This window comes from Panicum hallii, chromosome 8, assembly GCF_002211085.1.
Source record: "Panicum hallii strain FIL2 chromosome 8, PHallii_v3.1, whole genome shotgun sequence".
Taxonomy (NCBI): Eukaryota; Viridiplantae; Streptophyta; class Magnoliopsida; order Poales; family Poaceae; genus Panicum; species Panicum hallii.
The window spans coordinates 36424004-36495118 of NC_038049.1; the positions used below are offsets into that span (position 1 = coordinate 36424004).

The 71115-nt window shown below is 45.1% G+C and overlaps 5 protein-coding genes across 12 annotated transcripts in view; 2 read left to right on the forward strand and 3 right to left on the reverse strand.

Moving 5' to 3' along the window:
• LOC112903317 (leucine-rich repeat protein 2-like) overlaps positions 1 to 254 on the reverse strand; it is a 1727-nt gene extending 1473 nt beyond the window's left edge. The window contains exons 1-2 of the mRNA XM_025972559.1: positions 157 to 254; positions 1 to 72 (exon numbers count right to left, since the gene is read on the reverse strand). The exon at positions 1 to 72 is cut by the window's left edge and continues 61 nt beyond it. Coding sequence (XP_025828344.1) covers positions 1 to 72; positions 157 to 235 — 151 coding nt within the window. The 5' untranslated portion in view covers positions 236 to 254. The remainder of the gene's footprint in view (positions 73 to 156) is intronic.
• Positions 255 to 10641: 10387 nt separating this feature from the next.
• Positions 10642 to 14121, reverse strand: LOC112902673. Of its 5 annotated transcripts, none has more exons than XM_025971838.1 (13): positions 13975 to 14121; positions 13736 to 13785; positions 13083 to 13310; positions 12911 to 12994; positions 12772 to 12827; positions 12548 to 12683; positions 12171 to 12267; positions 12005 to 12071; positions 11822 to 11920; positions 11640 to 11729; positions 11397 to 11551; positions 11202 to 11309; positions 10642 to 11040 (listed from the first exon to the last, which is right to left on the reverse strand). In XM_025971838.1, exons 3-13 carry the CDS (start codon positions 13297 to 13299, stop codon positions 10872 to 10874), a joined length of 1278 nt encoding a protein of 425 aa, XP_025827623.1. In that variant the 5' UTR covers positions 13300 to 13310; positions 13736 to 13785; positions 13975 to 14121; the 3' UTR covers positions 10642 to 10871. The 5 variants fall into 5 exon arrangements, with proteins under 5 accessions (XP_025827623.1, XP_025827622.1, XP_025827621.1 ...); XM_025971837.1 differs by having other exon boundaries at positions 13873 to 14121; XM_025971836.1 differs by having other exon boundaries at positions 13736 to 14121.
• Positions 14122 to 25647: 11526 nt separating this feature from the next.
• On the reverse strand, positions 25648 to 27865 carry LOC112902796. The gene has a single exon (XM_025971977.1). The coding sequence runs from the start codon at positions 27625 to 27627 to the stop codon at positions 25996 to 25998; it is 1632 nt and encodes a 543-aa protein (XP_025827762.1). The 5' UTR covers positions 27628 to 27865; the 3' UTR covers positions 25648 to 25995.
• A 9767-nt stretch (positions 27866 to 37632) lies between these two features.
• Positions 37633 to 38613, forward strand: LOC112903749 (L10-interacting MYB domain-containing protein-like). Its single transcript, XM_025972966.1, has 2 exons — positions 37633 to 37938; positions 38023 to 38613. Exons 1-2 carry the CDS (start codon positions 37633 to 37635, stop codon positions 38611 to 38613), a joined length of 897 nt encoding a protein of 298 aa, XP_025828751.1.
• Positions 38614 to 40914: 2301 nt separating this feature from the next.
• Positions 40915 to 42833, forward strand: LOC112902042. Of its 4 annotated transcripts, none has more exons than XR_003230465.1 (3): positions 40915 to 41081; positions 41692 to 42125; positions 42209 to 42833. XR_003230465.1 is itself a non-coding variant. In XM_025970938.1 (3 exons), exons 1-3 carry the CDS (start codon positions 41902 to 41904, stop codon positions 42548 to 42550), a joined length of 456 nt encoding a protein of 151 aa, XP_025826723.1. In that variant the 5' UTR covers positions 41493 to 41901; the 3' UTR covers positions 42551 to 42833. The 4 variants fall into 4 exon arrangements, 1 of the variants encoding a protein (XP_025826723.1); XR_003230467.1 differs by lacking the exon at positions 40915 to 41081 and adding an exon at positions 41146 to 41486; XR_003230466.1 differs by lacking the exon at positions 40915 to 41081 and adding an exon at positions 41488 to 41609.
• Positions 42834 to 71115: the final 28282 nt, after the last annotated feature.

Here is a 71115-nt window from a genome sequence, read left to right on the forward strand (position 1 = left end):
GGGTCGGATCCCAGCTCTGCAGCACATTGTTTGGGTCCTTCCATGCCAACCTTTGCTTGTACAGTATGTCACCTTCAGATCACAAAAGCATGTTTCAGAAAAGACAGCTTGAAAATGACGTCCGTTGAATGATCAAGAATTTGGTATGTGGTATACCTTCAGTACTGCAGCTTGCAAGTATTGCAAGAGCAAGAAGGCTGGTGAGGACTGCTGCTGCCACAAGCTTGGGCCTCATTGCTCAAACCTGAAATCTTGGGCACACTGAAATGGTAGATTGGGATTAGGGAGGCTTTTTATACACAGTTGTATGAAATAAACAAAGGGATGGATGTTGAACTTTTGTTGGTCTGATCCGATTAGTTTCTCTCCTTCATTGACCTGATATTGGATTCTTCTTAAGTATGATGGGCAAATGTTTTACCCCTAGATTTCCAGTCAGTTGCTGTGCTTCCAGGTTCTAGATTAGATTTGTTATTATTTCTGACCAGGTAAAACTTAAGCTTGCATTCTAACCGTTGTCAATTTCTTATTATGCCCACGTGGTGTATAGATCATTAAAATTTGCCAAAGAATATAATCGTTTTTTAATAAGAACAGCAAAGGTGGGATGTAGTACAGAAGAAATATTTGTATACTCCTAGTATAAACCAAAATGTCATTTGATTTCAAAATTCAAACTTACTTTAAAACTTTAACACTTGATTCTTGAAGGCAAAACAGCCAAGTTCATCCCTGAACTTTTGCCCGTAGGCCAATTTCGTCCCCCAACTTTTGGAAGGTCCAATTTGGTCCTCCAATTTCAGTTTACCAGTTCAATTCCGTCACTTGTCTGAGCTGGACGTCCATGTAGGTGTTCCACGTCACCTTCGTGCATGGCCACGGTAGCAAATAACCTATATGCCCTTGTGCCTTTTTCTCTCTCTTGTGTTGCCGGCGGTGAGCTCAAAGCCGAACTCTCCTCTCTCCTATCTTCTCTCTATTAGAATTGGGATCGGCTACCGCATTGATTAGATTAGGAGAAACCATAAGATACTAACACAAGCCGTGCGAGAGAGAGAGCGAGAGGCAGAGAGGGGGGCACGGGGTTATACCTTCGTGCCCTTGCGTCGCACATACTGTACAAGCGGCCGAGGGTGCAGTGCAGGTGCTCGCGGTGGTCGAAGTGCGGGTCGCGTCCACGGGCTCGAGGTCGAGGCGAACAGTGGCCGGTGATGGTGCTTCCCGCCGCTACTGCGCTCAATCTAGATCGGCTAGGGTTGCAGTGTCGGTGGGGTGGCGGCGGCGGTGATTCTCGTGATCCGTGCCACTGGCCCCCACCTATCCTTTTATAGCGCAGCGCGACGGGGGCCCACCAGCTAGGAACGAGCTGGGGCGCCCCCGATCAGGGCGCGGAGGTGAGGAGGCCCATCGGGCCCGTTAGGGTCCGATGGTCTACGGGAAGATCAAACTAACAGTCTCCCCCTTGATCTTACCCTGTACTTTTCTTTCCTTTTACTTTTTCGCGTTTCGTCATAGATTTGTGTATAGAGCATGCCTCATCGTCACGATCATCTGCCGATAGATTTAGCAGCTACAATTCACGCTTCCATTCAGAAACGGATTCTTTAAACTTTTGGGCCCTTGTAGTCCGAAGATCACAGGCTATCCCTTAGCCCCATGCCGGCTACGTGTTCCTTGAACACGCTGGGTGGTAAGTCTTTCGTTAGCGGATCTGCAAGCATTTTCACTGTGCTTATATACTCGAGATTTATAATCTGATCTCGGACTTTATATTTCACAACATAATACTTTATATCAATGTGTTTGGCAGCACCACTTGTCTTGTTGTTGTGTGCATACATTACTGCGGGCTCATTATCGCAGTACAACTTTAATGGTCTAGATATGTCGTCGACCATTTTCAGACCGGGTATAAACTTCTTTAGCCAGTTTTACCTGCCCCATAGCCTCATAACATGCAACAAACTCGGCATACATTGTGGACGATGTAGTGACGGTTTGTTTGCAATTTTTCCACGATACTGCTCCCCCGGCAAGGGTGAACACATATCCTGACGTGGATTTTCTGTCATCTCCTACATAATCGGAGTCTGAGTATCCTACGATACGCAGAGATTCTGTTTTTCTGTATGTTAACATGAGGCCTTTGGTTCCTTGCAAATAGCGCAGAACTTTCTTTACTAACTTCCAGTGTTCTGGTCCTGGATTACTCTGAAATCTGCCAAGCAGCCCGGTAACGTAAGCTATATCAGGGCGTGTGCACACTTGTGCATACTGTAAGCTTCCCACAGCTGAAGCTTTTTATTTGATCAATTTTATATTGAGTCTTGGGGCACTGTAAGCTTTCTAGTAGCAGACTGATGTCACTACTTGCCAGTAGGATGTCATCCACATACAAGATTAGGAAGATATACTTCCCATTCTTGAACTTTGCATAAACGCAATTGTCCTCAACATTTTCTTTGAACCCAAATTCTTTATTGTTTTATCGAACTTTAAGTACCACTGTCTTGAAGCTTGCTTTAGCCCATAAATTGATTTCTTTAGACGGTATCCCAATTTCTCTTTACTTTTCATGATAAAACCTTTCGGCTGTGCCATGTAGACGGTTTCATCTAGGTCTCCGTTCAGGAATGCTGTCTTCACATCCATCTCATGTAATTCTAGATCATAATGAGCCACAAGAGCCATTATAATTCTGAAAGAATCTTTACATGAGAGTGAAGAAAAGGTCTCATTATAATCAATTCCTTCTCTTTGTGTGTATCCTTTTACCACGAGTCGTGCTTTAAATTTATCTATATTCTCTTGGGAGTCATATTTGGTTTTGTAGACCCATTTGCAGCCTACTGTTTCGGCTCCTTTAGGAATTTCCTCTAAGTCCCACACTTCGTTGGTACTCATCGATTTTATTTCATCTTTCATGGCATCAAGCCATTTAGACGAGTATTCACTCTCATGGCTTCTTCAAATGAAGTAGGATCATCCTCCATTTGAATTTCTTCGCTATTATAGACTTCATAGTCGTCAGAAATAGCGGACTTCCTTGTTCTTTGAGGCCTCGCATGGGCTTGAGCCTGCGGTGCCTCATCTGCTTGGGGCTGCTGTTCCTCCCCTCCTTGTGTGGCAGTAGGCTCGTCAGGAGCCTGATGAACATGTTCCACGTCCTCATTCACTGTTGCCACAGGGGGATCCACTGCAGGTGTTGGCATCGCAGTGACTCGCACTGGCGGTGCAGTTACAGTGGGCAGCGAGAAGAAAGACTCCTGAATCACGGGATTGGGTGAATACACCCGCTTCTCCTCAAGATCAATCTTCCTAGCTATCCCGCTCCCCCGGATCATTTGATCTTCAAGGAAGACTGCGTGTCTCGTTTCTACAAATTTTGTGGATCTGTCTGGACAGTAGAAACGAAAACCCTTTGACCTCTCTGGATAGCCAATGAAATGGCAAGATACTGTTTTGGAATCTAGTTTTGCAATGGTCGGGTTAAATACTTTTGCCTCAGCAGGACTCCCCCACACCCGCAGGTGATTCAGTGAGGGTACTCTACCTGTCCACATTTCATACGGCGTTTTCGGCACCGATTTACTTGGAACTCTGTTGAGAATATGAATGGCGGTTTTCAGAGCCTCCATCCATAAGCTTACTGGCAACGTAGAGTAGCTGATCATGCTTCGCACCATATCCATCAGGGTACGATTACGTCTTTCAGCCACTCCGTTCTGCTGAGGTTCGCCCGGCATCGAGTACTGGGCCACTATGCCTTGCTCCATCAGGAACTTCGCAAAAGGTCCTGGAACTTGGCCATATGGGGTATGTCAACCGTAGTATTCCCCTCCACGATCGGATCTTACGATTTTAATCTTTAAATCGTGTTGATTTTCTACTTCAGCTTTGAATATTTTAAATTTATCCAAAGCCTCAGATCTTTCTTTAATTGGATAAATGTATCCATAATGGGAATAATCATCTGTGAACGTTATGAACGAGTCATAGCCATCCACACTCTTTACATTGAACGGACCACAGAATCTGTGTGAATTATCTCTAATACACCTGTGCTTCTCTTAGCATTTTTCTTTATTTTCTTTAGAAATTTTCCTTTTATGCATTCAATGCATTGTTCTAAATCAGAGAACTCTAAAGGAGGAAGAATTTTATTTTTAACTAATCTCTCTATTCTCCCCCTCGAAATATGTCCTAAATGACAGTGCCATAATTTCGACGACGCATTTTGAGTTCTTTTTCGTTTTCTATTCGCGAGTGTAGACGAGAATTCATTCGTGTTGTTATCGCATACAGAATTCACATTTTCACGCAACGATATCAAATAAAGATAGTTTCTTCTGAATGCAATGGAAATAACTATATCATTACATTCTATCAAACACCTACCATTTCCAAAAAGACAGGTATAACCATCTTTGTCCAGGCAAGACACACTAATTAAGTTTCTGTGTAAAGAAGGTACATATAAAACATCTCTAAGAATTATAATAAAGCCAGTGTCGAGTTCCAAATGAACGTCTCCTACTGCTTCAACGTCTGCCTGGGCTCCATTGGCCACTTTAACTTGCCTTTCGCTTCTTTGAGTGGTTCTCGTCGAATGGAATCCCTGCAATGAATTTGCAACATGAACAGTTGCTCCTGAATCAATCCACCAAGTGGTTTTCGAATATTCTATATACAAGGATTCATTTACAAATGAAATAATGTTCTCACCTCTCTTTTCCATCATCATCTTTTAAGTATTTGTGACAGTTCTTCTTGTAGTGTCCCCTTTCTTTGCAGTAGAGACACTGATCTTCTCAACTAGAACCTGTCCTTCTTGAGGTCTGTGTTGATGAGAGCTTTTGCCTTTAGAAGAGGATGAAGAAGAGGATGAAAAATTGCCTTTGAAATTGGCATTCTTCTTTTTGTTCACATAGTTTAAAGATCCGCCAGTGGTGGACCTTATCCTTTCCTACTCCTGAACACACATCGTAATGGTCTTTTCTATATCCCAAGTATGTGGTTGGGTGTTGTAATTGACAACAAAAGTGTCAAATTCTTTTGGCAACGAAGCAAAAACCAAATGGACAATGTGATTCTCCTTGAAGGCAAGGTCTAATGACTTAAGCTTGTTGTTCTGGTTGACCATGTGATGAATATGTTCTCTGATGCCACCGCCATTGTATCTTTCTAAAACCAGTTGTTTAATTAACTGGGTTGCATATGTCTTTGAAGAACCAGTGTACTGGTTCTTTAATTTCTCAAGATACTCTGTTACAGTAGAACAATCTGGGATTGAGCCCATAATGGCAGGCTCAATCGTGTTTTTTACCACTGCCAAACACTTCTTGTTGGCAGGGAACCATTTAGCATAAAGCCGCTCATACTCTGCTTTTGCATTCTTGTAAGAAAGCTCTGTTTGCTTCCAAGAAGCATCTGTGTCTGTGTCCTGCCTCACAGGAGTCACAGGCTCTGTGGGAGTCGGTGTTGCTAGAACCCAATCCAATTCACCCATGATGAAATACAGGTCCACCTTTCTATACCATTCATGGTAATTGTCTCCCTTTAATATAGGAATATCATTGATAGAAATCATCATTGATAATCCTCCTGAAAAAATATTCATGAGTGGCGAAAACATTAAAATAAATTCAAATAAATTGTTGCATATGTAAAAATACGACGTTGGTCGGAATTTAAAACATGCAATAACCTTGTGTATTAAGTCTAAAACACCGTTGGGCAGAATTAGAGATAATACATGAAAATTATCAATCAAAACGATTAAGACATAATTTCTTCTTGTATTAAATCTAAAATACCATTGGGCATAAATAGAAATAATACATGAAAAGTTATCTATCAAAAATACCATAGTAATTGCAATATTTTCATTGTTAACCTTGGTCAAAAATAATAATATTACAATTAAAAAATTATCTATTTGCCTTGAGAATTTAAATTTTTCCGTTGGTTCAAATTTAAATGACAAGACAATTAATCAGTAGAATATAAATCTATGTAATCTTTGCAGCGGAAAATTTAAAATCTATCAAAATTATGTCTAATTTTGTCTTTTAGAAGTAGTGCATCAAAGTTCAATCAAAGTTGAATTTGAAATGCATCAAAATCAATGTAATTTTATTGAAAAGCACTCTGAAAATTGAAACAATGATGCACAGCACTTCTTTTGAATCTAGCCCATCCTCTGTCACTGTGCGCGACAGCCCAGCAGGAGCCAGGCCCCTGTCACGCTCGCGCGGCCCAAGGCAGCAACCTGTTAAGGCCCGGCCTGCGCGCCCTTGCTCACCCCCGCGCACGCGCTTGCGGCTTCGGGTGAGAGAACCTGGGCCCGGGCCGCGTTTTCCTCTCCCCGCCTGGGCCAAAAGAGGCCCAATGAAATGCAGCTCAAAGTCGACCGTCAGATCTAGATCAACGGCTGAGCGCGCGTTTCAGCCGAACAAAATCCCCCGCGCCGTTCTCCCCCAAAACCCTAGCTCATTTCTCTCTTCACTCCCCCGGTGTCTCCTTCTTCCCACCCACGCGAGCGAGAGTGAGGCGACGGCCGGCGGCTCGGAGCGAGCGGCGCCACGGCGAGCCCCCACGCCGGCGCGCGCATCCACCGCAAGGTGAGCGCGCCGCCGTCGAGCGGCATCACCGTGGTGCCCAGATCCACGGCGCGGCGAGCGGCCCCGTGGCGGCTCGCGAGGCCTCTGTCCGCGCGAGGCCCAAGGACTCGCAGGATCGGGTCGACGCGCCGGCGTCCCGTGCACGCCGACGTTGGGCGGCGCAAGGAGAAAACGGGTAAGTACTTCCTTGACCGCCGCCCCTTTACTGTTTGAGCTAGGGTTAGGGTTAGGGTTTCATGGGGTTTGTTCTACGGATTCTCTCTGGGTTCTTTTCTGGGGTTCTTCCAAAACACTAATCAACGCAAGTAGATAGGCGACTGATACCATTGTTAGAATTGGGATCGGCTAACGCATTGATTAGATTAGGAGAAACCATACGATACTAACACAAGCCGTGCGAGAGAGAGAGCGAGAGGCAGAGAGGGGGGCACGGGGTTATACCTTCGTGCCCTTGCGTCGCACGTGATGCAGAGTTGCCTGCCATGGTCGGACGGCGCTGGTGCAGGCGGCGGCCGAGGGTGCGGTGCAGGTGCTCGCGGTGGTTGAAGTTCGGGTCATGTCCACGGGCTCAAGGTCGAGACGAACAATGGCCGGTGATGGTGCTTCCCGCCGCTACTGCGCTCAATCTAGATCGGCTAGGGTTGCAGTGTCGGTGGGGTGGCGGCGGCGGTGATTCTCGTGATCCGTGCCGCTGGCCCCCACCTATCCTTTTATAGCGTAGCGCGACGGGGGCCCACCAGCTAGGAACGAGCTGGGGCGCCCCCGATCAGGGCGCGGAGGTGAGGAGGCCCATCGGGCCCGTTAAGGTCCGATGGTCTACGGGGAGATCAAACTAACACTCTCCACTCCCACATCTCCCTTTCCTCATAATCCGGGTCAAGGAGTGACTGCAGGAGTGGAGCGGCGCGCCATGGGCAGACGACGCCCGAGGTCCCAACGCTCCTCCCTCCGCTCCATCCTCAACGCTGAGGTCAACCGCACAGTTTCTCCCAACCGTGATTACCCATGCCGAGCTGATCTGCTTCAGGAGGAAGCGAAGGACGAGCTGAGCAATGGTGGTGTGCTGGTGCTTGGAGATTTCGGAGATGGAGCAAACTCCTATGGGCCGAATAATCAAGAGAGAGAATGGGGTGGTTGAGGAACTGCAACTCTGGATCGATTTCTTTGGTGGATTCGAGTTGGGGAAATAGCACCAACATGGCGTGCTGCACTTGCTTGATCTGTGTAGGATGAAAAAAAAAGGAACTAGAGTAATTCGGACTTTTGATCTATGTAGCACAACCCTATTACACGGTTGGATGACATGGCATGTCTACGTGGACAGCCAACTCAGATGGAAGACGAGATTGAACGAAAAATAGAAGTTGGAGGACCAAATTAAACCTTCCAAGAGTTTGGGGACGAAGTTGACCCGTAGCCAAAAGTTGGAGGACGAAATTGACTATTTTGTCATTCTTGAATCCAATATTTATAACAAGTTTCTCGCTGTGGACCGCTTAGAGCGTTGAACTCCAAGAGTCATTGAAACTCATGTCTTAGTCCTGGTTCAGAGTGCGGCACCTCCTTAAGAACCACCCCCTCCCCTTTCAAATTTTTTATGTACATGTTAAATAGGTAAATATCAATGCATTAAATTCTTTGTCTTGAAAGTTTAATATTTCATACCTTGTAAGTTAGATTTAATAATTTTAAATTCAGGTACATAATCTAGAAGTTCAGAGATTTAAATCTGGTATATAAGTCACATTTTTTTTTCATATTCTGATTTTTTCCATGTATATTTGGGATCTATGGACTTAATAATATTTCGGATAGCCATGGTGAATCAGGGAAAAAAGGACCATTCTATCGTGCTGACTCATCCAAAGGTTCCTACCGCTTATATGGCTAGCTAGTGTGCCATGCCACATCAGTAGGGAGCAATTTCATCCAATAGAGAAACTTGAGGGACTTTAATGGCCTATTTGAAATTTCAGGGATCAGAGTGATCCTCAGACCAAAGTTGAGGGGCGTATTTGGCTATTATGCCTATTTTGAATATTTCTGCATGCAATCCATTTATTGTTGAAATTGCAAAGAAAATCCATAAAGAAAGAAATTGCAAAGAAAACAATATTAGTATAAGGAAAACATCTTCGAACTAACTCACAATTCGGCCAAGTTTACAACAAGGACAAGAGAAAGGATTTCAAATGGTATCAGATGGTCCCATTCAGCTGCCTGCATGAAACGAAATTGAAACAATCAACTAAAAAAACTGCAGTGAACCAGTCATACTTGGAGTATTGAATGAATTGTATTCCTGCACTACAAATCTGCAGGTTACTTTTAAAATAATTGCTTTTGGTTTTTAAGGAATTGTATGTGTTGAGTTTAGTAGTGAGCTTCAACCAGATTTCAAAAATCACTAGGGTTTCTGCAATTGACTGAAGAGTATATTGTGGTTTTTCTCCTAATAACTATTACCATTTTCCCGAGTCTAGTGGTGGTTGGCGTGCTGAATGCAGACTGTGAGTCTGTGACGACCCTGGCCAGTTATCTAGTGGTGGTTGGCGTGCTGAATGCAGACATAGCATTCTTGCATAACAAGAGTTCATTTTAAATGAAATAATTTGGAGTTAGTTAATAAAGATTATTTTTTCAACAAGTGATGCATTAGAACTACATATATGCATGAAAAAGTATTGTGCACAAATGATAAAATGTAACTAACATATTTTTTCCACTAAAAGTTCCTTGAGTACAACTAAGTTATCTGAACAGTGAGGGAATGATTTTTATACAGCTAAAATGGTCAATATGTGAATGATTTTTTAGACCGAGAACGTTGAATCTTCTTGGTGCGGTTTAGCTTTTCGCTTCCACATACTATGCATATACTAATCTTCTCATCTTTGAAGGATTGTGTGCCAAACTGCCAAGCAAGTCTAGGATAACATTCATTTTCCAAGTAGGATGTGGCCCTGTCCAATTATACTGAAGGTCGGCATCCTGACTACAGCCCACAGTATCTTGGGTAGAAAGATTCTTTTTTTCTGAATGAAGTAAATGATTTGGATTGATAACAAAAGAAGATTCCTGTATTTGTTGAGAGCGAGAAAAAGTTATATGCTTTGGAACTGCAGATATACATGAAAGTTTTTACTTCCAATTACATGTTAGTACCACACAAAAGACAAATAAATCTACCTAGTGATATATCTTTCAACTAATTTGCAACAGACTATTAAAGCAGTTTTACAAGAACTATTAAAATCGACACTTGTGGTAGCAATATAAACCATTCTATTTGTTAGTGGATACTAGCAGAGACATCTCCTACAGTTTAAAGTACCAAATTGAAATTACAGGCTGGTAAAGATTGAACCTTCGATCTAAATAAAAACTATAGAAACCAAAGGAAAATAAATTCTTAATCGGAAAAGATGTCCACACACTAGGCTGACTTGCGGTCATCAATGCTTATCCATCCCCACAACATTTTCTGCGCATTTGCTTAAAAAAATGTAGGAGCGGTAAAAATTAGAGCCAGACCAGTCAGTAGACACATCTTATGTACTTAAGTAATCACAGATTTTCCAAAAGCTGCTTTCGACGACATGTGTGTTCAAGTCTTGGAGTCAAAATGTTTGAATGGAGGATTTCCCTTTTTTTAAGAATGAATGGAGCTTTCCAAACTATTTCTTCCTCCATCTAGTATTATATATAAAGTGAACTGAAGTAATTTTGATTTGACCGAGACCCTAGAGTATTTCTTCACATTGATCATTCATGCCTTTAGACTCATTTGGAAGGATCACGAAATGTACCAGAGTAACGATGTCTGACAACTGGATCAGTAAACACATGAGACAGACCTTTCAAATTATCTATTACTCACAGATCAAGTACTAACTTCCATGCACATGATCAGTGAGCACACCCAGGCTAATGGACAATTATTGTTTTCTTGAAATGTGTACCATAACTTTTCTCGTGATGCTCTGTTCTTCAGTAGGCAAAATAAAAATATCCAAGATGACAGTAAAAGACAAACTATTCTTTCCTATTATTTGTGATTCTATTACACATGATGGCTTTACTATATCAGATGGTAAATACTTGCGGTTATACAGAAAGAGATTGCGATCCTTTTTTTGGTTGTGGCATACGCTGAATCCAAAACATTTTGGACTGTGCATTGTGAAGACTAACTTCTTCTACTTTTTGCAGTACAATGGGAGGAAGCATATGGAACCGTGGCTAGTATTACTTAGTATCTACTTCGTCTTCATCATCGATCAGATGCTCCTTGAGGCTCTGAATTTGAGGTTGGCCACTAACATTCTCCCAGATTGAATCAGTGCTTGGCAACTCGTACCCTTCCGGTCTCAGAGACAGCGCAAACTCTGGTAGATCAGGAATCGATTGAAGTGCGCTGCACAAGAAAAGTAATGAAATCACCTCTTGACAAAGAAATATGAACGAACATGTAGGGTGTACATGCATGATCAGGAACGGTTAGCATCCAACAACAAATCTCAACATTTAAAATTTATCATTTCAGATGTAGAATTATCCTGAAATCAGGGGATGTACCTATTCTTGTCTTTCTCAAACAGATGCCCATACACTTGGAACTTCTTGTACGCAACATCTGGAATTTTCTTGTGCATGTTCTTCATGACACCCCATGGAGGTGGTACCCTACATACAATTGAATTCAAACAGAAGTTGTCAAAGCATGCATTTTGATTAATTTGGATTGCAAATCCTCTTGGAGTGGTATCAGACCTTGTGACAGGATTTGCCAAACAGAAACTCAAGCAAGCCCTCTTGCCCTCTGAGAGTAGGTCATCAGCTGCAGAGAGGCAGCAGACTGCACTGATATGGTTGGCCGGTTCACCGCCCTTGTCGAGTACGAGACCATGGTAATAATATGCTACAGCCTGATTTGCAAGATAAGAAAAGGTCAAGTTTACAACAGAAATAAAGTCATTGACACTCTGAAAGATTTATATTGTGTCTTCAGAAAACCTTGGCTTCCATGCATTTCCACTTCAGGAACAACAGTAGCTTCTTTCCATATGAGTCACTTGTATCGCATCCCGACAGACAATAGTGAGCCTGAGCAAAAATAAGAAAGTAGAAAACCATTAGATCCTGAAATAACTGAAGAAAATGTTCATTCGATATCTACTTTGTTATACAATACTGACCTGAGAAAAATAACTGACTTGCTCACAGGCTAGCCTCCTCTTTACTGACAGTGTCGCCTTTTCACATTCAGAAGCCAGGCCAAGTTGTATTTCTACACACTGTTTTGTGCAGTTTGGACAGAACAAGCTAATTACTAATTCAGCACCATAACATCCAAAAACAAGGAGAACAGGGGTATCTACCTGAGCCAATGCCTGAATTGAGATGGCCTCAAGCATACCTTCCTGCAAGTAACTAGGAAAGCTCTTCCTGCAGTTGAAGAGGTAAGGTCAGTAAGTACATGCTTGGAGGAAAATTCAGAGGTGACAATTTCTAATGGCTAATATGCTTTGCATGGTGAGTGCATACTTGACTTGTGCAGGTATCTGAACAAGTATGCGATGCACAGAGTAGTCTAAGCATCCTGATGCCCTGAGCAATGAATCAACAACATCCTTCTTTGCATCTGCAGAAGTAATAAAAAATGTATCATTCCCCTATTTTAGCATATGCGACAAAGTATTCATGAAAAGATATTGTGCTCCGTATATCGCAAAAAATGCATTGTAGTATTGTTCCAAATAATCCATATACCAAGTCCATAATTCAATACTGCCAGTGTGATCAAAACTATTTTCTTCAACTTTAGGCCATCATCACAATTGGCCACAAATTACGGAAAATATGAAAAATAGTAGTAGTGACAGAAAAACATATTGTAATCTATTGCAAAAAGATCAACAGACCTTCTGATACCTTCCTTTCACCGCCAACTTGACCGTTCTTGGGAATGAGTGTTAGATTGGCCTCAAATAATGCCAGCATCGCCATCATGTGGACGACCGACAGCACCTCATACCACGCGCTGGCCAAACAACACTCCTGAATACGAAATATCCTCTTGTAATTCAATCTATAAATGTATCCAAACAACAGGAATAATGAAACAGCAGAGGTACCAAACTCTCACCTGATCATCATCTAAGGTCTTCCATCTGAATTGTACGGATGATTCAAGGCAGCTCTCTGTTCAGACCAATAACAGCTTCATTATAAATCATTCAATAGCCGTGAGAACTACACGAAAGTGAATAAGCACAAGTTCAGACCTTTCATTGTTAGACCAAGAACTACCGGCAAGTACTCCTCCAGTGCATGCTGCAATTCTGAAACAGCTGATACATCCGCATAATCTTCCCAACAAATCAGAATTACTGTCAGTATTCTAGCAAACGAAGTCAGTAAGCAGTCAGTGTCAGCAAAAATCAGAGAGGAACATACAGATTTCTTCGGCCAGTTCAACCACATGAGCACGGAGTGTGGAGAGGCGGTCGACGAGATCCTTAGAAACTACCCCCCTGAGCGGATGGACTATGTCAGAAGCCACGGGTATGCGGACAGTAGGCACGAATACTGCAACCTCCTGAATGATGCTCCGGCGCTTTCGCCCCTTCCCGCCTACCGTGTACTTCTTGGGGATTGATGGGCCACAACCCATCTTTACAGTTTCTGAGTAGTAGAGAAATGCACAGGAATTTCCATCAACCATTCGCGTTCAACACCACGGATAACCAGATCAATGCAGTGAACAGAAAAGGTACAGGACTACGAATCAAATAAATAGCTCAGAAATGATCAACACATGCTGGAATATTGATACCACACTGAGAAGAGACAGCTTAAATGGAGCTCATCACAAACAGTCTGAAAAATCATATCCTGATATCCAAGGTTTGGACAGTACTGAAAAGTTTGAACAATAGAGGAGCCAAGAATGTTGTGGATCTCTACTGTGACACTCTGAAATGTTGCAAAGATATGCAGAGATGCGGCAAGGATGAGCAGATCAGCAGGACGGTAGCAAGAAAAACCAGCACAAGATGAGCATCCAAGAACAGTGGATCAAGAACATTAGTTGTCCCCAGTACACTTACAATGTGAGCCAGGAAGGTGATTTCAGCCAAGAGACCTGAAGAAGTTGACCCTGCACATCGGTACAAAAAGGTCACCCATCACCGGGCCCCCGGCTTTATAGTTGGCGAAACGAAGGGCAAAGCGAGACAGGGGTTACGAGGAGCAGACGCAAATGGCAGCAGCGGCCTCTGTTCAGAGCTTCAGATCACACACACACAGAGAGAGAGAGAGAGAGAGATCGATCTTGGCATGTAGATACCGAGGAAGGAGGAAGGGGAGAGAGCACATGGCGAGGCCACAGGCGCGGCACCCGCCTCCTCGTCCTCGCCCAAGTGGAGCCAGTACTCAAGCGACTAAACTATGCTCACAGTCGTGGGAAGCAGTGCAACTGCCCCTGCCCACTGCTATTAAATTCAGCGCAACTTCAGAATCATCCGAGGAGAGAGAGAGAGAGCAGGACAGGTGTTGTAAAATAGGAACTTCAAAACGAGTGTTGGCTGGAAATGTACTGACCCTTTGATGACAAATTGTAAAGTGAGTCTTATAGGAGACCACGCTTACCATAAATTTGGACGGCCAAAAATTTGATTTACTATTTTAAACCACCTACATTGACTATATGAGTACTGCATCATCTAAATCCTCGTCAAACTCAGAATTATTAATACTGACTCGCACAATGTTGTAACTTTATTAACATGTACTGATATAACATAGTAGAAATTAGTTATTTAGGTTGCTTTCATCAATTGAGAAGGTTAGCAGAGATTATGTGAAGGTTTAATCAGAAGTAATGGAAATACAAGGTTATAGTAGGGGATCTATTAGGTGAGAAAAAAGCTAGCTAAACATTGAATGTTGTCTATTTACAAAAATCATGTGTAAAAACTATCTAAAATCAAAGTAAACTCATCTATAAGCGAATGTATCTCATATCCATCAAAACGTCAATTACAATCACGGAAGATGTCGATAAAATGTAAAAAGGACAGAGTCACTAGTAGATTAATCTTTTTTAAGAGAAATTGTATTAATCCAACTTCAATTTGATCAAAATAATAAAAGCTACTTTCTCAAAAAAACAAACAAAGAAGCTCCTTCACAAGAAAGCATAGAAGCTTTCAAACTATAGTTACATTAAACTATTTCTGAACATAAGAATGTAATGTATAAACCAACAAAGGTTAAATGGATAGTTAAGCCAAAAAAAACAACTCCTGGTAGCTTGTATTGTTCCTTCACACTAAACAAGCATATTGTTATATATATATTCCCTCTTAGGCATGGACAACCATCTAGCAGGCTGCTAATGAATGATAGTCCTAAAGAACTTTACCATTCCTCTGGATAAATATCTCCCCAACATGCAACAGATTCCTCTTTGTGGCACCCAAAATAGATGTAGTTTTTGCCAGCAATATAGATGTGCTAAACCAGCTTGAGATGAAAAGATTGTATTACTTTCACTTCAGCTGAGTCTTTTAATTCACAGTTTATTCAGAGATTGTTTTGTTATTAGGGTTCTAGAAGAGATGCTTTTAGCATTTGCCATATATCCCAATAGAAGGGGGGAAAGCTACTGAGGAGTTCCTTTATGCCAACCAAAGCTTAATAAGCCAACACATTCTCCAACTGTTGGTGCCGTGTGACCAAGCATATAGAGAAGGATCCCAGTGAAGGGCCCAACACTTTGATCATATTGGTTGCATGGGAATGACACTTAGTGTGCATGGTTTGTGTGCGCGTGTGGGTTGTTACTTTTCTTCTTTAATAGAATGACACGCGGCTCTCTCTCTCTCTCCTATGCATTAAAAAAAGTTTCAAAAGTTAAAACACCTTTATTCAATGCATTATTTTGCCCTTCACTTAAAGGCAGACTATTTATTGGTATGGATAACTAAGATTAACAAATTATAAATATAAGGTTGTGTATGTTAATTATTAATTCTACAGTTGGCACCCTCGAAACTGAATATATGACCAAAACCTTACATTTGGATAAAAACCTCTAAATCCTATAATGCAAGTCTAGCTATTTCAAGATATGCTAGCACAAATCCTGAAGCCCTCACAGTTTTGTAATAAAATAATAATATAAAGATAATATGCAGTCTAGTTGACTTCAAAATAATTTGTACTCTATGTAGTATGTTTAAACGAGCTCTAAAGCTACACAGTTTGAAGTTTGTTGTACCTACAATAATACAGGTACTTAGAGATGTAAATGGTACAGGAATTATCCATCCATATCAAAATTAGGGTTAAGATCCATCCGTATATGAGTGGATATTTAGTATCCAACCCGTATCCAAATCTAGATACTCAAAGTCAGATTTATGTGACGTGGATATCCACGCATATATTATCCATCACAGACACTATCCGTACCCGATCAGAACCCAAGTAAAAATAATTATATGTATTTGTATCTCTATGTAACCGTCTATATCCTATCCGTTTACATTTGTTTTCTATATGGTTGACCCTAATACTATTTACTGATTTGGAAAGTCTAATTAAATGCATATTATCTGGATCCTAAATTTTACAGGTACTAAACGAAAATGGTTTTGAAGAGAAAAGATAGAGGAACAGAATCATGATAATAAACAATATTTTGCCTTCCACAAATTGCATTCAAGAGGAATGGTATCAAAAAATATATATAAAGTTAGCAGTCATTGGGATAGATCCCATGAATAATGTTGCTAGACAAGATGGCCAAAGGTGAAGCTCAATAATGCTTACTGAATCCCCAATCCGTTACCCAAGATAGCTTTCCCCCAAAGGTATAGAGCACCATTTAATTTCCCAATCCATTATCAATTTTATTTGGAAAAGAAGATAGCTTTCCCCCAAAGGCATAAAGCAAGAACAGCACAAAAATCTTTTTGCAAAAAAAAGAACAGCACAAAATGTGATATCATCAAGACACGTATGCATTCAATCTATGGCCATCCATCCTTTCTGTAAGCAGCCAAAAAATTTCCCATCCTTTCTATGAACAGCCAAATTTTTCCATCCTTTCTATGAACAGCACGTAAATTTTTTCCAAGGAATCCTTCAAATATGCATGTAAATTAGATCAGCCACTGGTAGGCTTGGAAAGTTGGAAGTATACTACAGGAGATCTGAGCCAGATAGCCCCATGCAAGGTGGTTGGCAAGCGGATCGTCCTCCCTGCAGATAGAAGCACCACCAGCTGATTGCTCCCCATGCAGCCATGTTGAGGGGATCAGAGATGGGGCTGCAAGTTGCACTGCAGAGTGAAGCCACAGCTATGCAACACATGCCTAGGAATTAAAATAATAATCCCATCACACCTTGCCTCTCTCTGTGAATGTACTCCACTTGCACTGCATACACACACTGAAACTAAAATAGTCTCAGTACACCTTGCCTCTCTCTCTCTCTCTGTCTCTGTGGATGTATGTTTTGTGTGGTGTCAAGGACCACCACTCCACATGACTCATGGCTCTAGAAAGATATGCTCGGATGCTAAAGTTGTTACCGATCTCTTGAGATCACCTCACCCTGAGTTTGTGAGAAAAGATCTGTTTTCTGCACCTGTACACATGCAGACTGAATACAAGTGTAGGTGTTTTTCCCATAAAAAAATTGACAAACAGCCCACTGGTTTTCATCTATTATTCCACGGTACTAGTACAAATTGCGATCACTATTAACAATTACACATATATAGGCATGGTATAAAAATTATAAAGATGCATATATTCTTTAAGGATTTAAAAGAAAACAGAAACTGGCAGCAGAAAACCCATGCCATGTGTGCCTGATGAGTGATTATCAACATGTATATCCATCTTGCGTACGTTCTAAGCCAGGTGATGCACTATTTAACTGGGTGTTGCCTTTCCAGGATCAAAGCATGAACAAGAGGAATGTAGGTCCCCAAATCGCTAGTTTGTGCATCGATCGGCTTGCAAGATCTTCGTACCTCAGATCTCTCCCTGCTCAAGTTGGCATGCATGCATGGCCACATCCATCTCCTGTACATGCATGGCGTTAGATGCGATGCATACACTCGACTAAATAAATGTGTGGGTGCAAGTTAAGCCGTGTGATGACTCAGCTCGTTCGATCACGTGAGGGGCAATTTGCGTGGCAAGAAACATCCATGGTCGCTTGCTTGATAATGGCTTTACTAGGTAATAAGCGGAGGATAAGGATGGGAGGACAATAGTACCGAATAAAAGGATGTATCTGCCTTAGGATGAAGGGGAACAAAATTTGATCTTCACTCAACAAGGTTCGTTTAACAGGAGTACTTTAGGTCAAGGTCGTAATTGATCGATCATGTGACTTGGGTGAGATTTCGATTGTACACAAGTCAAGTCGTATGAAATGGGAATCTTGTTCATATTTTTATTAGCAAAACTCGCCTCATCTAAAGTAGGAGCAAAGTACGAGTTACAAACAGTGGCGGAGCCAAGATCGAGAGGTAGGGGCTCTTCTTTCCTTCTTTCTTCTCCCTCCTCTCCTTCCTTCTTTCTTCTCAAAATTCTCTCGTTCCTTCTTTTTCCTCCTTAAAATTTGTAGGAAAGCTTTGTGGAACTTCCATGGGAGCTAGGATGCTAGGGGGCTCGAGCCTCCTTGCACCCCCTAGATCCGCCCCTGTTACAAACGCCCGCGGACTAGTAAACCACACATGGTGACCTAGGCCGTTGTGCAGCTAGCTCCTTGCTAGATTACGAGCAGGGAATCTTGTGCATTTATGCTGGCTCGGCAATCGACGTGTAATTGATAATAAGCCCAATGATGCTGGCCCAGATTGTTAATGAAGAAGCCCTTTGATATGAAAGCCCGTGGAAGCCCAAGAACAATGAGCGAGCCTCACAATATCATTGATTTTTTACTCAAATTTTAACCAATAATATCTATTTATTTAATCAGTTACGTAAAATGAAATGTGCGGCATTAGATCTAACACCAAAACTACTTTAAGCTTAACTAGTATATATCCACTTGCACAAACATTTGTAGAAAAGATGAAAAGTCAAACGGATGTTAAAAGTCAATAGTGCCAAATATTTGAGAACGGAAGGAGTAATTACTAAAGCATGCTTAAAAAAGTGTTTCATTAAGCAAAACAGAGTCTTAAAAAATCGATGTTGCTCCATCCCAAAACAGAACTTCCTTCGGGGTTCCTATCTTTTTGACTTTGGCACTACTCAGCGAAAGCAACATAAATTTCAGGCACCGTGCTTAAGTCCCGTCACATCTGATGTTTGGATACCAATTGATGCACCCTTTGTAGGTTTAGCCGGTGTTTTTATGTTAGAAAAACTTTTATACTTGTTTATTGAATATAACTGGAATTTAAACATGTATGAGGACTTTGAATTTATTATTTTATCAATAGCGGTAGAGCATATTGCAAGAGCATCGGTAGAGAAAACTTATGCATTGTCGACCAAATATATGCACATGTTGAAACTCCGTTGTCACTGGGGGAGTTAATCTAAATTTCGAAGTATGTGTGTTTATCTACAATAAAATTAAAGTTGATACTTCATTGTGAAAAGAATATTTGGTATTAAATTAGCATGAAGTTGCGAGGAAAAAGAAAGGGAGATGCTTTTGCTGCGGTAGATACTGGTCGCGGACCATGACCCTAGCTCCAACTTTTTCATGACATCTCAGATATAAAATGTTGAAGAAAATGGGTTGCGAGTTATTCCGTATGAGATACCTTGTGTTGCTGAGGGTTTTTGCCTCTATAGTGATCTTCTTTTTTATGAAATGAAGTGCCTAATTCACAGTTTCTCCTAAAAGCATATCCAAAAGCCTTTCTAAAATCTACTCTCTAAATTATCATTTAGAGAGTCATTTAAGCAAAAATTATTTTCTATATCTTTATACTCTCCAACAGCTTTTCTATATCTTGTGCGTAGTCTAGATACCAATTCTCGCTCTCCATCTTTGACTAGCGAGAAATCAGAAATATTAGAGGTTTATATTTGGATATCTAATTGAAGAGGCCGTTGGAGGATAATTTTTTAACAAAATCTCTATTCTAAAGTATTTGTCTCTTGAAGATGCTGTAAGCGATTCAAATGGGCACCATATGGTAAGTTGTAACTAAACAGAACAATCCTATTATAAGATTGTTGCTGTCAAATTGACAACCGTAATTACTGCTTCAAATAATGATGATATATTAAGCCTCACTTAATATGGGAGCTCTAAGCATTGTAGGAGAAAGAAATCACTACAGCTACCGAAGGGGAAGAGTTCCTGAGATTCTTGGAGCTGAGCGACTCGAGTAACGCATCGTGGTAATGGAAAATTTTCCTAAGATTAATGATGCCACGTGACAGCTTGAGACTTGAGTAACTCAGCCCGTGTTCGGGAAGGACCTGGAACTGGAAACGAATCGTTGCGGTAGCTTTCTGGCCGTCCGATTAAACAAGTCGGTGATCCAACAGATAATATTTATTGTAGACGTGGACTAATGTGCGCTAGATTTCGGCCTGATAGCAGGGTTAGGTTTCGTCTTTTAGAGATGTAGGCTAATTACAAATTAATATATAAATCGAGATTAATTCACGAGACGAATCCATTAATTCTAATTAGATCATAATTTGATAACGTTCTGCTACAGTAAATATATATTAATTATGGACTAATTAGCATCAATAGGTTCATCTCGATAATTAGCCACGACTTATATAATTAATTTTGCAATTAATCTTTATTTAGTCCATCTAATGAGTGTTAAAAGAGAGAACTAAAGTTGTCCTCCAAAGGATCTTAGAAAACCCATGTGATGCCGGTAGGGTAAGATTTGAGCTGGGAGCCCAAACAAGGTCCAGAAGAAGGTGGGGAAAGTGGAAACCGCACACGTGTGAAGCCGGGCAGCTCACTGCCGGGAATCATATCTATCTTCCGGAAAAAAAATTATTTATCTAACTTCCAGTGTTTGAGATGTGTGCAGAACTTCTCCATCATCCGATCCAAACGCTCGTTCCACTAGGTGGGAGACAGAGCATAGCGGGCCAACAGGCTGGAGAGAATTTGTGTGGTTGATGGAATTTGTTGGACACATGTCGCACCCCAGTAGGTGTAGGTACAGATGGAAATGTGAACGTGGATATCCAAAATATCCGATATTCGTATCCGTCTAAATATCAATATGAATATCCGTATTCGTATTTAAATTTAATATGGTAGTAAAGTGAATACGTCCTAATTTAATTTTCATTATTTTTCTAAATCCAATTCCACATCCGTATTCGACAATATGCGACACTACCGTATCCGTTTTCAATAAAACTATTTAAAAAGATATATTTATTTTCTATAATCAATATTATTAATTTTTATAATCAAGATATAAGAAGATTAAGTTTACTTGTAAGTATTCTTATTTTATCTATTTATGGATGAAATTACTTTTATAATTTATTATATATTAATAAAAATTATTTATATATTTATTGAAAATATATTTTTATTTTTAGTTTTATTTTTTTATATTTATTTAATAAAATATTTGTTGATAAATAAGTTATTTTTAACAAGCTTTCTTTGTTATATTGTCATATTTCAATTTGTACTTGTATAACGTTAGTTTGACTACCAATAAAGAAAATAGCCAAACGTTATCCTATACAGTAAATATCTAAATTCGAATCCGAATCTGAGACATCCGTTTTGTATTCATATTCGAGAATATCCGAATCCGTATCCATATTCGAGTTAAAATATGTAAAAAAATGCTATCCAAATTTGATTTCATGCGTATCTGAGTATCTGATCAGCTTCCGTCGTTAGGTGTAGGTACCTTTTAGATTTGAAACGTCAAATATACTTACTCCTAAATGGTGAACTTATTTTTGAATCCGTTTAAACCTATGTGTTCTTGAGAGTTAATCCAACACAATGAGATCCAATATGAATATACTTTTATTATTTTTAAAAGTCAACATTTTTTATGAACTAGTTCAACATTTTGGATATATTGTTTCAATATTTTCATATCAAATGTTGAACAAGTTTATGTGAAATGTTAAATTTATTTAAAAGAATGTTCATAGGAATATATATTTATACACTTGATAAATTAATTGAAGTACATGAGGAAAGACGTCTAAAAACAAGGCTACGCTAACCTCTTTATGATTCTGTCCACTGACCTATTACCGCCGCCTGTCGCATGGTGTAGTTTCTCTTTTTTTTTCGAGAAGGCATGGTGTAGTTTCTCTGGAGCACGGAACGAATCTTGGGCCGTGGGCCGGTTGACGGGCCGCTGTTGGATTAAAGATAAGAAGCAAAACTATCGAGTTTTTTTAAAAGAAGGGTTAAAAAAATTAAAATTCGAAAAAAGGGTGCCGGTTAAGAACAATTCGAAAAATAGGTGCCTCCCACCCGATCAACGGGCGGGACGAGACATCCCGCCCATCCAACGGGCGGGGGGTCGAAAAAAATTTCACACGCCCCCACTAGGGGCCTCTTCGCGAAAGTTACGCGGCATCCCGCCCTTCCAACGGGCGGAGGTTCTTCCGAGGGGCCTTCCGCCCGTTGGAAGGGCGGGAGGTTCCCCCGAGGGGCATCCCCCCCCCCCAACGGGCGGGAGGTTCCCCCAAGGGGCATCCCGCCCTCCCAACGGGCGGGATGTCACCCCCCCCCCACTATTTAAGCCCCCCATCCACCCCTAATTCTTATAATATTCATCAAAAATCAACAAAAAAGAAAGGGAGGAGAGGAAGAGAGGAGAGGAGAGGAAGCGGCGAAACCCTGTCCACACGTCGGTTTGGAGGTATATTCTCGTTATAATCGTATAATTATTAATTATTTTTACGAATATTTGTTAGGGTAGTTATACGTAGAATAGTTTTCAGTATTTTCAATAGCTTTTAGAAATATTTATTAGGGTAGTTCTATTTTAAATAGTTTTGAGTATTTTTAATAGTTTTTAGATATATTTCTTAGGTTAGTTATATTTTGAATAGTTTTTATAATTTCAATAGTTTTCAGATATATTTCTTAGGGTAGTTATATTTCCAATAGTTTTCGGTATTTTTAATAGCTTTTAAAAAAATTTGTTAGGGTAGTTCTATTATAAATAGTTTTTAGTATTTTCAATAGTTTTTGATATATTTCTTAGGGTAGTTATAATTTGAATAGTTTTTATAATTTTAATAGTTTTCAGATATATTTCTTAGGGTAGTTATATTTTGAATAGTTTTCAGTATTTTTAATAGCTTTTAGAAATATTTGTTGGGGTAGTTCTATTATAAATAGTTTTTAGTATTTTTAATAGTTTTTAGATATATTTCTTAGGGTTGTTATATTTTGAATAGTTTTTATAATTTCAATAGTTTTCAGATATATTTCTTAGAGTAGTTATATTTTGAATAGTTTTTAGTATTTCAATTGTTTGTAGGAATATGTCTTACGGTACTTATATTTTTCATGCAGATATGGCGCAGACACCGGAGCTCCGTAACGCGAACATCGATGAACGGCACAGGTCGTACCTGGCAGCGTTGGAGGGGTAGGAGCTTCACGAGTTGCGCCCTCGTGTAGCAAAGGAGTTGTTGCACCTGGACGATCGTTGACTTGACAGGTGATACTTTGTATTTTTTTACGAAACTAATGTATAGCTTGTACGATAATTGTAACCACAATGCAAAATATACAGGTTACGTGAGGCTGGTTTGCTGCCACTCGCACGTATGGTTCAGGCCGGCGACGGTCAAGACGGTGGCGCCAAGAAGCGGATGCAGCTGGACCGCTCTCTACTTGCAGCGTTGGCGGACAGGTGGCGTCCGGAGACGCACACGTTCCACTTGCCGTGCGGGGAGATGGCCCCCACGTTGCAGGATGTGTTGTACCTGCTCGGGCTTCCCATTGCGGGTGAAGCTATTGGCTCGGTTGCTGTGCCACCTACTTGGAGGGCGGAGCTGCAGGAGCGGTTTGCTCCAGCGAACCTGCCACTTTTTTGTGAACATACCTGAGTTGCCCGGCCCCGCCTACCGTACGAGAGCTCCTGCATACGGTGGTCCATTCGGTGTGCCGGACTGGGACGACTGGGAGGGCGGCTCCGCCACTTGGTCGGAGTTGGTGGGCGGCGGCGCCGAGCCTGACATCATTGGTCCCTCCCAGATGTATGACGCTCCAGGTGCACAGTCCCAGGATGACCCGTTCACGCCTGCACCTCCTCCGCCTCGTCCTCACCGTGCTCCAGATGCATTTACGTACTCGGAGGACCATATACGCCGACGGGCTAGGACTAGGGGGGAGGACCAAGAGAGCGCGAGGTCCGGGATAGGCGGGGTAGATACTCCTAATTCGGTGGATTTTTTATACTTAAACTGTTTTTGTATGATACTATTTTGTTTTTAATTGGTTGATGTATCGTACTATCGTAATATTTGGATTCTACGTTGCAAAACGTTATCGTTTAACCATCTTCATACGAGTTTTAGATACAACAATCTTTTTCGTAAAATTGAATTAAAATTTTATATGTATACAAAAGAGTATGGCGAATAAATATTGTATTAGAAAAAAGTCTGAATTTCAAATAGTTTGTAAATCATAAATTCCAACAAAAAATAACAAAAAAAAATAAGAAGGCAACATCCCGCCCACTAGCCGGGCGGGATACCTCCCGCCCTCTGACCGGGCGGGATTCCTGCCTCAAGGACCTCTTCACGAATAAAAAACTTTCTTATTCGCGAAGAGGCCCTCGGGAGGAGCCTGAAAATATTTTTGGAACATCCCGCCCATCCCCGGCCCCACCCCTCCCGCCCGATCAACGGGCGGGAGGCACCCATTTTTCGAATTATTTCCAACTCGCACCCTTTTTTGAATTTTAATTTCTTTAAATCCTTTTTTAAAAAAACTCCAAAACTATCTACCCGAAGGTACATAGGAGCCCCCGCTCACTGCAGCACCCCAGCACACGGGCCCAGACTGCAGGGTGCGCGTGCCGCGGGACGAAGAGCCGAAGACGACGACAGGCATGATCCTGGTTCAGGTTCGGCGCACCCTCCTCTGTCCTCTCCTCCGTGTCTGCCGCAGCAGCACGTGCTCCTCCTCCTCCGAAGACCGCGCGCCGCCGCCCGCCGAGCCATGCCACGGCACGGCCGCCATGTGAGCATGTGACCGTGTGCTCGTTCACGCACGCCACCAGCCCTACGGCCGTTCCAGACTTCCAGCTTGGCCACCGCCACGGTTCGCGCCATCTGGATCTGGCTCGGCCGACGGCACGCCGCTGCCGTCTTGCAGCTGGCACGGCACCGGCATCGGACCGTCCGGTCAGAAGTCAACCGGCACGGCATTGGCATCAGAGTTGGTTACAGGCGAGGAACGGGGACAGTAACAACTCCAGTCACCATGAGTGAAAAACGAATCATCAGGGAACAAAACAACCCGGGGGCGAAACGAAACGAACATGAGGGAGGGGACACGTATTGAAGAGCCAGCCCAGCCCTGCATTTGGCATCTGCTCCGGCCTCCGGCAGAGATCACGGCATTGCAGCCTCCACCAACCATGCAGCACGGCCCGTACAAACCCCCATCCCTTTTATTCAAGACGCTGCCTGCCTGCTGCCGCTGCGGGCGCCGCCGATGGCCCCGGTCAGACCTGTACCTGCAGTCCTGCACCCTCCTCCCCCGTCCATGGTCAGTGAGGAGCCGAGGACGATGCGTTGCTGTGCTGACCACCGTCAACACCCGACGAGGAGGCTATAATCACGGCTATCACTGATGGCCACCGGCCCTGATCCGCGATTACCGGCGCGGTCAGCTTCAGCTGCCCCTGTGCCTGGACAGCGACGGCGCCGGATTCATGCACGGCCTCTGAAGAAACCTTAGGTGGGTTTCTTCAGATAATGAGATCAGACATCCTGGTAGAACAGGAAAACAACCTGCCAGATTGCTGTGGAACAGAACAGTGGAGTGAAGCTTGATGTGGAGTAGCACACATGAACAGTGGCGCTCATCATCTGTCAGAAAGCTGAAGCTGAATTCCTTCAGATCAGATCAGATCAGATCGGGGATTGCATTACGTACAAGATCTTTCGGTGTTCTTATTGTTTCCAGCACGCTAAGCCACTCGTAATAATCTAGCAACTCTACGCTATCCAACAGGACGACCCACATTTACAAGATCATCATCACAAGCATCACACACACACGCACACGAACACGGAGAGCAAGAAGCAGATCGAAGCAGGAGCTGGATTGATACATACAGAGCTAGGAGAAGGCTTGGTTCCGGTCGCCGCGACAGCTACGGGTTCCGGCGTCACGTCCGCGGGAACACGCCGAGCATCTTCCCCTTGCCGAGGCACTCGGCGAGCCTCTTGGCGCCGTCGACCTCGGCGGCCATCAGGCCCTGCAGGAACCCGCACGCGCCGGCGGCCACCATCTGCTTCCGGCACCGCCGGGACTGCGCCACGGCCAGCAGCACCGACACGGGGAACCGTCGGTCGACGCCGCGGGCGCCCGCAGGGTCCAGGAGTTGCACCGCGCTCGCGACGCCGCGCTCGTCCCGCCGGAACAGCTTCCGGCACGCGCCCGACGACGCCAGGAGCGCAGCCAGCGCGCGAGCCGCGGCGTCGCGCTCGGCCACGGGCTTGGCCTCCAGCATCCAGATCAGCCGCGGGACGGCGCCCTCCAGCTCGTGCCTCGACTTGGCGGCGTTGCCGCAGAGCTCGGCGAGCGCCAGCGCGGCCTCGGTGCGGGTCGGGGACCTGTCGCTGCCCAGCGCGGCCGCGACGTGCGCGGCGAAGCTGGCGGACGCGGCGATCTCCGCGATGTAGCGGAAGGAGGCCATGTTGCGGAGGAGCCCGAGCGCCGGCGCCAGGCCCGGCTCGTCGCCGCGGCTGGCGTCGAGGAAGTCCTTCACGCAGGCGAGGGCGCCCTCCTGGAAGGCCTCGACCTTGAGCCTCTGGCCCTCGTCGCCGTCGCTGGCGGTGAGGTTCTGGAGGCACCCGAGCGCCAGCTCCTGCGCGCGCGGGGTGCCGAGGGAGACCAGCTGCAGGAGCAGCGGCAGCGCGCCCTCGTCGCGGAACCACGGGAGGAGGTCCGGGAACGCCGCGAGGTTCCGCAGCACCCCGGCCGCCGCAGCCTGCGTGGCGGGCGTCCCGCCCGCGCACGCCGCGAGGAGCGCCGCCACCCCGCCGCGCGCGGCCACGGCGGCCGACGCGTCCCGCGAGGCTGCCGTCAGCGGGAGCAGCGCCGCGCACGCGTGCTCCGCGCCCGCGCCGCCGGACTCCAGCGCGCGGCAGAGGTGGGGCACCACGGCGCCGGACTCCTCCGCCAGGAACCGGCACGCGGCGTCCGAGGACGCGAAGGCGGCCAGCACGGAGACGGCCCGCTCGCGGGAGGCCGGGAGGAGGAGGTCCCCGCCGGCGGAGTCGAGCAGCGCCACTACCGCGGAGACGGCCGCGGCGGCGGAGGTTGCCGGCAGCGCCGCCGCGGAGCCCGCCAGCTCCTCCAGCGCGGCGGCGCGGGACGCCGCGGAGCCCAGCCGGAGCCGGGAGATCAGCGCGTCCGCGCCAGAGTCCGCGCCGCCGGGCGCGGCGGCGGCGGCGGATGCAGCCGGCGTGGCGAGGAGGCGCGCGTCGGCGGCAAGCTGTGACAGCGAGGCGGCGGAGGAGGAGAGCAGCGAGACGGTGTGGAGGTGGCCGAGCCTCGGCGCGTCCGCCGCGGCGGACATCAGCGCCCCGAGCGCGGCCGCGAGGGGCGCGAGCAGCGGCGCGCCCGGCGGGAACGCGGGGCTGGCGAGGGCGGCCGACAGCGCGGCGAGCGAGGCGGAGATGGACGGCCAGTGGCGGCGGAAGGCCGGGGCCGAGGCCGCCGCGGCGGGCACCGCCTCCAGCAGCCGGAGGCACTCCGCGAGGCCGGGGTCCCCGGACTCCGGCGGCGGCGGCATGGCGCGGCGCGCGGCGGGAGAGGAGGGGAGGGAAAAAAATCGGAAATTTGGGGGCGTTGGCGCGTGGAGTGCGGGAACTGCGCTGAATCAGCGCGCCAACTACTCTCTCTCTACTAGTACGCGCTATTTTACTGGCCTTGTCTCGTATGGGCTTTTCCGTAATTTTCATACTAGAACGTGTCAGCATTTTTTTTTTTGCCGGCTATGCCACTCTGTCAGTGTGAGCTCAGCTGCTTCCATGGACTTGTGGACCTTTTTTTTTTTTGAGGATGGACTTGTGGACCTTTGAGGCTTTGATTCATCCTGAAACCTCGGTCAGGGTTTCCCGGGAGCACATAAAGATGATGTGCTGCTAAAACCTACTTGTGTCGACTCTTCAATCACCGGGTCGTTATCGTTTCGAGAGGAAACACGGCACCATTGTTATTTTGTAGCAAGTGCTATAAGGATGTTAATAGTATAGTTGTTGCAAAATATATTTGTCGAATTCAAATCGGCGTGAATCTTAATACTATATTGTCAACCATCCAGTTTCTGCATATACAGTTGTTGAGCATTTTATAGGTTCCAAATGCACAACATAGTCGCCGAGTCGGCGTTGTTTCATGAGGAGATGACATCCACGAACGCCCTAAGGACATCAACATTGTCGGTGTTTCGTAGCAGGAAGAGGATCAAGGTACAACTTTCAAATCAGTATGAAACTCAATCCTTCGCCGGATTTACTCCTTTTCTGATCGGCAAGTGTCTATTCATTTCGTAGTCGTCAGCTGTTTTGTCGGACCAATTTACCTCATGTTGAAGCATTAGAGGAGGACCAAGGTACTTTATCGGAAAATTGCCGAAACGATGCAAAACGTGCAATGCCGATGCATCGAAGAGAGTGGACACTTTGGTGGATTTTAAATCGGAAAAGAAAACGTGCATGTCCTCATAATAACCATATCATACTTGCACTGTCACTGCGCTTCCAGTGACTCAGCTACTAAACTAAACGAGAAGCTTAATTGGCCGGCCACCAATATAAAAAAAACCTCTTTTTTCTGAAATAAAATATACAATAATCCTTCCTAATACTAATTATTTCATGCTGCAGAGCTCTCTGTCCGTGGGCCCCACGGGTATGGAAGGATGGGCCCACCCATCATCCGCGGAGAATAAATACGGAAAGATGGGGGGGCTGCAGCTGGGGAGACAAGGAGAAGGTTGGAAGCTGGAAAGTTGGTGAGAGCACATGAAGCCCCGCCGGAGCCGATCGCTCGCCTGTAAAGATGCCTGCAGCAACGCGTGCCGGATGATCTGCACGATCAGCTGCAGCAGCTGCTAGCTAGGCAAATCATCATCAGGAACAGAAAGATTATTAGGGAGTTGTAGTACAGTAGATGAAACACATTGTTGTACCACCCCAGCAGTGCTAGGCGTGCTAGCCCCGAATTCGTGTGTGCATGATCTTGTAAACGTTTCTTTTCCGGGAAAAAAAAGGTCTTGTAAATGTTCAGTGCGCCTGCCATGTCATCTCATGCATCTGGTCCCTGCGAGTGGCACACAAGTGATGGAGTCGGTAGGTCAGTAATATCCTTCTGATGCTAGTGGATCGAACACGTTAGCACGTACACCTGGTAAAAATTCGTACATCAATGTATGTATACCCCTCGTGTTTTCTAGAAGCAAAACTAAAAAGAAGGGGAAAATTGCTAATCATGCACACGTAGGGCCTGTTTCGAAGACCGGTATTGAAACCAAAACCCTTGTAAATTGCCTGCTCTAATTTTTTTCCCGAGCCAAACATAAAAAGGCTATTTGAATGGTTGGGATGCTAATCTTTTTTACCACCGATTTGGTCCAATACATCCGAAAAAGAATAATCATGTCTAGAGGCTCATTATTTTTCCGATGTTTATCGGGGCGGAGCTCGCCTCTCCTCTTCTCCTTCTGCTGGCTGCAACTCTCTTCTGGCCGAGCGCAGTTAACAAGAGGTAGCCCCGTTCGCTGCTTCCTTGCATCCGGATCTGGTCTGCACAGATCTGGCATCAGGTTCCTCTTCTTCTGCAGCAGAGACGTTCGGCCATCCGTCGCCACTTTGCATCTCTCTTCGTTTTCCTATGCACCTCTCCTGACACCGTCCTTCCCTACTGCATGCTCTACTCTACTACGGACTGCAGTATGCAGTATCACTGCAGTGTCGTGCTTTGGAGCTCTCTCACAGAGTTCTTGCGTTCAAACATGTGCGTCTATGTGGCCCGGACATGGCGCTCATTAAGGTAGTTGTGCCCAGGCACTCCATGGCCTCGTCAATGGCACCTCGACTCCATGGCTCGTCAATGCTGAGGTCTGCGTCCACAGACACTTGAAGTTCAGCTCTTATCAGAATTTCATTGCTCTTGAGGTCCAATCCGATGCTCCCGTCTGAATTCTGACATATTGATCTGAAATTTTATGGTCCGGTCTGAGCTGTGACATGAAGTTTGATCAGTTTTGAGCTCCAATTTTACGCTTGCTATGCCTGCAATGCTGTAGTCAAGGATATTTTATTAGCCGGCAGTGCCGATAATTTGCACGGCTGTTTTACCACTCACCCAAACAGCAGTTAAGAGAGAGAGAGAGAGAGAGGCTATTTTACTTCCACCTTATCGATGAGATAGGTACAATCTCGTGCCCGTTCGTTAAGAGAGAGAGAGAGAGGCTATTTATATTTCAAATCAAATTGTTAATAATTAATTGCGACCGCACACCATTGACTTTAGCTCGTGTGTGGTTGAATTAAACAACACGAACCGTCACGATCAAGCGGTCGTCACGGCGTCTGTTTAAAACACTGAGATTCTGATCTTGCCACGGCTTCATCAGTTGCATTGGACGGAGGGGCCGGGGGTCAGTTGACGCGTTCGTTGTTCGGGAAATATCAGACGTTCAGCCTACCTGCGATGTGATGATCAGATCGATCAGCCGGCTACTTCCACGAGTGTGTACGTCGACCGATGCAGATCGTAATGGGGTTTAAGCTTGACTAATGCTTCTTTTTTTCTCTTTTTTGAGCGGAAACTTGACTAATGCTAGTTACTTATTAAATCTCTGACACGGCTGTCCGGCCGGGGCAGCTGGGATCAAAGGTTTTACACGTTGGCTGCCTCGGCCCGGCCGGTGTAAACTATTAATTAATTAGTACGACGATGCACGCACACGCCAGTGTCATGAAGTTTAAGCTGCACGGGTTATGTATATGTTAGGTGAGCTTATTTTGACTTCACCACATTTGACTCCACCCTAGTACATCTCTCGGCGATTGAGCCTTAAAAGGTACTCACTACTCGCTCAGTTCGTTTTTATAGGGCGCAACTTGATGCACGGTCCAAAATCAGTTTCTAAGGGAAGTTATTCTTCCCATGATATTCTATTAATTGTTGCAGAATCCTAATTCTAGAAAGTTGGTTTGGATACAAATTAATGTATGGCGCACGATAACTTGCACACCATTTGAGTACAATCTTTTGTCAAGTATAAGCACATGTCTTATAGTGAACACGATAAATATATCTAGAAAATTTAAAACTGCCTATAATTTGGAACGGAGAGGGTACGCTAACGTACTTACAGGTGAAGGCGACGTACAACGTATTCCACCGCGGAATTAATGGTAGATTCGAAAAGGGAAAAGAATGACACCGCAGCGCGTGGGAGCAGGTAAACAAAGCACCGACCGAATTGAAGAGCAGCGAGCATGGACAGCAGCGCTCGTCGGATCCACCCATCTCCGCCCGTACGAGACCGACCCAACTCTTCCGGCTACTCGATCGATCCAGCGGAACAGCAGGGCCAAGCTGGCACCGTCGGATCGTGCGCATACATTATGCATCTAGCTGCCTCAGAGGGCTGCAGCACAGAACCTTACGTACGGATCATGGCAGCCATTTCTTGGTTCTAACACTACCCATGAGAAGATTCGTTTGACAAGGAGGAAGAAGGGTCACCAGCCTGTCCCTTCTATCGGGACCGACCGTACCTGTCTTAATCCTTGGAACATTATGGAATCACGCACGCGTACAAGACGACTACGTGGTCAAAGCCAGCTTACTAACTAATGTCCACAGCCACCCAACTAAACCCAGGACCTCTAATTAATACAGCAGATTACTTACTAATAAGAAAGAAAGGTCTGAACAACAAGACGTACAGGACGTTGTTGCGTGGTACTACTACTCCCGGCCAATGGCCATGCATGAGCTGACAAAACATTTTTTTTAAAAAAAATAATGGAGCTGAATAAAGAAAAACATTGGCAAATCAATACAAGCTTGCAGCGAATGAGGTAGCAGCGAGATCGATCCATCGAGCGGCCGCAGATGACCCATCGCTTTCTTCCGCGGCGGCAGGTGTAACGGAAAGCCTCTGGCCGCGTCTAGCATCTATAGGCAGCCCGTGTAAAAGTTGGTTGGACACAATGCTTTGCAGTTTTGCACATACAGGGCCACACAAAACTGATGATGCTTTTTTTTCTTCAGAAGATTCAGTTCATGAAGTTGTGGCAACCAATCAATCAATATAATTACACACCCTCTTTTTTCTTTCCCTTGTTGGGTACGTAGTTTATGTACCCCATTTGGCTTGTTTTCTTTTTCTTTCATGCACATTAGCATAAGGAATTATATTGGTGTTGTGTCATTACGTACGCGTGAGATGGGCCTGGCTAGGTAGCATATGCATGCACATGCTCCTGATGAGGCCACTCACAAGGAACCGGAGGCATAAGACAGAGTTAAGGACACTCGCGCATTATCATTGGTGGTTGGAATCACCAGGTCAGTTGTGTTAAACAATTGAGAGAGAGATAGAACCATGTTTGGTGACCATCATCTCTCAACGTATGTAGATAGATTCCATACATGCCAAATACGGACTCACCGAGCACGGTGCAACCGATGAAACTGGTGGTGTAGTGTATACTGTATAGTAGGTAATAAGGCTATACAAATGCCGTACAAGAGAAAGGACAAAAAGTTTTATTTTTACTTTAGAATGAAGATGGCTACTTCCTCCATCCAAAAAAATACAACTCTCGCTTTCCGAGAAGTCAAATAATTCCAAATTTGATCAAATTTATATGAAATAGTATTATTATTTATATTACAAAATAAGTATCATTCGATTAATCATATAATATATTTTCATACTAAATCTATTTGGAGACATAAATCTTAGTAATTTTTTATACAAATTTGGTCAAACTTGAAATTATTTGACTCCTTGGGAAGCTAGAGTTCACTACACCAAAACAGCTCAATTTCGTCGGCCAGATGTAATTTCGTCGGCCAAAATCAAGCCGACGAAAATAGACTGTTTATTTCGTCGGCCAAAACAGGCCAACGAAATTAGAACTTATTTTCGTCGGTCCATTCAGACCGATGAAAAAGTGCTCATATTTTCATCAGCTAAGATCTGACCGACGAAATAAATGGACTAGTTTCGTCGGCCTGCCCTAAACCGACGAAAATAAGTCTAATTTCGTCGGCCTCTGATGGCCGACGAAATTAGAGTTACCCTAATAGCCCGATCGGATCTCGTTCTACATCCCCACACGCACGGTCTTCTCTCACCCGCGCCCGAGCCCCCCGCCCCAGCCCCACCCCCGCGCCCCCGCCGCCTCGGGCGCGCGGCCCCGCACGGCTCGGCCCCACGGCCACCGCCGCCTCGCGCCCGCACGGCCTTGGGCGCGCGGCCCCGCGCGGCTCGGCCCCGCGGCCACCGCCGCCTCGCGGCCCCCGCGGCCTCCGCCTCGGGCGCCCGGCCCCCGCGCCGCCGCCGCCTCGCTCCCGCGCGGCTCGGCCCCGCGGCCACCGCCTCCTCGCGGCCCGCGCGGCCGCCGCCTCGGGCGCTCGGCCCCCACGCCGCCGCCGCCTCGGGCGCGCGGCCCCGCGCGGCTCGGCCCCACGGCCACCGCAGCCTCGCGCCCGCACGGCCTTGGGCGCGCGGCCCCGCGGCCACCGCCGCCTCGGGCGCACAGCCCCCGCGCCGCCGCCGCCTCGGCCCCGCGGCCACCGCCGCTTCGGGCGCACGGCCCCCGCGCCGGTAGTAGGTTAGTAGCTTTCATATGCACTAGTAGCTTTCATATGCATTAAAAACTGAAGTTGTTTAGTGGAATACTGAATAAATCCCATGTCTCTATGAACAAGAACCACGGAGCTTAGGATTTAAGAAACTGAAATGTTTCAACACTGTCAGCTTTTAATCTGTTTCTTTTCGTTTTTGGATGAGATGCTTTATTGAAAGAGGTTCAAGGTTTACGTATTTATGTCGTGCACTTGCCTGCAGGATTCATCCACAATTGCCCCTCAAAATAATCCTCCATGTCCTACTCTTTTTGTTGCGAACCTTGGTCCAGCTTGTTCAGAGCAAGAGCTCATAGATGTTTTCTCGAGGTATTGCCAATATATCAACGCTTCATGAGATGGGATTAAGCCTTTAATTTTGTTTTGACAAGCTTATTTGCGTAATTAGTTGCGCGGGATTTGTGAAGCTGAAGATGCAAAACAAGCTTGGAGCTCCAGTTGCATTTGTTGATTTCAAGGTATAATGATTAATGAAAAAAAGTGCTACTCTTCCTGTGTCCCTGATTACTATTTTATTTTATTCTCTATGAAACAGTGATGTGGACTATCATACCGCCTATTCTTAATTTCCAGCCAGGCAGCCATTACATGGGACTAATAGTGGTTTTATTTTTGTTACAAGGCTTATGGTGTACATATAGGGTTCATGATATTATAATAGTTGAGCTTTCAGTTCATGCCAAATCTAGAAGCTTTAGTTAGAGCTGGCACAAGAATAAACACTTGATTTCATCACTAGGCAGATATTGTGAGACATCAATGCCCTATAAATTGAGCCAAGGAGTCGTCTTAAAGGTTCAGAGTATCTAATTAGATTCCTTCCTGGTTATACAATCCTGCAGAGATTCTCTCTCTTTAATCTTTTGAATTGGAACTGAGGAAATGCAGCTATGCCTTTGTAAATGAGTGAAGTGGGTTATGGAAGGAAAACATGTATCTACTTATCATATAGTACTAAATTTCAATTATGTAATAGATTTATTTTTTTAGTAGGCATTCGATTATTTTCGTCGGCCGTTAAAGCCGACGAAAATACTTGACGTATTTTCGGGCCGACGAAACGTGAACATATTTTCGTCGGCAGCCGACGAAAATAATCCTATTTTCGTCGACTTTATTTCGTCGGCCTATTTTCGTCGGGATGCCGACGAAAATAGCTATTTTCGTCGGCATTTGGCCTATTTTCGTCGGCATTTGGCTGACGAAAATATCCTATTTTCCTGTAGTGGTTGCATTTTTTTGGGGACGAGATGGAGGGAGTATATGCCTATAATTATAGTTGCAAGCAGTACAATGTATAGTAATTGTTAATGGCACACGTAGGACAACAGCGATGGATGTTGCGTGCACGGCATCTTTAGGTTGCTGCCTTCTTACAGGTAATTTGCCTGCTTATAGCAGTAACAGCATGTACAAGTACAATGTTAAAACAAAGAAATGAATGGAGAAAGGTCCTAGCGGTTGACCTATCACTATTTGTTTTCTGCGCTTCTCTGAATATTAAATCAAAATCCCTTCGATTCTCCTTTGTTTTTTCTTGTCATGCTCTCCGATTCCCTGTTTGATACTTCCGTCAATTCCGTTAGTTATAACTCACGCGAATAGTAACACGTGGACTGTCCCCTCTCTATTTTTGACTAAGACGACTATGAAATCACCTCCAACATTCAAGAACCTTTTTTAAGAGATATACAGGATGGAGATGAACGGGTTTTGAAAAAAAACACATAGGTAGTATTTAACATATTAAAATTAAAATTCACCAAAATAAGCTACTTTTGAAGATTATCTGAATTGTTTGGACACAAAAATAGTTTCCAAGAATTATAAAAACACCTAATATCCCTATAATGTGATGAAAGATTTTATAAAACTACTTTACATAATAAGAAATTTCTTTAACAAAAAGTAATTTTAAAGTTCTTTCAAGAAACAAATTTTGAAATAATTTCAAGATTTTTTAAGTAACTTATGGTTGAAGATAATTTTATAAATTATTTCATGCCATGGTATTTTTTTCATAATTTTTGGAAAGTAATAATGTGCCCTAAAAAATTGGATAAACTTCAAAAGTAGCCTATTTTGTTGAATGTTGATTTTAAGATTTTAAATGTTATGTATGTGTTTTTTGTGCAAAATTTTTCCCTCTCCATCATTTATATCACGAGAAAAGTTTTTCATAATTTTGGAGGTAGTTTGATGGTCGTTTCATTCAAGAAAAGAGAGGGGAGAATTCACAGGCTATTATTTGTCCGGGTTAACAGAAGAAATGAATGGCAGTATCAAATAGTGAATGAAAGTTCAAACCAGTTTCAAATAGAAAAATTAAAACTTTTTACCGTGTCGAGTGGGGAATTTGTTTTTCTTTTCCGCGTGCAAGCATGCCGGCGGGAGCATGGAGAAACTGTGCGATTCTTCGTCTGAACAAACTAAGGGCCCGTTTGGTAGAGCTCCCAGCTCCTGATTCTCCCCGAGAATCCGAGGAGCTCTACCAAACGGGTGTTTCTGTGGAGCGATTCTCGCGTGGAGCAGAGGAATCGATTCCTCATTTTACGAAGGGATCGGAGAATCGGAAAAAAATAGCTCCTCCCGCGCCCAAAACAGCTTCTCAACCAACCAAAAAATAGACCTCCCCATAGAGTTGGTAGAAAATTACCCGCAATTGCCACTGAACAAAACTCCCAGGCCCGTTCCCTCCCCCTGGAGCCCACCCTCCCAGATCGAGCGCTCCCCTTCGAGCGCCCCTTCCCCAGCACGAGTGCACAGGAGAATGGAGGGCGCCGCCTAGGGTTTCGCTGTCCAGCCCCAGCCGTCCGCCGTCTTCCGTCCAGCCCTCCAGATCCGGGCCGCCGGCGAGCTCCCTAAGGTGAGCCGCCCCCGTTCGTCTCGTCTCCAGGTCCTCCTCCCCTGTTTTCTTGCCGTCCGCCCCCTTCCCTGTCGTTCTGTTCAGGCCGCCGCGGTCGGTGGCCGGCCGTCCAGATCCAGGCCGCTGGCATCCTGACACTCTCACAGGCGCAGGTTCCCCTTCCGCAGCTTCCTCCCTGGTGGCCGGCGACCGCCCCTTTCTCACCGTCCAGCTCCCAGGTGGCTGGCGACCTCCCTGCTGCCCGGCTTTCTCCATCCTGACCGGCGACGTCCCTGCTGGCCGGCGTGCTCCCTGCTGCCCGGCGATCTCTTGCTGCCCGGCGTCCTCCCTCCTAACCGGCAACCGACCTCCTGCCCATCGACCGTAGTAGGAAGGTATTGGTGTATTGCTTTGGCCTGTGCAAATTTGTTCCCATAATAGTATGTGTTTATGCAAATTTTTCCCACAACAGCATATTTATATGCAAAATTTTTCCACAACAGCTTGTGTATGTTAGAAATCGAATAGGATACGAAGTAGATCAAACACAAAGATGACACGGATTTAACGTGGAAAACCCCTCCAATACGAAGGGAAAAAAACCACGGGCGCCGACCAGCAAGCAATCTCACTATTTTTCGGGGTGTTTACAGAACGCAGGAGATTTACCACAAGAGATTATCTCCTGCGGCTTACAAAGTATATTTATAGAGGTGGAACCCTAAACCGAGTAGGAAACGATCCGTACTGTGGGGAGGCTTCGCCCCCCCCCCCCCGCACCCCCCCTGACACTCCGGCCCAAGCCTCCAGCGACGGGCCTCCGCTACGCTACGAAAACCCGGCCTTCTCTGAATTTGGGTCACATATCAACAGTGTATATGCAAAATTTTCCCACAACAGCATGTGTAAAGGTTATCTGTGCTATGTATGTTATGTAGAAACATATAGAAATAAGTGATAGCTTTGTAGAACATTGTGCACTATTTTTATTCATTGTTACCAATAGTTTTGCTTAATATGCTGCTACTCGATGTGAACTATTTTTTGGACAGCAAGATGTCCGACAACGCAGATTGGAATGAGGAGAACACTAAGCTTTTGTGTGAGTTGTTTGCTGAACAAGTGACGACACACAATCGCAGTGGCACTCACCTTAACAAGAGTGGCTACAAGAATGTGATGGAAAAATTTAAGGACAAGACCGAGTTGAATTATTCCAAAATGCAGTTCAAAAATAAATGGGATAAGATGAGAAGAGAGTATGCCAATTGGAAAAGATTGGTTAAGGAAACCGGATTAGGATGGGACAATGAGAAGAAAACCTATAAAGCACCGGATAGTAGGTGGAAGCAGCTGAATAAGGTAGCCTTACGAGTTTATAAGGCTATTTTTTGCATATATTTGAAGTGCCAACAATTTTTTAAACTTATTTGTATATGTTTGCAGGATTATCCAGGAATTAGCAAATTCAAAGATGGACCCCTTCAGTTTGAAGAATTGAAGACTATCATGTTTGAAGATATTCGGAACTCAGGAGATGACCATTGGGCTCCTTCAAGTGGTGCTGCACCTACTAATCAACAAGATGCCGAAGCTGATGAAGCGGAAGACAAGGATGAAGATTATGAGGCTAATGAAGCAAGTGATGACTGTGAAGAGTACTCCCCTGAACCTTCACAAGGAAAGCGTCCTGCTCCTTCTAACCGGAAAGACAAGGGTAAAAAACCAAAAAGTTCAGGAGGACATTGGGTGCAAAAAGAATTGAGCAAGCTCGTTGCTTTGAGTGAGAGGAGCACTGCATCATGTGAGTCTTTGGCAAGGAAGGATGAAAGTTCTGGTTATTCCATCAGAGATGTCATGACTTTGGTGAGGGAGTGTGGAGCTGTTCCAGGGACCAAAGAACACTTCATAGCTTCTCAAGTGTTTGTCAAGCGGGCTAAAAGGGAGATGTTTATGACATTGGAGACGCCGGAAGAACGATTCCAATGGCTTACCATGAAGCATATGTGGATGACTAAGAATGATTCATCCATGTAGTGCGAGAACATGCTGTTTGCATGTTTCTCTGTACCTCTTTTCCTTGTGTGCAATTTTTTCTATGAACTTTACACAATTTTACTAGTGTGGTTGTACTATTTTTCCATGAACATATGATTTATTTCCCTGCTGTATTGTACCATCTTTTATTGAATATATGACATTATTCTTGTTGTATAACAATATTTCTCCATGAGCTGATTCCTGTTGTAATAATATATGGTTATCTTATATTTTTTTTATATATCTTTTGAATAGATGTCTTCTTTTGAGAGTGAAAGAGACTCGAGTGACTCAGAAGATCATGATTTGAGAGTCATGGAGACTATTAAAGAGAGTGATGGGAGTAGTTGATTTTGACATGCGGTTCATATATGCATCTATTGGTCAACCTGGTTCTATGCATGATACTACGGTATTGTACCATGCACTTGAAAATGATGAAGATATCTTCCCACATCCTCCTTTAGGTATACTTTTATTTGTATCATTTGTTATATGTTATTTTAACACTTATTCGTTGCTTTAACACTAAATTTTTATCTTATATGACATAGGAAAATATTATGTTGTCGATGCTGGTTACCCAAATAGAGATGGTTATTTAGCTCCGTATAAAGGTCAGAGATATCATGTTCCAGAATGGAGGAACGGGGCTCCACCAAATGGTGAGCAAGAGCTGTTCAACCACTTGCACTCAAGTCTTCGTAATGTTGTGGAGCGCACATTTGGTGTATGGAAGATGAAATGGAGAATCCTTTTAAAGATGCCGACATATCCACTGGATAAACAAATGATGATTATAGCTGCTACAATATGTCTTCACAATTTTATTCGTGAGAATGATGCATTTGATGAGGAATTTCAAAGGTATGATCGAGATCCTGATTATGTGCCTACAATTCCTACCTGCTATAGGAGGCATATGCCTCAAAATGCATCGGACACATCCACCACAGGAGCTAGTACTAGAAACATGAATAGGTTTCGTGATGATCTAGCTAAGGCAATTTGGGAGAGAAGGTGATTGGTTCTGTATTGTGGTCATGACTTGTGTATTTTGGAGATCCCTATGCTTTTGCGTTGTATTTTGGATGACTCTAGGCTGACAATTGTATTTTGGATGACTCTAGGCTGACACTTGGATATCCCTATGATTTTGCGTTGTATTTTGGATGACTCTAGACTCTCAATCGTATTTTGGATTACTCTAGATCCTTAAATTCTCTATATATAATATTTATATATAATATTTTGATTTTGTTTTACTATTATTTCAGTTTTGTTTGCAAGTTTGCAAAAAGAATATACAATGAAGGGTATTATACATATTTTCATGCAATCAGCACATAAGAATCAGTTTGCCTGCCAAACGATTTTTCAAACTGATTCTGATTCTCCAGGAGGATCAGGAGAAGCAGCTCCCAAGGAGAATCAGGGAGCGGATCAAGAGAATCAGGGAGGCTCTGCCAAAGGGGCCCTAAGTAGGCAGTCAGAGTCGAGAGCGCGGAGCACACGCAAGAGACACACAGGCATGGCCCCGGGCGGGGGATTCGGCACAGGGATATATGTGTAGGACGAAATTTAAAACCCTTTCTTGACATACGGATCTTGGGTTCTTCTCCTGTCGGTTCCATAATCATACCGTGATCGAATTTCAGGCCACCGAATTCTGGACATCTTCAATCATCTCATCGCTCAATGCAAGCTTATCTATCCTGTCTTCGATAACAAGTAACAACCCATCAAGATAGGAGCATCAATTCACTTCAACAACATATATAACAACTCATGAGGAAGTTCTTACAACCGTATGTACCAACTAAGATGGTGTGTGTTCCTAAAAAAAATAACTAAGATGGTGTGTATCTTAAGATTGACTAAGTCGTCACGGTGCTTTTTTACCGACATGAACAGTTTCCACTAATGAAAAAGTTATTAGCCGAAAATATACAAGCTGTTAGGCCCAAGTACCTTGAGCATCTCTATATGCTCGCATATGCTTCTTTTTTTAATAATGGAATAGTTCACATCCTGATCTCTACATTCAGTGTAACATATCTGACCATTATTACAATACACTAAATTTTTTTAAGGGCAGATAAAAATATATTTCTAGGAACGGATGCGGTACCCGTCCCTACTTCTTGCAGCTAGAAATAACTATTTGTAGCGGTTGGTAACGTGTCCATCCCTGATTTGACAAGTCACGCCATCAGGGCAACTCCAACCGAGCTCTTTGTTGGACCCCTCCCTCATCTATAAGGGCTAAAACGTAAAAATCTCCCTCCAACCGGTCTCTCATCCCACCCCGACGGATGAGGCGACCTCATTTCCCCCTCCGATTCTCACTCGTAGGAGCTCCTCTACCGAGCTCTCATTCGACAACGGCGCCAACGGCCGGCCCTACCGCACCTCCACGGAGCTTCCCCCCACCCCCCCCGCGCCATCCACGGAGGTTTCCCCAGGTATGTCGATTTCTCATCTCCGATGGCCATGCAGTCTAGGGGAGGGAGGGGAAATGGTACCAGTAGATCCAGTGGCGGCCCATCCCTCGGCCATGGCGATGGGGCCGGCGGTCGCGCCCATGGGGGCTGGCAGCGAACCACCCCGCGGCCGTTCCCGAGGGGACCGGTGGCGACCCGCCCCGAGGCCGCGCCCGATGGGGCCGTCGACGGCCCGTCCATTGCCGTGTGCCGATGCGGGGCTCCGCGGCCGTCCCGCCCCTCGCGCTACACGCGCCTGCCGCAGCCGGCCCGCCCCTCGCTCTGCACGCCGCCTGCTGCTTGCCCCTCGCACTGCACGCCGCGGCCGGCCTGTCCCACACCAATAGCTGCTTGCCTAGCTGCTATAGATAGAAGAGAGTGGTTGAGGTACAATGTGTGCGATAGAGGACAGAGGAGGTTTTATCCCTGGCTGGCAGTGTAGACTCTGTGAGAGAATGCAGATTCTTTTTAGATAATGAGAAGACAATGCAGATGCAGAGATAGTAGACAGTATTGCTCAATTAGATTTTGTTTAGTCCATGTGATAGGATTTTGCTGCTGTTTAAATCTTATTATTCATGCTCAACTGCAGGAGGTCATTTGCAAAGCTGGGTGGAATTAGTGGAGAACAATGTTGGAAGCAGTGAGCTTGATGCTGATGAGATCAATTATGGAGCGATGCCTGACGAACAAGCATCTACAGAGGCACCTACAGAGGTTTCTCCCCCCTTGAAGATAGGATCAAGAACAAGAAGAGAACAAGAAATTTCAGCGAGAAGAAGGATATTTTGTTGGCGTCGGCATGGATAGAAGTAAGCATGGATCCCGTTCAATTTGTTGATCAAACTCGCAGCACTTATTGGCAGCGAATTCATGAGTACTACCACAAGCACAAGACCTTTGAATCTGATCGTAATATCAGTTCTCTCTCACACCGTTGGGGTATCATTTAAGGAAGTGTTAGCAAATTTTGTTCATGGTACAATCAAGTACTCCGTTCAAAGCGATGTCACACATCAAGACAGGGTATAAAGTCTTTTCCTTTGACTTGTTTCGAAATGTATATGCATGTTGTATGTATGGTTACTAACACATTGTGATCTGTGTAGATTCAACAAGCATGTGTGCTGTACAAGGATGCAGACTCAGATAAGAGGTCATTTGGTTTACTGCACTGTTGGAACCTCTGCAGCATGCCCAGAAGTGGAAGGACCTCCATTGCAACAGCAACAACAAAAAACAGAAGAAATCTACTACAACAAGTCCAAGGTCAGCTACTCCTGGAACACATGAAAGTCACCGTGTTGATGAAGAGGACGGTCCAAGTCATACTTCACCAAGGAAAGGTATGTAGGCCAGAGGGTCAGAAGGAGGAGAAAGAAAGGCAAGGTAAAAATCGTATAGCTCATGGTGATCAATTTGAGACTATGGGTCTTGTCTGTTATGTATGAACAATTTTTATTATTTACCTTGTTATGTATGAACAATTTATGGTCTGTAGGAGGACAATTTTTGTTAATTTGTGGTATGTATCTGGCAATGTTTACCTAAACGGTAAACGCTAGACGGTCGGTGTGGATCCGTGTAGCGTGTAGACCGTGTACATGCCGTGTACACTGTATTACACGGATTACACGTTTTGTACCATATTGACAAATATAAGTACAGTAACATGTATATATGCTTAAAACTAACAACAATAATGACAAGTTAAAAAATAATTTCAAGTGAGAATGACTATTGGAGAGTTTTGTATTCACTTTTGCGTGAATTAAAATTGAATCTTTAAACAAGACCTTTAAGCGATGTGTTCTCTATCCTAAATAGCACGTTACTTACCCTAAACGGCATGCTACTTGCCCATTTAGAACCTTTTTTTCCTATACCGTTGTTATCGCCGTTATCGCCATAATTTGACTGGGCCAAAAGATGGGCCGAGAGCAACATGGGCTGAAGGAGATCATCGTAATGGTTTGCGAATCGGCTCCTGTGTGAGCGTATTAAGGGCCGGAATGGCCGTGTATCTAGTAAGGATAGTCTAAAGTTGTAAGTTAATAGATTGTATCGTAATCAGGTAGGGTTAGTTAAGAAGATCAAGTCTCCGGACTATAAATATGTATCGTGAGATTTAATAAAAATAACAATCCAACATTCACAACAAACTCTCGGCGCATCGTCATCCCTTCTCCCAAGGGTTTCTCCAGGTAACTGACATGCTGCTCCGATCATGCTCCGCATGGTCGGGGCAGCATCGCATTTATCTGCTTATCTTTGTGTTTCTCGTGCTGAAGCGTTGTTGCTGACGAGTAACACTAGTTATCTTAGACGATTATGATACTGCATTAGTTCTTAATAATATATCCATGCTCTGCTTGCTGTTCGTAAACATTTAGCTGCCCTTGTACGTGATCCTAGGTGCAAGGGCAGCGCCTTGCTTTGTTCTTACTTAGTAGATCTAATCTGTTATGATAGTTCTTTGTACTACAAGGAATTGGTTTAATATCCGTATGATTAGGCCCTTCAAACGGGTTGAATGTTCTGGCTGCATGTCTAGTGCTTTATGGTAATCTAAGGAGGGATTGTTCCGGGAATCGGCTTATTAGTTGGTTTTTAGGCCTCTTTTTAGGTTAACGTCCTGCTATCTTTCATGTTCGTTAGGCTTAACCATGCGTAGGATGTTCCGATTATACGGTGAAAACCTTTACTATCGTAGATTGGATTAGCTTGGTAATTACAGAGCATGTTTTTTTATCTTTTCTATCGGATTCATACAAGACATTCAAATATTAATAGATCCGATCTGTTAAACAGGGCAATCGGCTTCTTTTAGCCGATTCTGAGAGCTACCCGAAGGTCCAACCTGGTACAAAGATAGGTCCGACCCAGTGCAGAGGCTCCATCGGCTCTTCTAGCCGATCTTGGGAGTCATTTTAAGAGCCGGTCGCGGCTCGGACTATTGTTTGACGTGGCTGTGCATGCAGGAAAATAACTAATAACGACTTCTACACCTTCCTGATCAGGTATAGGTCTGGTGGCACGCCTAGCACTTCATCAAGTCAGGGCGTGTGCCGGACTTCTGGGCTGTTGACCGAGGGACCGGGATCCACCAGCAGTCCCGGGAGCCTTCTGGCTCCTCATATTGCCTGTCGCTGCTCGCCTGTGGGTTTTGACCGACAACACATTCTGGCATGCCTAGTGGGACTTCATCGACTACATCGACCACTTCATTGACTACATCGACCACTTCATCGACTACATCGACTACATCGACTACATCGACTAATTCATTGACTACATCGACTACAACCGACTGCATCATTTTCTTCGGCTACATCGACTTTCGTTGTCAAGATGCCGAACGAGAACCTGATTACTTACGAAGAGTTGTCTGATGAGCACAAGCAGAAGTATGATGAAATAAAGGCTGCTTTTGAAGCTGATCTCATCGGCTCATTTGAAAGGACCCGTCACCACGGCATCAGGTGGAAGGGATTTTCATCAGAAGGTGTACTCGACGAAGTGGATCTGTCTACTCCTACGGAAGAACATACGTGAGCTCTCCGCCATGAAGTCAACTACATGGTGGCTCATTCGTTACATCGACATTCTGAGAGTTTGGTGAACACCCTTGAGCGCGTCGCGGTACGTGTGGTGTAGGAGATTATGAAACACCAGTACTCTCCAACAGGATCTGATTTAGGGAGTCACAAAGGGGAGTTGCCTTCTCAAGCCAGGCCACCAGTGCCTTACACGTTTGCAGCTCCAGAGCAACATGGTTCTCCAGCATACGTCATGTACAAGATGGGAGGTGACCCTGCTGATCACCAATTCTTTAGTGAACCCCCAAAAGAGGTACCACATAGGTATGTTTGTGCGTACATACCAGATGGCGGTAGCCCGGCGCAACCTACGCAGAGAACAACTGGAGGAATATCTGTAGTCGATGCCGATAAATAGGCATGGTTGGCTACTTACGCGATAGGGCCGAGTCACAAAGGTACGCACTCGGCCCCAGGAGTTCATACAGTGGATCAGATTAGTGTCATTTTGAGAGATCAATTTGGCATTCTCCCAAGAAGGAGAGCGATCGGCTACACCAAGCCGTATCCAAGCGAGTACGACTTGATTCCTCTGCCGCCCAAGTATCGGCTGCCCGAGTTCACCAAGTTCAGCGGAGCGGAAGGATCCAGCTCCATAGAGCACGTGAGCCGGTATCTGGCGCAGCTAGGGATGATTTCGGTGTCGGATCCACTGCGAGTGAGGTTTTTCTCGCAGTCTCTCACAGGGCCAACTTTTGGATGGTACACATCATTAGGTCCTGATTCTATCCGCACCTGGAAGCAGCTAGAGGAACAGTTCCATATACAATATCATTCAAAAGCTACAGAAGCTGGGATTGCTGATTTGGCACAGGTCCGCCAGAAGCGAGAAGAAACGGTGGCGGAATACATCCAGCGTTTCAGAGAAGTTAAGAACCATTGCTATTCGACTCGGATTTCAGAAAAAGAGGCAGTTGAATTGGCGTCTTTGGGATTGGTAAAACCGATCAGAGATCTGGTTTTCCAGCTGGAGTTCAACTCTTTGGCACATCTGGTACAAAAGATGACAGTATACGAGCAACGCCACCCAGAATTATACCAAGATAAGTTCAAACGTCAAGTAGTAATGGTTGACGCTGAAGACTCCGAAGATTCTAGGGATGACCAAGAGATAGCAGTTGTGGAGTGGGCATGTGGGGGGGGGGGGGCGGGCAAAACCCATGTCCTGCAAGTGGGTGAAACAACAGGGACCTTCGAAAGGATTTGATTTTTATGTGAGCAAAGTCGAACAGATATTTGACTTACTCTTGAAGGAGAAGCAGTTGAAATTCCCTGAAGGTTGCAAGATCCCAACAGCTCAAGAGCTCCAGGGGAGATCATACTGCAAGTGGCATAACTCTTTCACTCACGGTACTGGTGACTGCAAGGAACTCCGGCGACAGATACAATCAGCTATTGAGCAAGGCCGATTAATCTTGGTGCAGTACGCCATGAAGGTTGATACTCAACCATTCCCGAATGTAAACATGGTGGAAGGGTACGACCGATCAACACGTCGTCAGCTGGATTTTATGCTCAGTATTAACATGGCAGGACATACATCACGTCAGCATGCAAGGAAGCAGGAGGCTGATTCCCGCGATCGGCCCCAAAAAGAAGAAAGAGACTATATCACCGAATAACAGGTCAGGCACGTCAGGAATCAACGACCGGTTTCATCTCATTTTCTGAGAAAATACCAGAATCAGTATCAACAGCGTCTCCAACGCGAGACTGAAGAAGAAGAATACGAGCGGCGCACTAGGAAATGCCTCAGGAAGCGAGAGGATACGCGAGATCATTGGCATTGCCCGTTCTTCAAGTACTGCTGGGATTCTGGTATGAAACGACTACCCACCCTTGAGGATTGCCCAGAGTGCAAGTCTCAGAAGCAAGATGCAAGAAGTGCTTCAGTTTTTCAGCGTTTAGGACCAAAGTAGCCCTACCATGGACAAGTCGAGTCATCACGCACAAAGGAAAATTCAGAAGGTGAGGAAGATAAATATCACCGACCACGCTGGTGCCCTAATGGGCTTAACCGGTCCCAGAAGCGGAGGGTGCAGCGGTTGCGCAACCTGGAAGAAGCCGAGGCCCAATGTTTGGAAATACTGAGGAAAGCGCGACCAGATTTGGCTGAGAAAGTTCACCACGCTAAAAAAGCAGAGATGAGTTCCTCTAAGAAGGTATGGCGTCCCAAGAAGTCGAAAGCCGATGTAAAGACATCGGCTAATGCACACATGGTGTTTGTTCTTCATGCAGAGTTTCATGCACCAGGCCATGAGAAGGTGCCAGTAGCTCAGCTTGACTTGGGGCCACGACCAGTCATATTTGAGAAGCCCCGAGAGAGGAATTACAGGCACCTGAAGGTTTTATATCTCAAGGGTCACATAAACGGCCAGCCTGTCAGCAGGATGCTAGTCGACACAGGAGCGGCGGTTAACATAATGCCGTACTCAGTGCTGCGCCGGTTGGGGCATTCTGTTGGGGATCTGATTAAAACCAACATCACATTAAGTGACTTCAACGGACAAACTTTGGAGGTGCAAGGAGTCCTCAGCGTGGATTTGACGATAGGAGGCAAGATCGTCCCTACTTCATTTTTTGTTGTCAACAACAAGGGCTCGTACACCGTCCTGCTTGGAAGAGATTGGATCCATGCCAATTGCTGTATTCCTTCTACGATGCATCAATGTCTGATTCAATGGGATGGAAATGAAGTAGAAGTAGTCCATGCGGATGATTCTATTGAAGTTTCACATGCTGCCATGAGTGTCTGGGACGCAGTAGACCAGGAGCCTATCTCAGGGATTAGCTTGGAAGGTTGTGACCACGTGGAAGCTACAAAAAATGGGGTGAGGCTAGTCTTATCCACTGGCCTTACGGAGTAGAGGGGGTGCCAAAGTTAGTCTGTACCAAGGTAACAGGAGAGGCCGATCCCTGCGATCGGCTCCAAAAAATAAGAAGTGTATTGTTTTTGTCAACCATGTTACATCATTATAATGATCACAGAGAGGCCCGCTCGAGCAACCGGCCATATGTTGATTGTAAAGTGGCACAAATTAATGAAAAGAACAAGTCGGCCGGTCCCTGCGATCGGCCGAATCCTTTTACATCGTACTCATCGTTTACTTGCAGCATCGACTTGATGGATGAACGGAAACTAGGATACAGGTTCACATCTGTTGACGAGCTGGAAGAAATCAACATTGGTCCTAGGGATAAGCCGCGGCCAACATTTATCAGCAGGAAGTTGAGTCCAGAGTTGCGAGAGCTGATGATAGTGTTGCTGAAAGAATATACGGATTGTTTTGCCTGGGATTACACAGAGATGCCCGGGTTGGATAGAAGTATTGTTGAGCATCGGCTCCCTCTTAAGCTAGGATTTCGGCCGTTCCAACAACGAGCGTGGCAAATGAAGGCCGAAGTTCTAAAAGAAGTCAAGAAAGAAGTCGAAAAGATGTTAGAAGCAGGCTTCATCAGGACATGCAGGTATGCTGAATGGATTTCCAGTGTTGTGCCTGTACAGAAGAAAGATGGCCGGTGGCGAGTCTGCGTGGATTTTAAAGATCTCAACAGAGCCACACCAAAGGATGAGTACCCGATGCCGGTTGCGGAGACGTTGATTAATGCAGCTGCTGGTCACAAGATGTTGAGTTTCATGGATGACAACGCTAGTTATAACCAAATTTTTATGGCTCCAGAGGATATCCATAAGACCGCATTCAGAGTACCAGGTGCAGTGGGATTATTCGAGTATGTGGTCATGACTTTTGGGTTGAAAAATGCTGGTGCTACATACCAACGGGCCATGAATTATATGTTTCATGGCTTGATCGGTAAGCTGGTGGAAATTTACATTGATGATGTGGTGGTGAAATCTGCATCGGCTGAGGGGCATTTAGGAGATCTACAGCGGGTTTTGGAACGAACCAGGAAGTTTGGGCTTAGAATGAATCCAAAGAAGTGCGCCTTTGGTGTATCGGCCGGTCAGTTCCTGGGTTTTCTAGTTCATGAATGAGGAATTGAGATCGGCCTATAAAGTCAAGAAGCTGTAAGAACAATGGTGCCACCTACTACAAAGAAGGAACTCCAATAACTCATTGGCAAGATCAATTTTGTCAGGAGATTTATTTCCAATCTGTCAGGAAGAATCGAGCCATTCATGGAGTTGGTAAAAATTAAAGCCAATGACGAGTTCCGCTGGGGGGCAGAGCAACAACAGGCGTTTGAGGATATCAAAGAATATTTATCCAAGCCGCCTGTGTTAGTACCACCCTAGCAGGGTAAGCCATTCCATGTTTATCTATCAATAGGTGACACTTCCATCGCTTCGGTCATCGTACAAGTGCATGATGGCAAGGAGAGAGTTGTTTTTTACCTCAGCAGAAGGATGTTAAATGCAGAGACCAGGTACCCCGAAATTGAGAAATTATGTCTTTGTCTATTCTTTACCTGTATGAAACTCCGCCACATCCTGCATTCTGCCGAGACAATTGTCATCTGTAAATCAGATGTTATCAAGCATATGTTGTCGGCCCCGGTGCTGAAAGGCCAACTCGGTAAGTGGATGTTTGCTTTGTCAGAGTTTGATATCCGGTACCAGCCTGCGAAGGCAGTCAAAGGGCAGGCGCTGGCCGACTTTGTTGCAGAAAGGACCAGCTCAGACATAGCAGCGGTTTCCATCCACGCGTGGGCAATGTATTTTGATGGATCGGTCTGTGGAGATGGTTCTGGCATAGGTATCTTGCTCGTTTCGCCTCGGGGGGCAACATATACCTTTTCAATCAGGTTGCCAACACCTTGCACCAATAATCTAGCCGAGTATGAAGCGGTGCACAAAAGTATGGAATTACTTCTTGAAGCCGGAGCAGAAGCAGTCGAAGTTTTTGGGGATTCAAACTTGGTCATTTCTCAGCTCACGGAAGCGTACCAATGTGAGAGTGAGTTGTTGTTTCCCTTGTGGAGACAATGTCAAGAGCTAATGGCCCGGTTCAGATATATAAATTTCTATTGGATACCAAGAGTACAAAATTGAGAGGCTAATGATCTTGCCCAGGTGGCTTCAGGTTATAAGGATACGACGGATAGAGCTGATTTCTGTGACATTCAGGTAATTAAAAATCTAGACACTAGATTTAGTGTAAAGAGTGTGTGCTTGCTATGGTACATGGGTAGAGTACAAATAATTAAGGGTACCTTTGTAATTTCTATAAGATATAGGTCCTTGAATGTAAATAGGGTGAAGTGGAAGATAGCATTAGAAGTTAGGAGAAATATAATATTAGGTGTTAATTTATGCTACCATAAGGAAAAAGTGTAAAGGTAGATTAAAATTTTAAGGAAAATAAGCCCTTAAGTAAGAATAGGGGCCTATTTGTAAATAAACATAAGCCATAGGGTCTTTTATGCAAGATAATTGTGGAATAAAAGTAACTTTCATGTTTACTTGAGGGCCTACTTGTAAAAGTACTAGTCATCATGACATTCCTTAAACATTTGCAAATATACCAAAAGTTTGATCAAATTCCCCTTGGTAAAGACAAGGGTAATTCAAATTCTACCTTGTACAAAATTCAACATGTTATACTGCAAACTTTGAGTTTTTGAATTTGATCCCTAAAGCTAAATTGTAGAGCTTGAAAAACTCTACAACTTTCATTTTGGGCACTTCCTCATTAGATCTCTAGATCAGTGGAAAATCTTTCTTTCCTGTGGGGTCCCTGTAATTCTTAAGTTTTGCAAACAGGTCCCTGGACCCCTTCCTTCTCTTCTTCCTCCCCGAGCACATGCTCCTCTGCTCTATTTTCCCCTGCCTCCCCTATCGCCGGTGCAGTACGCCGCCCCTGGTCGCCGCTTTGCCGCCGCCGTCGCGCCACCTCCTGATGGGATCGCATCCACGTGTCATCCCCTCCCTGTCCTAGCCCTGCTCCCCTCCCGTGCTGCCTTCTCGTGCGCGCGCCACGGCGTCCCGAGCCGCCCACTGGCCGCCACGTCGTCGCCGCCATATTCTGTGCCCACGCCCACCTTCTCTTCTCTCTTCTTCTACTCAACCTGATCAGGAGATCTTAGAGACGCCAATTGCATCTTTTCTCCCTTCGCTGTGCACGTCCCGAGCTTCCAACACCTCCGCCGCCGCTCCTTCTTTCCGGTGAGCCCCGGGCCACCGTGGGCAGCAGCCATCGGCCACCAATTGCCTCCACTGACCCCCTAATAAGCCTCCCCAGTCCCCACTCATGCTCCCCAGCCAGTAGTCGCAGCCCAATCTCAGCCGAAGCATCATCGCCGGCGAGCTCCACCCGCCGCCGTTCGACCTCGCCGTGGACAGCTCACTCCGAGCATTTCCGCGCCACCACGACCCCTTAGCCAGCACTACATCAACCCCACGAAGCTCCCCGACCCCTCATTTGGTACTCCAGAACACCCCACCGGCGCCCCGACGAGCTCCCCGTGATTTCCACCGCCGCCGCTGGTTGTTCACCGTGGAACACCTGCCTCCGGCTTTCCCCGACCTCAATTGTCTGAACTCCGAGCATCCTCACCGTGCCCTGAAGCTCCTCGACTACTTTTCTGCCCCTCCCGACCATCGGAGCACCCTTCCCGCCGTCCTTCCCCATCGCCGGCCGCACGGTCTCCGTCGAGCCACCGCCACAGCTTGCCCCGACCCGATTCCAGCCACCCACATGTGCGCAAGGGTTCACTGGTGCTTCCCCACCCCTCCACCCTCGCCGCCGGTGATCGCCGTCGCCGGTGCACGCCGGTCAAACCCCACGCCCCTGTTTTGAACCGGCAAGGATCTCGGGTTAGGAGGAGCAAAAGCCCAGGGGGCTATTTGCAAACTAGAAGACTCAGAGAAACAATACCCCTGGGGACCTCTGTGTAAATGTTTTGTTATTTTATGTGATCCATGCAGTTAGCTTGTAAAATTGATAGAAAACTATAGAAAATTCCAAAAATTGTCAAACCAATTTTGCTGGAAACTAGATTTCAAACCCTACAACTTTTATTAATAAGGTTTGGTGTGAAACTAAATATTTTTGAATCTATTTTAAACTCAAAGTAAAAGGGTAAAGGATGCATAACTTTTACATGCTTACTTTGTTTCTTGTAATTTTTGGTATGTAGTTTCCATGGGTCATGTGTAAACTTATGTAAAAGTTTCAAACCCAACACTATTTTGTAATTTAAGTTCTTTTGACTTTGGGCAATTCAAATTTAAAATGCTATGAAATTAATTAAGTATGTTCCTTAGGCTTAATTAACTAGATCTTTTTGTCATGATCTAATATATTGATAATTAGTCTATAATTAAATTTTCAAGACTTTATACTTCTATTTCCCTAGGATTTGAATTTAAACTTGAAATTTGTATTCAAATTCAAATATTTTAGTTCCTGTTTCAATAAATTCAATACTATAATTATGACTTAATTATGAGTGATAACTCAAAACTAAACCCCCTTCTATTTTGTGAGTTCATGTGTGTTAACTGTTTGGATTGCAACTTTATTGTGAAATAAAATAAAAAAAAGTGTGCATTCCTTAAATTATATCTTTGCATATCATGTAGAAACGATGACGTTCGACAACGAAGACTACGATCTAATCTTAGAGCAAGACCAAGAGTTATCCAAGGACCCGACCACCGTCGCCGAGGATCTAACTGAAGTTCCGAACCAAAGTTCGGAAAATACTAACACTACTGCCCCAACTCTACGCAAGAAGGCAAGCCCCGGACATAACCCACTACTCTATTTAAACTGCAATCTATGTCTATTTATCTATACCTATGCATTATGTCTTGGAGATGAAATGAAACCCTAGATGCATTAAACCCTAGGAACCGATGATGTATTGTACCTGAGTCCTTATTGCATAGATGCTCTGCTAATAGGACCGGTAGAAGTCGAGTGATTTCCTGTCACTCGCGCGATATAGGAGTTGCAATGTTTGTATTCCTGTAATCACTATAAAGATGACGGACGGGGTTATGTGCAGTATTATGGAAAGGAATGATACCCCGTCTGTGTTGATAAATTGGTTAAGGTCGCGGTGTGTGCCGATCGGGGTTAAGCGTTTGAAAGTACTAGCCACATGCCGCGAAATATGGTAAGCGGTAAGCCTAGTAACCAATCGGCCCGAGGAGTGGACATACCTCCACCACATGTATTTGGTTCTTCTGGTTACTTGATTCAACTGTGGGAATACGTGTTGCAAGAGCAACTAGGAGTACGGTCATGTAGTCGCGCTACAGGCGTACGTCCTACACTTTGGAAGTGCGTATGGTCCTGCAGTCGCTTGTAGTGGATCTGATCCACGAGTCGGAATGAAATGCAAACGGTTGCTTCGGAAGGACCCTTTGGTGCTCCAAGCGTGTGAGTTAGGTTTACCTTGCAAGGTTAAATTCGATTCAGAATCGTCCGCTTCTCACGAAGATTGAGACTATTTGATCCCTTTATCACACAGAGTAACAAGAGCAACTATATGATGAGTAATGCTGATGGTTGATGTAAAGAGCTCTACCTTGCTTGAGTAGCTATAGGTGCTTATCTAGAATGGATAATCAACTAGAACCTGATAGCTAAAAGTTGAAATTAAGGATCTACTCTTTGTTGCTTTTCAGCTGAGAATAAACCCAGAACCCTTGAAATACCTTCATGAGTCTAGTTACGGGCTAAAGTATACCCAATCCCGGGTAAGCCTTGCTGAGTATTAGTATACTCAGTCTTGCTAGTTATATGTTTTTCAGGTAAAGTCTTTGAAGACCCTACTTTTCCCCTATCTTGGCACTGTGCTCTTCTAGATGGTTGGTCCGTGGAATGGGATCCGTCCCCGGCCAACACTGATGATACCGAGTGATGTCATGCCTGGGCCTAGCATGACATCTGTCTTGACAACGTGTTGTAAATCATCGCGCATGTTTTCCGCTGCCAAGAACTTTAACTTTAACAGTTTGTAATAATTTCTCTAAATTTGGAACTTCGTACTACTTTTGGAAACTCTTGTAATGTAATTCTCTATGATGTAAAATATGATGGTGACTGTATCTCGGGACTCACCTTCGTGTGAGGTAACCTTATTTGATCCTGCATCCGGTGGTTTATCGGGACGTTACCCGACAGGCCAAGGGATTATACCATTTGAAGCAAGTTGGAGCCCTCAGGAATGGACTCGCGTACTTGGGCCGGTATAATTCAGGTTGGTTCTGCCACAATTTCCCAATAAACCTGCTGGACCAGGGGGATTGGAGAGCCGATATCTTCAATTACTTGAAGGATCCGGATCGGGGGGCACCAAAAAAGACACGTTACAGAGCCATGAAGTACGTATTGATAGGGGATGACTTGTTTTACAGGACTCTGGAAGGGCTACTGCTTAAGTGCTTAGGGCCGATTGAATCCAATCGACTCTTACATGAAGGTACGTGTGGTACTCATCAATCAGCCCATAAGATGAAATGGTTGATTAGACGCTCGGGATATTATTGGCCTGATATGCTGGAAGATTGCTTCAAGCATTATAAGGGATGCTAGGCCTGTCAAAGGTTTGGGAAAATACAAATAGTACCAGCATCAGCAATGAATCCTATCATCAAACCTTGGCCGTTCAGAGGCTGGGGCATGGACATGATTGGTAAGATTAATCCTCCATCGAGTAAAGGCCATCAGTTTATTTTGGCCATCACAGATTATTTCACCAAGTGGGTAGAGTCTGTTCCTATGAAGTCAGTAACATCGATGGACGTCATCAATTTTGTCAAAGAACTCGTTATTCATAGGGTTGGGATTCCTCAGACCATCACAATAGATGGAGGGTCAGTGTTTATATCTGATGAATTCAAAAAGTTCGCTGCCGACATGGGGATTAAATTGATCAGGTCATCTCCGTACTACGCTCAAGCAAACGGACAAGCCGAAGTGTCCAATCAGAGCTTGATCAAGCTGATCAAAAGGAAGATTGATGAATACCCACGGCGTTGGCATGAAGTATTATCAGAAGCATTATGGGCTTATTGTGTTTCATGCCACGGGGCAACAAGAACTTCACCATATCATTTGGTGTATGGGCACGAGGCCGTATTGCTATGGGAAATTACGGCCGGTTCGAGACGGATAGAGTTTCAGAATAATTTGACTGCTGAAGAATATGCCGCTCTAATGAGCGACAATGTGGAAGACATTATGGAACTCAGGCTTTGGTCGCTGGAAAAGATCAAGGAAAATAAGGCCAAGGTAGCCCGCGCGTACAATAAGAAGGTTAAACCGAAAAAATTCCAGGTTGGGATTTTAATATGGGAAGCGGTGCTACCATTAGGGATTAAGGATGCAACATATGGTAAATGGTCTCCAAATTGGCATGGGCCTTATAGAGTTGATCAAGTTCTACCAGGGAATGCGTACATGCTTGAAAAATTGGATGGAGTTAAATTTCCGGTAGCTGTCAATGGCCAACATCTCAAGAAATATTTCCCGAGTATGTGGGAAGACGAGTGATGAAGCCGATGTAATGCATCAGGCTATGGACCAACACAATCAGAGTATTTGTGAGGAAAGCCGATGTGATACATCGGGCTGCAAGTTGACATAATCGAGTACTTTGCGGTACATCAAGTCGATCTGATCGGGTACCTCGTGGCATATCAGGCTGCAGGTCAGTATCTATCGGGTACTTTAAAAGCCGGTGCAATGCAACAGGCTGTAAGGTGGAATGAGATGAACATGTCAGATCTGTAAAAAAAGAACAGTGCAGGTCCGCGCCCGGAACTGAAGATTGAATAGCCAATGTTAAGCCATTGACTTTAGAAGCAATAATCGGACCCTGCAAGTCCCGAGCTTCGATAACAAGCAAAGAAGTCGATTGTAGGTGTCTTATCAAGGTCGGCATAATGGATTCTGTAGCGCGACTCAAATCAGGCAAACAAGGGTCTCTTGATCTTAAAAGAAAAGGTTTGACTTCTTTGCGGGTTTTTCTTGGTAATCATATTTTTTTGACTTGATTTGGGATTGGGGGAAAGCAGTAACAACAGGGGCACGTCCGTTTCCTTAAAGAACCAATTTCAAGGAAGAGTTAGACAAATTGCCTTGGCACATAGTCAGATGGCAAAAGAAAAGTAGGGATGGATCTTGACAGAGTACTCTTGTTATTGGCGAGATCATTTGAAGGGTACTCGAGTTCTTGAAGATCTTTGAGATTTCTGATCCGGAATAAAAGAAAAGCCTGGGATTGGATCGGATAATTCAAGGAGAAAGGCCGATGCGATGCCATTGGACTTTAGAAGATTGGATTTTCAGACAATGGCTCGCTAAAATAAAAGGGTTCATCTACAAGAAATTATTACAAAAGAAGCCGATCTACCGGCTCTGCGCACAATGGTGGAAGACCCTACAAACTACCACCAGTAAGTCCCTAAGGACTCTCGGCGCTTGTATGGGGGGGACGCGCTGGTGCCATCGTCGCTGTTGCCATCGCCGCCGCCGGTGCTGCCGCTGTTGCCGCCATCATCACTGCTATGACTAGCGTTGTCGCTGGCGTCCCCGTCGTCTTCAGAAGTCGACGATCCGCCGTGCAGGAACCCTCCTGCTGCCGAGTCGTCGTCGGTGGAAGTGTCCTTGGCATCTTCTTCTGAGGAAGAGAAGAAGTCGTCATCCTAGGAATCTTCGTCGCCTTCGTCCAGGTCCCCATGAAGGAGAATCTGGAGGTCCTCATCATTGGTTAGGGACTCATCATCCTCTAACCAAATGCTGAAGTCCCACTCCTCCACGTCCCAATGCAGATGAGCGAGAGCTTCATAAGAAGCTACTGAGTCAAACTCCGGCGTTGCCTCTCTGGAGGTTTCGGAGTCAAGAGAGGTGATGGAGATTATGGAAGAAGAGGAAGAGGAATCGGAGGAGGCAGAGGAAAAGGAAGCCATTGCCGGGGGATGCAGAATATGTTGGTGCGGTTAATGCACGGAGGAAGGGGATGAATAGAAGCAGATCCGCCGATGCCAGTTTATAAGGGCAGAGATGGAAGGCGAAGCAACGCTATAATGATTTCCGAGGGAGAAGTCGAAGGGCCGTGTCCGATGGCATTGGGGGGCAGCGCGCGGGTATAGGCTCTGGATGCCGAGAGGTCGCGTCCGATGGCATTGGGAGCGGCATGTGCGTGTACAAGTCTTAGAAGTCGAAGAAGCAATGGTTTTGGAATTATCATTGCCAAAATCAGGGGGGCATGTGTTATCGCCATAATTTGACTGGGCCAAAGGATGGGCCAAGAGCAACATGGGCTGAAGGAGATCATCGTAATGGTTTGCGAATCGGCTCCTGTGTGAGCGTATTAAGGGCCGGAATGGCCGTGTATCTAGTAAGGATAGTTTAAAAGTTGTAAGTTAAGAGATTGTATCATAATCAGCTAGAGTTAGTTAAGAAGATCATGTCTCCGGACTATAAATATGTATCGTGAGATTCAATAAAAATAACAATCCAACATTCACAACAAACTCTCGGTGCATCGCCATCCCTTCTCCCAAGGGTTTCTTCAGGTAACTGACATGCTGCTCCGATCATGCTCCGCATGGTGGGGGCAGCATTGCATTTATCTGCTTATCTTTGTGTTTCTCGTGCTGAAGCGTTGTTGATGACGAGTAACACTAGTTATCTTAGATGATTATGATACTGCATTAGTTCTTAATAATATATCCATGCTTTGCTTGCTGTTCGTAATCGTTTAGCTGCCCTTGTATGTGATCCTAGGTGCAAGGGCAGCATCTTGCTCTGTTCTTACTTAGTAGATCTAATCTGTTATGGTAGTTCTTTGTACTACAAGGAATTGGTTTAATATCCGTATGATTAGGCCCTTCAAACAGGTTGAATGTTCCGGCTGCATGTCTGGTGCTTTATGGTATTCTAAGGAGGGATTATTCCGGGAATTGGCTTATTAGTTGGTTTTTAGGCCTCTTTTTAGATTAACGTCCTGCTATCTTTCATGTTCGTTAGGCTTAACCACGCGTAGGATGTTCCGGTTATACGGTGAAAACCTTTATTGTCGTAGATTGGATTAGCTTGGTAATTACAGAGCATATTTTTTTATCTTTCCTATCGGATTCATACAAGACATTCGAATATTAATAGATCCGATCTGTTAAACGGGGCAATCGGCTTCTTTTAGCCGATTCTGAGAGCTACCCGAAGGTCCAACCTGATACAAAGACAGGTCCGACCCAGTGCAGAGGCTCCATCGGCTCTTCTAGCCGATCTTGGGAGTCATTTTAAGAGCCGGTCGCGGCTCGGACTAATGTTTGACGTGGCTGTGCATGCAGGAAAATAACTGATAACAACTTCTACACCTTCTTGATCAGGTATAGGTCAGGTGGCACGCCTAGCACTTCATCAAGCCAGGGCGTGTGCTGGAATTCTGGGCCGTTGACCGAGGGACCGGGATCCACCAGCAGTCCCGTGAGCCTCCCGACTCCTCGTGTTGCCTGTCGCTGCTCGCCGGTGGGTTTTGACCGACAGCAGCCGTGTAGCCCGTTTAGTCCGTGTACACACCGTGTAACCCGTGTAATACCGTGTAACGTGTAATATACCGTTTATAGCCTAAACTGCACGTCTACCCATCAAGTAATATTTACACGCCGTGTACACGGCCGTGTAGCCCGTGTAGGCGAACACTACTATCTGGACTATTTATTCTATTTTGTGGTCCGTAGGAGGACAAAGATCTTTACAAGCAACGGCTTCAAGAATGATTGTAGGCTCATGCACATGTCCCGTATACTGACCTTTCCATGCTTAGGACAGTTCCTCCACTGCCAAGGCATACAATCTAGGCACCCCTACGCTCTGCATTTGCAAGCAATTTAGCCGTGTCTTGCTCATTTGGAGATCTCAAGTACTCGTCATCCGCAAACACTTCAATAATACCTCTAACTAGCCTTCTAAGACTCTCTATGATAGTACTTTCACCAATACGAAAATATTGGTCTATAAAATCTGCTGGTACTCCGATAACTTATCATCATGTATGCTGCACAAATTTTCTGTAGACATGATAACCCAAGCTTTCCACATCTGTCACTTTTTTGCATAAAGTAATTATCATGCTCCTCTACGGCATATGCTATGCGAAGAAATATAGGACGAGCCATTCTAAATCTGAGTCAAAGAAACAAGAATAAGAAATATGTTGGAGCTTCACATTGATGGATGCAGAAGGTGAGGGAAAAAAAAGGACAATTTTACACACCTGCGCCGAAAGATAGAAGCGTCATATGTTGGAGCTTCTGAAAAATAGTTATTGTACAACCTCCAATCCCCAGCTTCTCTATCGCGATGAATATACTGACGGCCAGGTACACAGCCCCCCCCCCCCCCCCCAAAAAAAAAATTGTGGAGTATGCATGGCCAGGTATTGAGTATGAGCATGAAGTAGTGCACCAAGGATGAGTTCGGGCTCGTCATCATCATCCGATGAGGACGAGGAGTGTGCTTATCTTCAGGTGGAGAACCAACAATGAAGTGAATGGCCCATCGTGGAATGAGGTGAATGAGCGTGTATGTATATATAGAGATGAAAGATACTGCCGTTCGAAATATAGCCGTTGGAATATAGTCGTCGCAAATGTAGTCGTTATTCAAATAGTTGTTAGCTGCCAAATTATTAAAAACTAAAGGTTATAAATAATGCCTTTCAAAAATTATTACTAGGAAATATAGTCATTTATAAAATCATTGTTAGTAATAAATACCATTTGCATATATAATGCTTAGATTGTTAGTTACATGATATCAATAAAGAAAGAGGTGCATATGACGTAAGGAGGTATATGAGAGTTTGGTTGGAGTGAGGTATATGAGAGTTTGGTTGGAGCGCGAAGGAAAGGAGAGGGCTAAAAATTGGATGAGAGATTCTCATTGAGGGGAATAGGGGCTCAAATTTGAGAGTTCCATTGGAGTTGCCCTTACCCGTCCCTAGAAATGCATTTCTAGAAATACGTGATGGCATGATCCGTTTCTAAAGATCGATTTCTAGGAACGAGTCATGATCCGTTCCTAGAAATCGATTTTCAAAAACTAAAAAGAATGGGAAAAAATAAAAAAGAGCAAAATAAAAAAGAAAAATATCTCAGCCAACCAGCCACCGCCACAAGCCCCTCTACTGTAGAGGAATAATTTTTTTTATGAAATACGCACATTTGCATCCATCTTTCTCCACCACACTATACAGTTTCTTGTGACTCTATTGGGTATGCTATTCTTTTGTATTAACATTGAAATTGATTTGTAGGAGTGGGTGACGCCATAACCCGCCCCTGAAATCCATTTCCAGGGGCGGGTGACGCCACCACTCGTTCTTGAAAATATTTTTTATTTTATTCTAAAAATTCATTTAAGTTTTTAAATATAGCAAAGCAAATAAAAAAGTGAAACTTCTACACTATGATTATTGTGAACTATAGATACAGAAAAAATATACCAAATATATTTTAGTGTATATAAAAATTAAGATTGTGGAAATCTCAAAGTATAGCTTGAGTCGTATGCGATACTATATAGTCATAGCCGTGTGTAGGGCACAACTATTAAATGATCTTATGATTTTAAATGATCTTAAATGATCTTACTCTGCATCCGAGATTGTTTGAAAAAAATCAAAACTTCTAGATTTTAAAATTTGAGAACTTATAATAATTTTTTGACTATTAAATGATCTTGAATGTAAAAGTTATCAACTACAAAGTTCAGGTCTCGTCAGCCTCTACAGTTTTAATATAAAATTTGACTCCATCTGAGATCATATGAGAAAGTCATGATTTTTTTTTGTGTGGGATCATTTTTAGGGCAGGTTATGTCCTCTACACTATTCACCTTTGATGGGTCGGTTGCTACAGTAATTCCATTACTTTATAGATACGGGTTAACTTTTGAGCCGTCTCTGGAAAAAAAGAGCGTCGCTGCAAATTGTTTTTAAGTAGTGATAAGAACGTGATAACAAAGGTGAATAGCTCAAAAGTAAAGCCTATTACTAAACATATGCTTTCTTGTATCATAAAAGCATGTTGTTTTTAATTGTTCGACGATGGCATTGCACGCGATCGACATATTTTAGTGTTGCCCGTCAATATTGTTCTTATGGATTCTTCAACCGAACTCTTGGTAAACAACATAGTAGTAGTTTCTTAATTAGATAAACGGTTTTGGAGTCAAGGATCGTATAGTCAAGGGTCCCTACAGTCAACAGAAAAGCTGCCGGTACCCAACTAACCCCCCCGGACGTCTAATATAATATTGTAGACTAAGAAAGCTAGAAAGGGTTCGATCGCTTTCCGTTGTGGAAGGTGCAACGGAAAGCTGGGCCGCAGCACGTGTAAAGTCGCTTGCTTGCACGCACATGTACGCGCTCAAAATGCTCTGCAGCTTCGCATGAGATCGATGAACAAGGACCACAGAGAGATCAAATGATGCCTCGCTGCTTTTGCATAATTGCATAGCACGGATCGATGCACCTCAAGTGTGTTGGAATTAAGCATGCACATGCTCCTGATGAGGCAATGTCTGTCCTAGCTCACTAATCCGGGGCATCAGACAAAGTTAAGGACACTGGAGCAAGTGATCGAAGAAATAAGGGCATTATCTTCTTGGAACCTCCAGCTTGTCTTAAACAAAAAAAATAAATAAACGAGAACCATGTTTGGTAGCCATCAAGAATAGATTCCATGCCAAATACGGTGCACAGTGCAAACAATGTAAGGCCATTCTCGGTGCAAGTTTTTATTGCAAGATTTCCAAGAGTGTCATGTCATCTATTGATCATTGAGTTGATGATCAATGAAACTAGATCTCTCGATGCAAAGTTTCACTTCACGGTTTCATTTGTTAGTATACCATTTAAATATTTTATCTAAGCGATCAATAGAAGTTGATGAATCTGTGTAGATGAAACTCAAATTCTCTCAATGGAGTTTCGTTCTAGTTTTATGGCTCTTGGTAACTGCGTACTCCAAGTTTATTCTTCTTTTTCCTCATAAATTGCATGTCATATCATCATTTTTGCTTATGTCGCATGTCAATTAATAGGAATGAAACTCGCATGAGACCTGCATTGAAACTGGCTGGACAACTGCTGGTACTACTATTCTAGCTAGCCAGGGCGCCAGAGAGACAAGCTAATACTAATAAATGGCGTACAAGACTACAAGAGAAATGAAAGACGTACAAGAGAGTGAAACTTTTAACAGGGGGTTTCTGAGGTCGGGATCGACAAGAGGGATGGATGTTGCGTGCACGGTATCCTTTTGGTTGCTAGCTTCTCAGTTCTCACCAATGTGTGCCTGCCCTAGCAACCATTATTGGAACTGATGATCCAGCGCTGATCAGCAGTTTTTTTTAAAAAGCAAGCATGAGTAATTTAAATAATCTGGTAGAGTTGCCAAGACAATAATGTAAAAGAAAGACGAGTCGGAAATGTTGACCCTATTTCAGTAAAATTTCGGAATGCCTCCTATCTCCCAAATCACTCGAGGGGATGATAGATACTACTCCCTTCGTCCCAGAATATAACTACTTTAGAGTTTTTTCATAGTCAAATGAATTAAACTTTGATCATGGATAGTAAAAAATTATAAAGAATGAGAACATAAAAATAATATTAGTATATTTATAATAAAACCAACTATCATAACATATAATATTTTCTATCTAAAAGTAATTACTTTTAAAGATATTAATTGTCAAATATGAAAATGTTTGACTTTGATCAAGTCTAAAAGTTGCTATATTTTAGGATGGAGGCAGTACACTGGTATTACGTGTAAACAAATACAAAAGCAACAATGCGTGTATTTATAGGAGCGAATATGCGTGTACCGTATTTAAAAAAAAAGTTACCTGCTATGGAGGATTGGTTACCTAGTCGTCCATTTCGATCTTTTATACCCAGGGCATGAATGTTAATTAGATCCGCAGTGAATTCGGTGTGTGTCGAGCGTTTAAGTTATTCAAAAGATTGTAAAATTACTTAGCTTTGAGAGTATTTGAAAAAAAACAGTGTTTCTTGGCTGTGATGCTGCCTCAAGTTAAAAGCAGGAAACCGGTAGGTGCCGGCGCCCACGAAGCTGCTGCTGATCCCTGCGTCAATAGCCCCCCGGTTGCTCCGGTGCCGGTGGATTCCAGGTCCAGATCGCACCAATTCCTGCATCTGCATGGATGGTCGCCCTTTTTTTGTTTTGTGACCTCGTGGTGGATCGATCCCTTTGCAACGTGTGTGTGCTACCTGCAAACCACCTCAGCCCTATAGTTTTCCCCCCTCGGAGAAGAAGGTTCACCAGCTGAAGAACTGGGTCAGATTCAGGATGGGGCAGTGCAGGAAACACACAGACATGGCCTAGGATTGGATCGACGACGCTACGAGGATTCGAACCCACGACCTCCAACCTCACGTACAGCTTTCTTACCATTCCATACACATCACATGTGACTAGATGAGAGATATTTTTCTTTTAAAATAACCGGTAGAGGACCATTTAGTATCAGGTCAAGACACCGACTAGTACCGAATATCACCATCTGGTACTAAATGGTACCGGGCCAAAATATTTAGTACTGATTGGTGTCTTGGCCCGATACTAAGATGGCTCCGGAGGCTTTCAAATTTGGACCCGGTACTAAAATGGTTTCGTGACAGTATCGAACCAAATTGTGTACGGTACTAGCATGCGCAATGCAAGATCGTTTTTCTTGTAGGGCCATCAGTCATGGATGGTTTGGATGAGCATCCGTTCCTCAGACTAGCAGTGTTGTCTATGTTCATTCTCAGATTGGCAACATGCTTGGATAGAATCACTACAATCATGAACATGATCATGTGAACCCTAGTGTCAGCATCGGGCAAATGACTAGATGCATATCAACTTTTAACAATTGACACTATACCACAGCCCCGCAACACCGTCGGAGGTGAGTCGCTAAAAGTAGAAGATTACCGATGGATCGTTACTCGGTAAAGATTTCTGACAACCCATCAGTCAGAATAACAAAGTTTGCCAACTGACTATCCGTCAGTATTTATAGTTACAATTTCCATTGGATCATCCGTCGGTATTTCCTAGTATCTAGCTCCAATAATCAGTCGGCATACAGGTCTAGGCCGTGTTTTACCTTTAGGCTGGCTGCACCGGCCCACTTGTGCGCACAAATAGCTAAGCGGCCTATCGGCAGCCACTCGATACCTTGTAAGACTAACTCCGATTGGCACAGGCATATCTGCGAGGCAACCAGCGAGATGCATGGCTCCGGCATTTTGGCGGCCCAGCTTACATGGGCTGTTCTCCAACGCGCGCAGGCAATTTGCCTTTTGCTGACCCACCCAAAGTTCTTGGCGCCTGCATCACGGTGGGGACGCCCAACTCTCCAGTGGACTGACCGTTTGTACGGGAGTGATTTGGATCACGGTGTGGAGCCCTGCATTTTGCACTGTCTCTCTCCTCGGAGTCATTTTCCATAACCGGTATGCATGCTCGGTTGGAGATGGATGGCATCTGCTACAGTGCGTGACGGAAGGCAATATGCATTTGCCTCGCCTTTTTCTCCTGGATTGGAGTCAGTCTAACCCCAGACTTCCCCAAATTCCCCAGCCGCGCCCCTTCCTTCCCAAAATACCACCGCCACGCGCTATTGCTGTTTCAGATCGCCGACTAATGAATTTGTATTTGTGCGTCTGACTTGGATGGTGTGCAAAAAAAGATACAAGGGTTTATACTGGTTCGGGCGGAACATCCCTATATCCAGTTCGAGCTGTTCGTGTTCTTGCATTTGCTTGCAGTAGGGGTTACAAATGGTAGAGAGAGTGAAAGGGCTCCCAAATCTCTGGTGGCGAAGTGTTCGTGTGAGTACGTGAGTGTCTCTTGCATCTTGCCCCTAGGGGGCCCTCCCCTTCGCTTTTATAGGCCAAGGGAGGGGGTCAGATACACAAGAGAGAGAGAGATAAGGAGTAGAAAAAGGAGGGTCCCCGGGATCCCGCTGCTCCATTCCCTGCACGTGTGTCTGTGTTTTACCGGCTGCCTACCGAGGGATATGTCCAAGATGGTAAGTTTTAGGTGAGGAGATGCCGAGATCATGAACTCGAAGATGCAAGGAACACAAAACTTAGACAGGTTCGGTCCGCGAGGTGCGTAATACCCAACATCCTGTATGGTGGTTTGTATTCCTTTGGGTGTAGATGATCTGATGATCTTATTTTGAGAGGGTCCCTGTCACCCCTTATATATCCGGGAGGTCAGGGTTACAAGGACCCTAACCAACACTAGCCAAGCAATCGTACCAGAATATATCTCAAGTAGATTTCCTCTGTATCGACTAGTTTTATCTCCTATTCATACGGGATAAATAAGAGATAAACGAGATGAATAACAGATAAGACGGACTTAATCTCTTAAACCTGTTTAAACTACGTTATGTACACAGTCCCGTGGCCCCGGGTCTGACAAGCCCCCGAGCTCTTCGTAGCTGAGTACTGCAGGCTTATCATGTACTTTCCAAAGTAGTCTTCGACTTCTTTGAAGCTCCGTCTTGAAGTCCTTCTCCGAGTACTCACTTAGCTGCATCGAAGCTTTGAGGTGTTCATGCCCTGAATTATATTTTAGATATGGTGTGCGATTGAAAAATCGCACTCCATATGGAGTAGCCCCCGAGCCTTACGTTGAATCGGAGAATCAGGCTGAGGGTCGCATTAGTCTTGAATCTTCCTTACTTACTTTTTTAAATAAATTCAAAAAAATAAGTAGTCGATGCCACGTATCCCACAGCCCCCGAGCCTTTAATCCAAATCTCTCAGATTTTGAAATAAGGATCCAAAAGTCGTGGCATGCAGTGTAAAATTATCCATATGGTAAATAACTGGTGTGATGGTATAAATGATGGAAATTAGATCTGGAATTCGAAAAACCCCTTTTTTCGAGACAATTAACCCTGAAAAAAATGGTTAAACTAATATTTTATCTAAATAATCCATCAAATGACCCCTCAACTTCCAAACAGTCCCTGAAACGACTCTTCAACTTCGAAACAGTAAAACTGCACCCAACCGCTGGTTATTTAACCCTGTGGTAACATTGAGTAAAAACTATGCTTCCAATCTGCAATTTGCCAAGAGCCGCTAAAATCTCCCAAACAGAACCGCGCTCCGCCTTCATCCTGTTGAAGAACCCCAATCCTCCCGAATCTCCCCGATCCTCTCCCCGCAGCCCCCGAGCAACTCGTGGCGAGCGGATCCAGAGATGGCGCCCAAGAAATTAGAGAAGGATGGAAAGAAGAAGGAGGTGCAGCCGCCATCCGGGGAGTGGACACACAGTAAGTGCTCCCTGAACGATCTTAATGGGCTTGTTTCTGAGGGGTTGCTCCAAGACAAGAATCTTATTAATTGGCGCCCCTCATTCCGCGAACCTTTCCCCATGGAAAATGTTGATGAAATCGTCACATTTTACCATTTTGCCGAATAGGGTCCGGCCCTTCCCTCTTGTTCTTTCTTCCGCGGCCTTCTTTACTACTACAGGCTTGAGCTCCATCATCTCAACCCGAACTCCATTTGCCACATCTCAATCTTCATTCATTTCTGTGAAGCCTTCCTCGGAATCGAACCCCATTGGGATCTTTTCCACTGCCTCTTTCGAGTCAAACCACAACCCACCTCCAAGAATCTATCTGTTGTAGGAGGCGCCGGCATCCAACTTAGACAATAGGCCGGCAATAAGTATCTTGCATACAAATTCCTCTCCAACATTTCCGGGTGGAAAATCATGCCCCCCAACTCCCAGAAACATCAAACAGTCCACCTATTGTGAGGTCGGAGTGGAACATCGAGCTTTCCAGGGGGGACATGGATCAAGTTGAGGAGCTGCTAGACACCATAGCGGCGCATAAGTTGATTTGAGTGACCGGTGCGTCTGTTATGTTTTCCTTCTTCAAACGCCGAGTCCAGCAAATCCAACAACGCCACCGTCTTGGATTCGAGTGCACAGGCGCTGAATATCCATCTCGCATGTGCGCAGAGGAGCTGTCAGACGAAGCCGCGCTCATCCAAGTCAAGCAGGTGCTGTTGGACGTGAACGCCGTCCCCTACGTCCTAGGATTGTTTTCCGCACGGAGTCCTCCAAGACCGGTGAGTACTCATCTACTTTTTGTTGGAAACAAACTATGTTCTACCACTGTTAACTGAAAACCTTCTGTAGGGGCACACAGAGTTGTACCGGAGCTACCCACCACAACCCGACATCCCTCGGCCGGACCACCTCCTCCCCAGCGCCGCAGCCAAAGCCAAGAGGGCTCGAGTAGCCGAGGCTCTGCCTGGCAGCGAGTCCACAGAAGGCGGAAGCCCCCTGGCGGAGAAGGAAGCTGAGGGGGAGGCAAATAGAGGCATCTCCCCCGGACCATCCGTGGAGTTAACCGACACTCTGCCTTCGGTCCCGTAGGGTCGCTGAGTTGTGCGCAAATGCAAAGCGCAAGAAGTCGAGTCCACCAGGTATGAATTATCTGACTTGTTGTCATACATCAATATTGTTGCATACTGACATTTTCCATTTGCAGTCCTCCCGCTTCTCCACTCAGGCCCGAGCTCCAAGAAATGGGAGCAGATCCAGCAGCCGCTGCGATTGTTACCATTGCCGTGGCGGGCACCGCTCCATCAGTTGGTGTGACCCCGCCGCTGGCGACTAGTACCACACGACGGGCTATGCTGGTGAAGAAGGCTGTCATGAACAAGTCTACGCTTTAAGTTTGCGTCTTGTTGCATAGTAAACATTCTGCTCTTTTCGACTTGTATGATAACGGACTCGACTTCATTAGGTCTGCAAGCGCCGTGAAGCTCAAGCCGAAGCCGGCTGCCGCTACTCCAACCCCCGAGCCAGCAGCCCAAGAGGAGCCCACGCCCTAGGAGCCAGTCGCCGAGGCAGACGCGACGCTACCCGACCTGCCACCCCCCGAGCCACAACAAGCCGAAGCGGGGGCTGGTGGTGAGGAACAGGTCGAGGCCCCTGACGCCGGTCCTGCGGATGGCACAGGTAAGCGTCTGACCGCCCACGGCTAGCTGCCTATACCCCAGGCATTATGTACTAAAAGCATCTTGACTTGCAGGTGCCCAACAACCACCTTCCGAAGAAGCCGCAGGGACCTCGAGTCCTGGAGAGCTTCTGATGGCCGGGCCCGGGTACCAGAATGTCATCACCACAGATCTGGTGGATGACCCAATGCTGACGGCCAGTAACATAAAAACCTTCAAGAGGGCCTACAAGGAATTTCACGATTATGCCACGGTAAGACATGACAACTCCTCTGCCTGTATGCGTTGTCGAATGGCTTGTCTTAATCTCCCCCTCTATGCAGAACGTGATCACTCACTCACAGAAGAAATCTGAGAAGCTGAAAGCCATCGTGAGTGGTCACTAGGAGCTTGCTGCCATGGACAAGCGAGTATCCGAGGAGCTGATGAAGAACATCTATCTTAGGAGAGAACTCAACGAGCTGAAGGCAGAGCGGACTCAGGAGACATGGCTCCTCAAGAACGATCCGCGAAATCTCGAAAGGGCCAACTCCGAGCTTTGGGAACAACTCGAGGAAGAAAAGAGGGCACACCAGGGGCAGCTTAAAGAACAAAAGAAAGCGCACCAAGGCAAGCCCTTTCTTCCCTTGAGTACTTCCACTTAGCAACTTGTCTTAAATTCTGAAAACATCTTCACCGCAGAGCTTAGGAAAATCTTAACATATAAGGAAGAACTGCTTACTTATGTGAAGAATATGCTGTATCGCCGTACAGATGATGTCGAGAGGCTACAGAAGGTCATCGCTGACACCGAACAACAATTCGTCGGCAGCCTTCAGCAGATCAAGACGCTGAGCGAGAAGGACAAGCGGCAGCAAAAGGAGCTGGAGGACCTCAGGGGGGCCGCCCAGGAGCTGGTGGACATGGTGGATCTGCTAGAAGATAGTGAAGCAGGCGAGCGGCCCTTGCTGGAGCAACTTCACGGAGCGCCGCAGAAGGTCGTCAAGTTCCTCTCAGAAGCCTCGGTCGCGTGTGTCAGCCACTCCCTCGCCTTCGTGAAATCCTTTGTGCCGGAGGCTCAGCTAGAGACATTTGCTCAGGGAGTGGCTGCGGAGTGCACCGAAGACCAATTCACCGAGTACCTCCAAGAAGCCCGACCTGTAGCAGAACAGATAATAGAAAATGTACTGCAAGAGTGGGATGTAAAAACAAGTACTTGTTTCCTCGTGTATATATTTTATTTTATGTCTCTACTTGTTTGTGCCTTAGCTGAATTGTCATCCAGGCTTAAAAGCTAAGTACTAGACACTACCCCGGGTGCAGCGACCCTGGAAGTAGCCATAGCAACTCCGGGTAGGAAACCATCCCACAAGTTAGATACAACCCGATCACGCGGGCCTAACTAGTTAGGAAAGAATGCGAGCATTGTCATGGGACTGCCGTACATATGGCAGGGAGAAACGAAACTACCCCGAGTGCAATGACTCTGGGTGTAGTCAAAATTGATCCTCATGAGTGCGCGTCCAACAAGTTAGGTAGAAACTAGTCGAGCGGATCGAATTTGGGAAAGAACGCGAGCATCGTCACGCAGCTGCCATGCTTCCGGCAAGGAGTCGAAATTGCCCCGAGTGCAACGACTCTGGGCGTAGTCGACATAGCTCCTTATGCGAGCCCATCCAACAAGTTAGGCATAAACCAATCGAACGGATCGATCTTGTTGGGAAAGATGCGATCATCATCGCAAACGACCATCGAAGGTCATGGCGAGAAGTCGATAAAGCACGGACGTGGCTATAGCCTCCGTCAAACTCGCGACAAGAAGTTGATGTATCGTGAACGTGGCTGTAGCCTCCGTGAAACTCATGACAAGAAGTCGATTTATATAAAACATGCATGTAGCCGTAGCCTCCGTCTGTTCACAGAGAAATTTACAATCCGAATCTTGTGACACGTAGCCTCCAAATTGATTCATAAGAAAAAGACCACCTGAGCGCCCGGAGATCAGCTATCTCCAAACATTTTCTCATGGGTAGAACTTGCGCAGGTTCTGAATGTTCCAAGAGTTTGGAACATCTTGGCCCTCGGGATATTATAGTCGATACGACCCCGGTCTTGTAACCTGCTTGATGACAAACGGATCTTCCCACCTTGAGTTGAGCTTGTGTAGGCTAGACTCGTCTTGGATGCGACGTAGGACCAAATCACCTATGCTGAATGACCGTTCCCTCACGTTGCGATCGTGATATCGCCGAATCCCCTGCAGGTATCGAGCTGACTGAACAAGAGTGGTGCAGTGAGCCTCTTCAACAGAATCGAGCTCTAATTGCCTCGCTTCGTCCGCCTCGCCTTCATTGTACATTTCAACCCGTGGGGATTTCTACATGATGTCGGCCGGCAGGATAGCTTTAGAGCCATAGACGAGGAAGAAAAGAGTTTTTCCTGTGGCTTTGGACGGCTAAGTCCGGAGCTCCCAGACGACATGTGGCAACTCGTGTATCCACTTTCCTCCTTTCTTGCTATTTTTTATCATAAAGTCTTTTCTTGAGACCCTCAATTATCATGCCGTTCGCCCTTTCGACTTGACCATTGGCCCTTCGGTGTTCAACGGAGACATATTTGACCTCGATGCACGCATTTTCACAGAACTCCCAGAACTGGTTAGCTGTGAAGTTTGATCTCAGGTCCGTGATGATGATATTCGGGAGCCGAAGCGATGCAAGATATCAGAGATGAAATCAACAACCCGATCTGGCGTGAGCTTGGCTATCGGCTTGTACTCGATCCACTTGGTAAACTTGTCGATAGCCACCAATACACGGGTGAAACCGCCTGGTGCTGTTGTGAAGGGTCCAATCATATTTAGGCTCCAGCAAGCAAATGGCCAAGATGGCAGTATGGTGATGAGACTGTGAGCCGGGACATGAGATTGCTTTCCAAAGAATTGGCAGTTTTGGCATCTCCGCACGAGGTCTTCAGCATCGGTCACTGCAGTGGGCCACCAGAAACCAGCTCTGTATGCTTTTCCCACCAGCGTTCTCGAAGCTGCGTGATTGCCGCAAATGCCCTCATGTATCTCCCGCAATATGTCGTAGCCGTCTTCTTTCATGACGCACTTCATGAGCACCCCTGATCGTGCGCCGCGCCGATAAGGTTGCTGTCGATCAGGACGAAACCCTTGATTCTGCGCATGACACGAGCTGCCTCTGCGCTTCTTGTGTCCACCCCTGCTGGAAGTTTTTGATCCCGGATGAAGTTGATATAAGCCTCTCTCCAGTCCTCCCCAAGCATCATAACCTCCCGATCAGGCTGGTGAAGGCCATCATCAGCGGTTACCTGAGGTGAGGACTTAATGGATGGCTGTTTCAGCTCCTGGACGAAAACTCCCACTGGAACCTGTGCACGGGTGGATCCTAGCTTGGACAGTATGTCCGCGT

What these genes read in the sequence shown, in the direction of transcription:
- LOC112902673 (XM_025971838.1), bottom strand. Translation starts at nt 13,299, where the DNA reads ATGGGTTGTGGCCCATCAATCCCCAAGAAGTACACGGTAGGCGGGAAG. An exon ending in TCTTGGTCTAACAATGAAAG is followed by an intron (nt 12,828 to 12,910) that starts GTCTGAACTTGT and finishes TGGTCTGAACAG; the next exon opens with AGAGCTGCCTTGAATCATCC. An exon ending in AGACCTTAGATGATGATCAG is followed by an intron (nt 12,684 to 12,771) that starts GTGAGAGTTTGG and finishes TTTCGTATTCAG; the next exon opens with GAGTGTTGTTTGGCCAGCGC.
- LOC112902796 (XM_025971977.1), bottom strand. Translation starts at nt 27,627, where the DNA reads ATGCCGCCGCCGCCGGAGTCCGGGGACCCCGGCCTCGCGGAGTGCCTC.
- LOC112902042 (XM_025970938.1), top strand. An exon ending in ATGTCACACATCAAGACAGG is followed by an intron (nt 42,126 to 42,208) that starts GTATAAAGTCTT and finishes TGATCTGTGTAG; the next exon opens with ATTCAACAAGCATGTGTGCT.
- LOC112903749 (XM_025972966.1), top strand. Translation starts at nt 37,633, where the DNA reads ATGTCCGACAACGCAGATTGGAATGAGGAGAACACTAAGCTTTTGTGT. An exon ending in GGTGGAAGCAGCTGAATAAG is followed by an intron (nt 37,939 to 38,022) that starts GTAGCCTTACGA and finishes ATATGTTTGCAG; the next exon opens with GATTATCCAGGAATTAGCAA.